This window comes from Python bivittatus, unplaced genomic scaffold (assembly GCF_059951505.1).
Source record: "Python bivittatus isolate LINGU-HERP-01145 unplaced genomic scaffold, Pbiv_v1 ctg000020_np1212, whole genome shotgun sequence".
NCBI classification, from domain to species: domain Eukaryota; kingdom Metazoa; phylum Chordata; class Lepidosauria; order Squamata; family Pythonidae; genus Python; species Python bivittatus.
In genome coordinates this window covers 84927248-84999336 of record NW_028277030.1, presented here as the reverse complement: position 1 = coordinate 84999336, position 72089 = coordinate 84927248, and the positions used below count along the sequence as shown (strand labels likewise).

General features: G+C 38.3%; 3 protein-coding genes across 4 annotated transcripts in view; 1 reads left to right on the top strand and 2 right to left on the bottom strand.

Annotated features, from left to right (window-relative positions):
- Positions 1-591: 591 nt before the first annotated feature.
- Positions 592-12667, bottom strand: LOC112541713 (uncharacterized). The gene is made up of 8 exons (XM_025172401.2): positions 12421-12667; positions 11968-12183; positions 9878-10087; positions 7913-8067; positions 7024-7186; positions 6301-6504; positions 5454-5656; positions 592-1815 (listed from the first exon to the last, which is right to left on the bottom strand). The coding sequence occupies exons 1-8, from the start codon at positions 12665-12667 to the stop codon at positions 592-594; spliced, it is 2622 nt and encodes an 873-aa protein (XP_025028169.2).
- Positions 12668-26637: 13970 nt separating this feature from the next.
- CEP43 (centrosomal protein 43) lies at positions 26638-64082 on the bottom strand. Of its 2 annotated transcripts, XM_007443042.4 has the most exons (13): positions 63812-64082; positions 57258-57311; positions 56575-56629; positions 54530-54618; positions 52611-52748; positions 52093-52176; positions 44103-44159; positions 39255-39469; positions 38078-38187; positions 36720-36782; positions 36201-36234; positions 33725-33818; positions 26638-27431 (listed from the first exon to the last, which is right to left on the bottom strand). In XM_007443042.4, exons 1-13 carry the CDS (start codon positions 63896-63898, stop codon positions 27357-27359), a joined length of 1155 nt encoding a protein of 384 aa, XP_007443104.1. In that variant the 5' UTR covers positions 63899-64082; the 3' UTR covers positions 26638-27356. The 2 variants fall into 2 exon arrangements, with proteins under 2 accessions (XP_007443104.1, XP_007443105.1); XM_007443043.4 differs by lacking the exon at positions 44103-44159.
- A 5884-nt stretch (positions 64083-69966) lies between these two features.
- The window catches only part of RNASET2 (ribonuclease T2), a 22940-nt gene continuing 20817 nt past the window's right edge, over positions 69967-72089 (top strand). The window contains exon 1 of the mRNA XM_007441805.4: positions 69967-70129. The gene's annotated coding sequence lies outside the window, so the exon portion shown is untranslated. The remainder of the gene's footprint in view (positions 70130-72089) is intronic.

Genomic DNA, 72089 nt, shown 5'->3' with positions numbered 1-72089 from the left:
GTATACATTACTGTTCGGTCTCTTTACATTGCTTTGTCACTATATTGATCATGAAACCAGCAAAATATTGTATCATCTAATCTCTCAGCATTAAGAACAAGTAGCTGGATATGTGGACAATATGATGAACAAAATTTTTCACTTAGAATATACAGTCCTATTTTGCAGCAGCAGAAAATCTTGGAGAGCTACATATTTTATCTTCTTGCATAGGTTGTTAGTCTCAGCCTAACTATGAAGTATAAACAACTTAAGGGCTCATTTAATTTTCAAAAGCAGCAAAATGACAAAAAGGTTTTAATATCTGCCGGGAATCCAGTTCTTTTCGAATTGATTGTATACCTAAGTTATAAAATAATGAAAAATTAAGAAACAATTATTTTCTTAATTATTTTAGAAACAATTATTTGTAAAAGGTATGTAATCAGCCATCAAAAAAGTATACAATATAACACAAGGAAGTTGCTACCAGTAAGTCATACAGATGTAGATCAAATTTTATTAATATTACTAATGAATTCTTATTATTTCTTCTCTTGTGATGGTAAATTGCTAACTTCATCCTCAGCAAATATCACATCATTGCTTTTTCTATGGGGAAGGGTGTTCAGAGTCTTTCAATGATGTTTTATTTTCTTTGGATGTCATTTCTGATTTGGTTACATCTTCCATTGGCCTCAATGTAGCTGTGCTTTGAAGCTGGTTTTGACAACTGTTAGGGTCATCAATATCTTCTAAGGATGCCGTCCTGTCTTCTTTTCTGTGAGAAGTAGAGGGCATGCATCTCAAATGCTCTTCCTCATCACTAATAAAGTCATCTAAAAAAGCAACTCCATCTTCTTTTCTGTGAAGAATGTGCTCCATCTGCTTAGAGTCTGACCTTTCCCGTTTCACGAATGTTGTTTCTGGCACTGTTAGCTCTCGCACAGGTCTTACCCCAGTTGTAATCTCATCTTGTTCTTCCTCATCTCCCTCGTATTCATCCAAGAAGGCCACTCCATCTTCTTTTCTGTGGGGAATGCGCTCCATCTGTTTAGAGTCTGACCTTTCCTGTTTTATGAATGTTGTTTCTGGCATTGTTAGCTCTCGCACAGGCCTTACCCCAGTTGTAATCTCATCTTGTTCTTCCTCATCTCCCTCGTATTCATCCAAGAAGGCCACTCCATCTTCTTTTCTGTGGGGAATGCGGTCCATCTGTTTAGAGTCTGACCTTTCTCTTTTTACAAATGTTGTTTCTGGCACTGTTAGCTCTTGCACAGGCCTTACTTCACTTATAATTTCAGCTTGTTCTTCTTCATCTCCCTCGTATTCATCCAAGAAAGCTACTCCATCTTCTTTTCTGTGGGGAATGCGCTCCATCTGTTTAGAGTCTGACCTTTCCCTTTTCACAAATATTGCATCTGGCACTGTTAGCTCTTGCACAGGCCTCACCTCTGTTGTAATCTCAGCTTGCTCTTCTTCATCTCCCTCATATTCATCCAAGGACACACCATCTTCTTTTCTGTGTGGAATGGGTTCTGCCTGGATCAAGGAGTCTGAAGTTAGACTTTGAAGAGATGTTAATTCTGATTTGCCTAGGTCTTGCTGCCACTCAGCTGTACTCTCACCGTGTTCCTGGAGATCACTTGAATATTCCACAGTACTCACAGAACCCCTTTTGTCTGAGGTAATTTGCGGACTCAGTGTCCCACTTTTAAATGACGTTGCATCTGACTTTAGTATGCTTTTAAAGGACTTTATGCTGAATCCTTTAGAATGGCCTGATGTACTTTGTTCAGGAGATAGCATAGATTTTGTGTATGAGGAAGAAATACTCTATAAGAAAACAAATGAAATTATGAAGGATAATATTAACAATGAGAGTCCAACAGCATACTTCCATTCTGTGGACAAAGGGAGTAATCACTTGCTTTTCCCCACCAAAAAAACACTGAGGCAGATTTTGAGTGACAATGAAGGAGGAAGTTCATACTGAACACATTTCCTCTTGCATAAACTGAATTCACATTAAGTTTCTGAGGTAAAGACAATTACATTTATATATGTCTAATTTTAAAAGTCTGTTGTATCTATTATCATGATCATTGTTCAAATTCTGTTTTTCACCTCCTTCCTCTGGGGCCAATTCCAATCGGTGGTGGTTGGGGAGGAGAGATCCTGCCCTCAGCCCGTTATGTGGGGTGCTGCAAGGTTCGGTACTCTCTCCCCTCCTATTTAATATCTACATGAGGCCGCTGGTGAACTCATCCATCGCCACAAGGTGAGGTATCATCAGTATGCTGATGATACCCAACTATACATCTCTGCCCCTGGCAAAATAAGTGATGCTGTGGATGCCTTATTCTGTTGTATGGAGGCTGTGAGAGACTGGATGGGGAACAACAGGCTTCAACTGAACCCTGGCAAGATTGAGTGGCTGTGGGTTCAGGGTCCTGCCAATTCTGGAACTATACCATCTTTGGTGTTGGATGGGGTGGCGCTGCCCCAGACAGACCCAGTGTGCAATATGGGGGTCCTCCTAGACTTGCAACTCCTGCTGGAAGAGCAGGTGGCAGTTGTGGCTAGGAGGGCCTTTGCACAGCTTTGTTTTGCATCAGTTGTGCCTGTTCCTGGATTGGGAGGCTCTACTCACAGTCACTCATGCCCTAGTCACCTCCAGATTGGACTACGGTAATGCGCTCTACATGGGTCTGCCCTTGAAGAGTATCTGGAAGCTTCAACTGGTGCAGAATGCAGCAGTGCAGACAGTTATGTGTGCTCCTAGAAGAGCACACATTACACCTCTGCTTCGTGAGTTGTATTGGCTGCCGGTTTGTTTCTGGGTCCAATTCAAGGTGCTGGTTTTGACCTTTAAAGCCCTTCATGGCATGGGGCCAGGTTATCTGAGAGACCGCCTCTCCCCAATCACCTCAGCCCATCCCATTGGATCTGGCAGGGAAGGTATGCTATGCATTCCATCAGCCAGGGACTTGCATTTGGTGGGTCCCAGGAGGCAGGCCTTCTCTGCCATGGCTCCCTCCTTGTGGAACATTCTCCCCCCTGAAGTTAGGCTCACCCCTTCCCGGCTGTCATTTAGGAAGTCCCTCAAGACCTGGTTGTGTCATCAGGCCTGGAGGTCCTTGGGAACTGGAGACATTCTTAAATGGCTCCACTGTAATTGATATTCTGCTTTCTCTGTAGGGTTTGTATATTTTAAAATCTATTTTTTTTAAATGTGTGATGTTTTTATTCTAATACTAACTTTTATCTTTTTATAATGCCTGTTTTTATTCACTTGTTATTTTAATTGTTGTACACAGCCCAGAGTTGCTTTGTGTGAGATGGGCAGTTATATAAATGTGATGTATAAATAAATAAAATTAAATAAATAAATAAATAAGATGGACACGGAGTTGTCCTTGAAGACCATCAGGAAGCTACAAGTGGTTCAGAATGCTGTGACATGGGTAGTTATGAGCACACCTTGATATGACCAAATAGCACCACTACTTTGTGAGCTACACTGGCTTCCTATTGACTCCCAAGTGCAATTCAAAGCCCTGGGTCTATTCTATAAAGTCTTACATTGCACAGGGCTGGGCAATTTGTTGGACTATCTTTCCCCAATAATTATTTGCTCATCCCACACTTTTTAATAGGGTGGGCACACTTTAGGTGACTTCCTTGAAACAATGCCATCTGATGGGTCCCAGGAGGTGTGCCTTTTCCACTATGGCATCTGTTCTCTGGAATAAACTCCTCCCCCTCCCCCCCAGTGTACAATTAGACCAACGCTATTGGTCTTCAGAAAGGCATGAAAAACCTAGCTTTCTTCTCAGGTGTTGGGTCTGGAATGATTGGCGTTCCCACCCAGAGCAGGGTAGGAAGGTGTGTCCCTGGCTGCCAGAACTACGTTCTGTTCCATGGAAATGTCAAGACTGGGGAAACCACTCAAGCTCATAAATAATCTTGAATAGATGCTGTTGCCAGGTATCTGGTCCAGATAGATTATATACAGATAGTCCTTGTTTAGTGACTGCCTTGGACAGTAACTGTTAGCAGTTGGGATGTTGATAAAAAAATAATTTTTGACCAATGACCTCATTTACAACCTCCCCCCCCCCCACTTTCTTGCAGAGCAGAGAGATTGCCTAAATAAGCGATCTCTTCCTGAGCTGCTTTTCTCCACAGCCCAAGATAACAAGCTCAGTTCTATGACCTTAATTAGCTGGCTCACAGCTGCTGCCTGAAACTGACAAGACCTTAATCAGTTTCACACCTTCAGCTTTTGTTTGCCTCCTTAGCAGCAGGCAACCCCCAGCACCCTAAGCAAACAGCCAGGGCTAGCACATTCCTTTCTATATGTATTTCCATTGTGTGCCTGCTTACTCTCTTGTAATTCCTTCCTCTCCAATGATTGTAAATACAAACATTAATTTCCTTCTTGCTAATTATCCCAACATGAGGGTGAGCATTCCAAAGGGCAGGGAAGTGGGGGAAAAGGGGCTATAAGATTTGCCCTTTTACCCAGCTTCCTCATGAGTTGAGTTCTGGAAACCTTCCCCGCTGTGTGGGCTCACCCAGCCAAATGGAGTCCTATCCTTCTGACACTGTAAGACAAAGGACAGCTGAAGTAAAATTGCAAGTGCAATCATGGTCGTGTGATTCTTCACTTAGCAACTGCTTCACTTAATGACCAAGTTGCTGGTCCCAACTGTGGACACTAAACAAGGACTACCTGTACAGTATTTGAGGCAGACAAGACAGGCACTGAGGCCTCAATCTGGACATTCAGATGCTATGGATTCAACAGCTTTTAAGTACTGTTTCCAATGAGTTGCTGACAGGAAAAGTAATTATATCAGGCCTCCTTTATGGATATCTGATATTGTTGGTGAGAGTGTATATCATACATTTTTCCCACACAAAAGGGGCATAAGCTATGTTCAGGGTGGGTTACCCCTCCACTACTGGCATTTACCAAAAGGGCTTTCAAGGACCTTAAAGGCAAACCCTAAGGAAATCATATTTATTTTTTGCATTTGTCTAGGAACAAACAAACAAAAATGAATAAAATGACCCCCCAAAAAAGAAAATAACACAATTGGGAAACAAATCTCTGGAGAAATTGGCTAAACATGTTGCAACTGAGGCAGTTTTAAAACATTAGTTGGAACCACACAAAGGGCAGGGATTCATGCCTAAATCTCTAAAGTCTGAGATGTTTAAATGAGTCTTTGTGTAGCTGGCACATCATGTTCATGCAAATCACAAAGACCATGATGAACATTTAATATTAATTTTTCTACCATCTTTCAACAGAAATAGTAATAATGTGAAAGGGACATTGTGATAAAATGCCTACTCAAGACCAGACTGGCACAGAATTCACACTACCAAACAAACACACACACACACACACAAAGGCTGAATCTCATTGTTTAGAGAAAGAAATATCAACAAATACTCCTTACCCCTAATGAAGGAGTTGGTGATTGCCAAGGGACTATGGTATTGGTTATGATACATACAGAAGCATTAATGTAGTTTTTCGTTGACTGAACTGCTTCTCTTTGCAACCAAGGTATTAAAGCAAGTATGCTAGCTGCTGCAATATAGCAAATCCCGGTTACTACAAAGCCAATGGTGTAACTGCCATACATGTCATACACTATACCTGAAACACAAATATGTTGTTTACTTTCTGTGTTCCTTTCCCAAAACAGAATTTTCTTTCAAATGATACCACACACGTCAGTATGAAATAGATTTAAGTAATCACAGCACATACCTTCCTGATCCTAAAAGTTATACAGGTAGTCCCTGTTTAACTATGTTAATTGGGACTGGAAACTCCATCATTAAGCAAAGCAGTCGTAAGTCAAAAAAAACCATGACCACACTGCTTAGCGATGGCGGTTCTGGTAGTCCCCAGTTTCCATTGTTAAGCAAGGACTGTGCAGGTCATTAAGCAAGGTCCTTACAGGACGGCAACTTGCCAGCTTCCCCATTGACTTTGCTTGTAGGAAGCCAGCAGGGAAGGCTGCAAATCGTGATCACATGACTGTGGGATGCTGCAGCGGCTGTAAATATGAGGCCTGGTCATAACTACCACTTGTTCAGTGTCATCATAAGTTTGAATGGTTGCTGAATGAGTGGTCATTAAACAAGGACCACCTGTACAGGCATACACAGAAAAGAAATAGGAAAGCCATAGGAAGAGTCAGTTCTTGGACAGATTAACAGTAAAGTTTTATCTAGGCTAACAATGTTCAGTTGTATCTGTACAGAAAAATCACACAATCACACTAACTGGTTTACCTGCAAAGGGTGGACCAAAACAGCTAATTGCATTGACAGCCATCATAAATCCCCATGCAACAGGCATTCTCTCTGCTCCCACCAAATCAAATGTAAGGACAGGTAGGAGAACATAGTTTCCTGCATCAAAAAATCCCAAAAGGGAGCAGATGGCTACAAGAGAGGCAAAAGATGTGCAGTGAGGAATAATAAAGTAGACCACACCTGAAAAACAAAACAAAACATGAAGGAAGTATGCTTCAGTATGAACAAAACATGTTTATTAACCCTGTAATGGAAACTGAGATAGAACAATGATCATCAGGCTTTGCCACTGCTAATTTCCAATAATTTAGTTCTGCCTACTAAGAATTTTCTGTTTCTCAAGCAGCAGAGTTGTCTTCCATGCACCATACTGAGGAATCTATGCATTGGTTCCACACACCTAGTACCCTCTGCTGGAGTAGCATAAGGAAGTCAGGTTCTCCCAACTTAGTATCCACCTCAGGTCTATGATTCCATTTCCCCAATTCCCAATCATCATGCTGACCAGCGACTGTGGGATATTGTCTCAAGAAAACTAGGCAACAATTAACTTAAGGCACAGCTTTAACTTGCAGTTGTGCTGACATAATTGACATCTGCAAGAAGTGATACTATAGGTGCTTCTAGAACCATAATGCTATATTAAAACGTTTTGATTTCTCAGACAAAACACATCCAGAAGCTTATTCTGAAACTTACCAACAGATAATATGGATGCCTGATTAAGATAAAGTCGGTCAATATTTTCAATATCACAAATTTTTCCAAACAGAAGACAACTAATCATGCTGCTTACTCCAAGTCCTACCATAATGTAGGATGCTTTTTCCAATGGAATACCCAAATCATCTGCATGTTTCATCTGTAAGAAAAGCAACAGCTATTTTTAACATGTTAGATTTCATTTTTCAAAAGTACTCTGTGTTTGGTGGACACTAGTTATAACTAAGCTAACAGTAATTAAGTATAAGCTTAAGTGACACTTGTTTAAAGGTTTATGCAAACAGTCAGCAAAAGGAAATAGATGTGATTAACTGACAATCCAAACATTTCATACTCCTTCTACCTTCATTGCCTACATCAGCATTCTCCAATCTGCTGCCTCCATAATTCATAGCCAAAGATCATACTGAGAGGGGGCTATGGGATTTGATCCAATACATGAAGAGGACATCAAATTTAGATCCTGAGGCAATGACACCATGTTTTCTTACAAAAACATTCCTCAAAGGTAATCCAGAAAGTATTATTCAAGTCTTGAAAGTTACTGCAGACTAGACTGCAGTTGGTATATCTGACACTATTGAAATAAAGTTACCCTTGTTAGCAATGACCACCTACCTATTATGCACAAGTTGCAGCCTTACTCCTACTAAAAATAAATCAATTTGACCCAGGTTGATGTAGCCCACTCCTGCCCCTCAATTTCTTCTCCAAATTTTAGTAAGGATTAAAACATTGGAAAAGATTGAATGCTAGCCACATGTCTTAATGTATTTAGAATATACATGCTTTACATATGCTATAAAAATATGGAGCATTCTAAGCTATAGCAGAAAAGTAAAAAAAAAAAGTAACTACAACTTACCATATGCACAAAAGGTATGTAGAATCCAAATTTTGCTAATCCAAGAGAACTGACCCATACCTCAAAAATACGATCTTTCCACAAACCTAAATCAACTATAAAACCTCTTAGTGGTGATGTCTTAAATTTTTCAACTACACTTGGATGAGTTCTATCTTTAAAATAAAAAGTAAAAACAAAACAAATCATTGCTACTATTTTCACAATGCCATTGAATTATACTGATGAAGTTCATCATTAGAAAGCAATAAATAAAACAATTACTTGTAACCTGAATCACATAAAGAACATATGACAAATGTGCACAGAACAGATTTGTGTGATGTTTAACCAATTATTTTGAGGCTGATGATTGCAAAGAATGATTTTGTGTACCATAAGAACCTATGCAAACATTTCTCGCTGGACATGCTGGAGCAGGTAGGGCCGTTAGGGAGAATCAGTTCCTTGTGGCAGGAACAATTTTCCTTTATCATGCATAGGCACCACACTAGCCTTCTCCTATCCTAGTGCCTACAATTCCCATAATCCAGTCAACATGCTCGGTGGGGATGTGTAAAGGGCATAAGGAATGGCCTTGAAAAACATGAGGAAGAGCCACTACCAAGGCAACAATCAGACAAGCGTGGCTTAAATCCATTCCAAGAAACTAATCTGAGTAAACATCTCAGACAGCACATTCAGACTTGCAAGATTCTATTACTATAGCTGTTCCAATTAAAGTAGTTTTAGACCTATATGGCACTGGTTTCTTAGTCTGGTCTACTTTATAGGGCTGACGGGATAATGGGAGTTACAATTCAACTCAGTTTTCCCTAGGTTGAGGAAGTTTGTTCTAGATACTTGAAGCAACTACTTAAATTAGTAATCTGCATTCCTAGAAGCAAACAGCGTGGATGATTTAAGAAATGGGTTGGGTTGCTTAGGTGCAGTCACGGGGTATAAACTCTGGGATATTAACTCAAAAAGTTTGTTTTCAGTTTTCCAGGCACATGTCACCCATAATCTTCTTAACAAGATTTACTGAAATGAAAGGGATAGGGAGCATAAATTTCAGGAACTAGACTATTTCCAGTGGAATGGCTTTATCTTCTAAAGCATTATGGCAGGTCTTTCCTAATTAATTTGTGACAGCTTTTCTGTGAACAGAAAAGCTACCATATAAATTTATTAAATAAATAAAATAAACAGTCAAGAGGCAGATCTCTTTATTGATAACGGTCTTTATTGATAATGGTTGAGCTTGCAGGTATCTATTTACATAATCCTCTCCTGAATTCTTATCAGCTGAGAACCCAACTTACATTGGAGACAGAATCATAAATGAGAGCAGGTGATAGGAAATAGGTCATTTAGGAAGAGTAGAAGTGTGTTTGTAACATATAATTCTGTCTGTAGTCAATAGTTACATATTATCTTATTAAAAATTTGTCCCAGTATTACCAACACATTATTTAAATGAAATGAGAAAGGGACTTTGGAAAGCTGTCTATGAAAAGGTGAGGAGATAAAGCAGGGTCACCTTTTAGTTTAAGCAAGTGCAAGTTTTCTTATTCTTGAGGGATAAATGACATCCACCAAATTTTTCCCTTCTATTAAAAGGAACAAAAGCCAACAAGTGGCCCTATTGAGAAGAATCATGTACCTCTTACATAATTTGTATTTGCTGTATGACACGGTCCATTGGTGCCTTCAGTCTAAAAACTGCATCCCAGATTGGGATCAAATTGCAAACCTCATGGTTGTAATATTTGTCCCAAATGTTGGATTTTCTTATTTCTTTTTATTCCCATTTTGTTATTTATTTATTACTGAGAGTGCTATTTTGTCTACTGTTTGGGGGAATTCAAAAGCCGGCAGGGAATTATTTTTTGTGTTATTTTGTATTATTGTTTTACCAAATATGGATCCCCCCACCATGGAAAAGGAGATATTTAATTAAAAATGCCCAAAGCAGTTACATACGTTTTTGAAGAGGCTTGTATGCAAATCCAGCAAAAATACATATGGATAGAATTCCACTATATACACGTAAACTTTCTCTCCATCCAAGTTTCTCAATTAGATAATTATGAAGTTTATTCTGTACGAAAGTTCCTGCAGCCCCTCCAGCCATCACTAATCCAGTGGCAAATGAGCGCTTTGTAGTAAAATAAAGGCTAACCATTATCAGGCCTATAAAGAAATACAATAATTAAAAACAGTTGTTTTATACTGAAGTCCAGTCACTTCTCACTGTGTTAAGTCTTATTAATCATGAGAAACAGAACTGTGAAAGGAGAGAGTTTACATGTACAGCTACTTCTTTGCATTGGCCCTGGCAAAAAATGATGGTACTATTTGTAGTCAATGAGGCTTGCTCTCCGTTGCATTGTATTAAAAACACATATGCTGGGGTCATTTGCAAGCCAGACTTATTTTAAACCTGATGAATGAAATAACTGGAATTTACTTCCTCTGTAATGGGCAGGATGAAATTTTATAAGTATGCAAGTTTTGGTGGGGGGCATTTCCTAGCCCTTCAAGTCCCTTTAGAAATCATTCCAGAAGTCTGGAGACTTTCTTGATCAGCTCTCAATGCATCTTAGGCAGCTATAGCAAGAAGACAAATACAGGTAAACTGAAAAGGGCTAAAATAGGCATATTAAACTTATCACAGACTTAACAGACCTACTACATTTGTTTCAACTCAAAAAATCAACATATTACTCAGCATTATGTCTTAAATTCTGGCATTTTGCCCCCTTTTCTAACAGTATGATGGGGAGGGCATTCTGGAGTTGTAGAAAAGAAGCCAGGAGTAGAATTTCCCAAAGCCTAGTGTAAGTTACGGTTGCACAGCATTTCTTGGACTGAGAGCCAGTTTAGCCTTGAGCCACATGCTAGATGGTAGATGAGACACTCCAAAAAAATAATAGTTTAGGTTAGGACAAACTAAACTTGACTTCATTTACATTTAATTAAAAACTAATACAGTGTATTAAACTTATTACATTTCAGTCATTTATTTAATTCCTTCACTCTCATTAAAAATGACATGGTAACAACTTTTTGTAAATCTCTTGAGAGACCCGTCAACAGAGGCTATGTACTTCTGGTGTAGATCACAATGGAACAACAGTGGCCAGTATGAGTTAGGATAATAGTTGTCTTATGTATTTTCTTTACTGAATTATATATTTGCTAAAATGTACATCCTATAGGATGACTTTGATTTGCATCAATCTGAATCCATACATCTAATGATTAAAAAAAAGATATAATCAATTCTTAGTGGAATATAAAGGGCAGGGAAAAATTACTTTCTAGCCCTATCAAATTAAGTGTTCTTCCCCTGTAAACTACAAATGCAACTTTCATTAACTTTCCATAATATTTAGGATATATTTTTAAAAATGTATATATCCTTTATTTTCCGTTCCCTCCTAATGGATATGATAAGCTCTGAGAAAGAAAATATCACAGTTTAACAAAGAATCCATTTATAAAACTGTTTTTAGAATCAGGTATTCTATGTGTACTGTTGTGTTCACATATAAAAGTAAAACAATTTATGTAATGATTTGCAAAAATGTGAAGGCGTATTCAAAATGTGTTTTAGACTATGGAGTCCTTGGGGTTCTCTGAGCTTGGCTGTTTTCTTGCAAACATTTCATCACCTCACTAAGTAACATCTTCAGTGCGTTTTAGACTGCAAGTTTTTAATTGAACAAACCCAATAAACTGTACAAAAACAGTATCAGAGACAGTGAGATTGAATAAGATAAAAGATCATATTCTCTTCTGTTGTTTAGTGTTTTTTAAACAGTACATTTTTCAGTTTTTTGCAACTTCCAACACATTTTGGGAAACTAAAATGTATAAATGATACCTTGTTCTAAATATGTACTTTTGTGAATTATACATCTTATCATAACAAAAAATGTTATTATTTTCTCATGAAAAAGTACTGCCTACATTATGACATTTTTTCTTTCACAAAAGAAAAGCAAAACAAAAATATGTTTTCGAAAACAGAACATGTGACTAAATTTGACTTTAGTGTAAAGTGTTACCTGGAGTGTAAGCCAGACTTGATCCCACACCAACAATGATTCCATGTGTAAAAAACAGCAAACGTAAATCATGAGTATAGGATGAACACACTAGACCACATATGACCACTAGATCTCCAATTATCGCCACTTTTATAGCTCCATACTTCACCAGAAGTTTTCCAGAAACAGGACCAAAAATCATAATGGAAGCATAGCTGACAGATCCAATCCAGGCTTAGAAAGACAAATACATTTAATTAAACATATAAAAAATAAGAACAAATTAATTATTGCATGTTTCACCGATGTAAATTATTCTAATTCTTGTGGTCTTCAAGAGCACTGGTATACAAGTTAAACTGCTTGCTTACAGACTGTTAAGCAAGATATAATTGAAAAATAAAACTGTGGTACAAATATATCAAAGCTATGCTGGAAATTATCTTAATATATCATGTGACAATGACTTACCTATCCGTGAGTTACTGGATTTAAATGTGTCAAGAAGTGGCAGCATGTAAACACCAAAGGCGCTATGAAATCCACTGACAAGCAAGCAATGAGTAGCAGCAGCTACAACTACAACCCAACCCCAACCCCCATTTGGAGGGGGATGTAAAAAAGAGATATCTTTCTTGATCTCATCCAGAGTACATGTTCTTCTTAATCTGTGTTTAGTCATACGTATCACAGAACGAATGTTTTCTAATGTAGGCATGACTGGGAAAAGAGAACTGCAGAGAAAAAAGGAGTATTAGTCTCTCATGTAGAAAAGGCTCAGCACACCTGTTCAATAAACAGAATTTTCTTACTAAGGCAGCATGCACATACAGGTGGTCCTCAGGTTATGACCACTCATTCAGCGACCATTCAAACTTGCAATGGTGCTGTATGAGGGTGACTTACACAACCGGTCCTCAGAGTTCTGGCAATCACAGTGTCCCTGCGGTCACATGATTGAGATCTGGGCGCTTGGCACCTGGATTGCAATTACAACATTGCAGCAAGCTGCTATCATGTGACTGTGATTTCTGACTTTCCCTGCTGGCTTCCCACAAGCAAAGTCAATGGGGAAGCCAGCAGGAAGTCACGGTCATGTAAGGTCCTCGCTTAATGACAGCAACCGGGACTGCTGGAACTGCTGTTGCTAAGCAGTGTGGTCACATGATGTTGCACTTTACCACTGCATCGCTTAGCCATGGCAATTCCAGTCCCAACTGCCATCATAACCCAAGACCTACCTATACTGCTCCCTGCCAAAGCTGACTTGACTATTTACAACTTTTCAGAAGTTGTCTAAAATATGTTACACATGGACAATTCCTAGAAGCATAATATCACAAGTAATTTTATAAGCCTATAAAGGTAATTGTACTGATCTGCAAATATTTGACTGTTAGAGAAATGCTTGATATAAGAGGATTTTTTCCTTGTTTCCGCTAACATTTTTAATACCAGACACATGCTGTTGGGAAGCATAAACAGGATCTAGTTAAAATATCTTCTACTTCAATTTGCTAACTTCAAACTCAAACACCTTGAAACTATAAATTAGTTTTTGATAAAAGCAGAGAATATAATTCTGATAGAAAGCTATCCCTTAAAAACACTTTTCATTCTGGTACTGTTTTTCCTAAAATCTATGGATCAATATATTTCTAAATGGAAGGTTTTGTACACACATACTCAAGATACAAAATAGGGTTACTGTGTTAGTATATCAAGTCACTTACCTGACACAATTTATCTACAGAAAAATCATTTAACTTGATTATATAGAGAACAGCTATACAAACTGGAAAAATACAGAGATTGTGAAATCATTCTAGTTTCGGTTCCTTGTTTTTCTTAAAGTTTGTTCTTTTTGCCTAAAAGTAGAAATAAAAAGAAATTATTCAGGGAATAGATTTTATTAAAAACACACACATATTTCATTATCTTATTGTCCTATTATCTAGAAAGTTGCAATAAGTAATTTTATGCTTATTTAGAGTGGAAATAGTATGGCTATGCAGGCTTCTGAAGATAAAGAAATGCTCTAGAAGATGCCAAGGGGCAAAGGGGCACTAATGCAGCATTGGTCTGCAACTCCTTAAAACAGCTGCACCTTATCCTGGAATCACACAGCTGCTGCACAAAGATACATTTAATTTGAGGAGGTGCACAGAGTTGCTGCAGTCACACCTTGCAGGTTCTGAAGCACATTTTTGTCTTTAAATGAAAAACCTACACAATCTTATAGTATTTCTTTTTTAAAAAGAAATATGATAACAGCTTATTATTTATTTAAAACTAAGATGGGCAACCATCTGAACATAAACTACATTTAATCCATGGTCTAACTTTATGCAACCCCCAGCAACTGTTATTTTCCATTCCCTCCTGTTCCAAGTGACACATGGAAGACAAAGAGTACTGGCAGGCTGAAACCTAGGATGCCTGATCACAGATTGAAATGAAATGCTTATACAGTCCACTGTTTCATGTCATGCATAGCTTAGTCCTTCCAAAGTGGTATACACATTCTTTTATCTACCCATATTCCTCACCTCCAAATGAAATATTCATCATTCGAGATAGGTTCCCATACAAGGGCTACAAGTAACTATTACTACTGGAAAGTCATATCGATAGTCCTATGACTATCACATCAAAAATTAGCAATTGTAGAACAAACATTTTGAATTAATACTCCAACTTCAGTCCCACAACAATAAAATCATAATCACATTCTCTGGTTTGCCTAATGAAGTATTTTGTAACCATGTTGAGCTCAAAAGTATCTTGTTTAAAGTTTTCTAAATAATCTGCCACCAATTTAAAAGGATATGGCCTTCTAACAGTATTTCAGAAGACATGTAAATAATTAATTTCACTTACTTCTTTCCATTTCTCATAAAGGTACTGGTTTAGGAATATTCAATAATTATTTTTTTAAGGAATCTTTAACAAGCATTAACAACAGGACTTCTTAAATAACACATGTTTAAATAAGTGCCAAAGCCCAGAGGTGAATCACTTAGACATTGAATTCTTCAATAAATGTGCTTCAGCAGAAGTAAATTAATCCAGCGAGACAATATCATGTAAAGTCCAATTAACCTCACATCCAGTTCCTCCTCCCATATTATATGCATAACTTAATACCTCTTTCTTTTCATTGTACCCTATGACAATGCCATTGTTAGGTGCCCTCCATGTTTGGCTGTCAACCTTTTCCCTCTCTTTTCCTTCCCCCATAGAGGAGTCGAGATGCCTCCTTCTTTTGAGCCATTCCGTATTTTCCTCCTTTTCCCAACAGTGAGCCTATGGCAAGGGTACGACGCCCTGTTGCTGTGGGACGCAGCCCCCCAGCGCCTTCCCTGCGAAACCCAGGTCATCCACCGCCCACACTTACACCCCTTTTCCCCAGCCCAGCCTCCAAACCCCCCAGCGGAGGACGCTGACCACAGAGAAGGCCACGCTTCAGTTCTTTAAAGGGAAGGAAAAGAATGGTTTGTGACGCATCAGGTCGAATCCTCCGTTAGAACGCCCAACGTGGGGGGAGGGGGTCGAACTTAAGCCGCGCCGCTGTTCCAAAGCGGGGTAGCAGGAAAAGAGCGGGAAACTATGAAGGACGGACCTCGGCTTCTCCCTGTCTTGCGGCTGGAGGAAGACCCCAGAGCAGCAATTTTCGTTTTGCGCCAAATGAGGGCGGGAAGCTCCAAGCGCTGGTGTGGAAGCGAAAACCGGCAACGGGCCCTTAGTTGAGGCTGGTTTTGTGGAGGCAGCTTATAACTAGCGTCACCTCATTGGCATTCAGGTGTAAAGGCTGTTGGATCGGCGGAACAGCCGCAATAGGAAATAACGGGCGGCTTGAAGGCTCCATTTCGATCGAAAGCATGTTTTTCAGCTGGAGCCCTCTGAGGCTCGCGGGAACGGCAGCGGCGACCTTTTCTTTTCAAGGAAATGCAGGCTTAGGGTGAACTCAGTTATAAAATCCCTCTTCCCACGCGGTGCTGCTACCGCATCGAGCCTGAGGGAGACCGGCGGTGAAGACAGCCGGCCGGATGGTAATACGAGCCTCACGGTTGGTCAAAGTGGGGGATAAGATAAAGATCTTAACTGGCAACGCTATACTGCAAGAGCAATTTTGAGCTCCAGTCTGGAGGACCGCCAAGATATTAACTGTCATCAGCTATTATTTCTCAGTTCCCCATCTCTGAATTACATTGCAGAGTTGTGGTAAATTGTTTACTTTTAGTTGTAGCTTCTTGGGATAATAGAAATAGACAGTGACAGGCCAATTTCTTAAATGCATGCACTGTCTAAAAAGCACAAACAAAATTTGTTTCTTTCGAGATGCTGTTGCTACCCAGTCACAGCTATGCTGAATGCCTCCACCTCCTTTTCCTTTTCACCAAAATGCCATGTGGGCAGCATAAATGCTACAGGTGCACATGTGTACCCAAGAAGCCTCCTCTGCAGATAATCAGCTTGTCAGCTGAGAAATATGTCCTTATTTATATGTAAGTACTTGATAGTACTATTGGCAGATTGGCCCAAATGTGCCTAAACTGGTTCGACTTTTACCATTTGCAGGAAATGCTGCATGTGGCATGGATGGGACTCAATTTGGTAACCATTCTACATCTTCTCTATATTACTGAAAAGTGTGATGTGAAAGTCTTGGTTCATCAAAACCATGATGGGCAACTGAGGTCAATATTTGTGGGCCCAACTGTGATATATAGAAGACCACAACATAGAATGTAGGATGAGTATATGATAAAAGCATGGATTAACAAATAGAATGAAAAGAAAAGATGGGAAGTATTACATCTGACTGAAAGTGGTCTGATCTTGTGGAGTGGAGTTGATATTTGTTTGCTTCTTTATTTATTATTAAACTGGTACTCCGATTCAGCAGCTTACAGGATATACAATTTAAGAACAATTAAAGCATCTACAGTAACCTCTAATCTAGTGTTTCTCAACCTTGACAACTTTGAGATGTGTGGACTTCAACCTCCAGAATTCCCCAGCCAGCATAGCTGGGAGTTGAAGTTTAACATCTTAAAGTTGTCAAGGTTGAGAAACACTGCTCTAATCCATACAATTTAAAGCCCTAATGAAAACTGAAATGACAATAAATATACATAGAGAGAGGTAGATATGGCACAATGCACTATATGCTGGGAAATGAAGATGTAGTTTTAATATAAATAAAGCCAACATTCACCAGGGCAGGAACGCAAAGGATGTGGGAAGCATGAAATGGGGTTTCCATTAAGCTGTGGAAAAAGCAAGAGGAAATGATGCCAAAATTAAACCAAAAAGGTTATAAGATAGAACAATAGCCTTAGCAGTCAGAGGCAATGATCTTCAGTTCTGGTGTTATGCTAAAGATTATTCATTCCTGTGTTGAGTTTCTGAGAAGCTTCGGTTGAGTTGGCGCCTGCCAAGGGTAATCTGACATCAGAATTTGAAGCTAGCTGGAAATTGATGGCCATCCTAAATGGAGATTAGGGAAGTTGTTTCCAGCAATTGGAGGACATCAGGTTGGAGAAGGAGATACTGTAATATAATATATATTTCCCCACTTCTATGAAACTCTTCTATTTTTCATGGGTTGCAGTTACTTGCCTAACTTACTGCCCTTCCCTTACAACAAACTGATTGTTATGTAAAGCACAGCAAGATTTAGAAGAAGAGTGAAACATAAATCAGTGCCTTTATTTATAAAATACGTTATAACAGTGAGTCTGTGTTTCTTTTAATAATTGTTTAACCCAGAAAATAAGAAAAACAAAAGAAAATAGATTTACAAACATTATAAGATTAAATAAAATCACATTAGACTAGTGCTGATATTAAAGTATGTTGTATCAATTTAGAACTTCAAGACATTATTCAAATTAAGTTGATACACAATGACTAGCAACAAAAGTTAGTATAATATGAATTAGAAATCAAAATACGTAATTACAAAAATTTCTGTCTAATCTAAAATTTCTGTGGCTATGTTAAAAGAAACCCAAACTTCATATGTAGTACAAGCTAATATGTAGAACTGTAATCAAGGAATGGTTCTCAATTTAGTTGAATTCAGTATCAGATTTGTTTTTCAAACATGAAGTTATTTTTGACATTGATTTACATTCCCACAATTTTATTCGCCAGTATTCTATGGAGGGAATTATATGTGACTTCCAATAAAAAGCATGAAGTGCCCTGACAGCTAACTAATTCAGTATACTTTGTGGGAATATAAGGTTTGTTCATGTTTAACAGATTACGTAAACAGAAGAATTACATTTGATCACAAGAGGTATCAGTGCCTAGCTGACCTTGGCTAATCTTAAAAAACCTAAGTAGAGTCAGCCCTGATTAATAACTGGATTGGAGACCACCAGGAAATTATATGGCTGTAGATCAGATTACAAAATTGAAAACACACCTGAAAAGAGGCAGTGCCAAAACACTTCTGTACTGTTGCCAAGAAAACTACATGGATATATCCATGAAGTCATCTGGAGAGCTCAATTTGAGGAACCATGCTTTGTACATGATTAATGTTATGTAGCTACATTATCCCCTTAATGTGGTCTGAACATGCTAGGATGTATGTACAGAAAGCTGTAAAGCAGCCAAAGTGTAGAAGGTCACTTGCACTTTTGCATATAGCTAATAGTTAAAGAGTAGTAATTGGGTATAGTAATAAAGCAAACTAATATATATTTTAATTACATAGCAAAAGGGAACCCTGTTCTTGCTGACCATTAGGTGTTACTAAAGACACATCTGTAGCCGTTTAAATACCCTTTTGTGGATCAAATGTTGATTTTTAGTCAGATACAAAAGAGTATGTTTCTCCCGCAAAGTACTAATCCTATCATTTCAGTGCTGATCTGTCCGATTCATAGGAAGTGGTTCACAGACATGATCTGCCTTCAAATCAGTTCTTACAGATTTTTATATTTGTCTCATAACATTAAACACCACTTTGGCACCTTGGCACTGTAGGCTTGTTAACAAAGCACTAAACCAATTTAAGAAATTGTGATGATCTGTAGTGCTGCGTTTTTGCCAATCTTGTATTTTTATAAAATGCTCCAAAGGCTTGGGGACCAGATCCTGGTCTGAAAATAAAATTGGTTTAGTTTAGCTTCTGTAGATAAGAGAAGGTCAAAAGTGATATATCTATGAGTGATATGAATACAAGTACTAAGTGATGGAGATGGATTGTATGCACATATAGTAACTGCACCATATTGTTCATAGGTTTTGCTTCTCTTCCTAGAAACTGGCAGTCTCAGAGCTTCCCCTTTAATTTTTACATATTCTGTGTCTCTATCACACCCAGCACAGACTTCTTATTTTCACAAAGTTATTTTCTAAATTTCACTCCATAAAAGCATAGAGAACAGGGTTCGAGCAACAATGTAGGAAGGGCAGAGCTTCTGTTATAGAGTTGGCATAGGCCACGTGCTTTTCATTTTGGCATGTTTTAACTGGTTCTCTAGTCAGCATCATTGATTACAACTGCATTGGAAGGCCTTTGACAAATCACAATGAAAACAATGACATAACTGTTTTATTCTGAGCCTGCCATAAGGTTTTCACTATGAAGATGTCACCCAAAAAAAAAAAAAAAAAACCCTCAACGTGAATACCCAATAAACAAAAAAATCCAAATACAAGCTGGAGACTAGCAATAATGTGCTAGACTAAAAACCAGAAGAGCACAAGTTTTAGTCCTGACTTTAGGTCATCAAGTTCCCTCAGCCCAACCTGCCTGATGGGGTTGTGGGAACATAGGAGGAGGGGCCATTTTGAATGCTTCCTTGAGTTGTACAGAATCAATGGTGGGATATCAAATAAATAAATTTCATTGATACATTGAAGATGCGTGCTTAACACACATTCTTTGTTCCACTGGCTAAATATGTGTAGCTTTAATTGAACAGAAAAGCAGAACTTGAGGTTACAACTGACAATATCACACAGCCAAACACATCACTTTATTGTAATCCAGAATCTTTGTCGTAGCACTAGATCCCTTCTATTTAAGGGTCTTAATCCTAAATCGACTTCATCCTCCAGATGTTGCTGAATTACAACCCAGCAGATCAAGCCAGTGTGGTCAACAATAAAGAATGCTGAGGGTTCAACATCTGGAGGGCCACATGTTCTTTACTCTTATTCCAACTACATATGCCTAATCTTCTTCTGCAGCTGCAATCTTCAAAGAGGCACTTTACTTCCACGCAAGTTCGAACGAAGCACCAAGTCACCAACTCAAGTTGTTGTTGTTTAGTCGTTAAGTCGTGTCCGACTCTTCGTGACCCCATGAACCATATTGCGCCAGGCCTTCCTGTCCTTCACTGCCTCCCTGAGTTTGCTCAGTTTCATGCTCATTGCTTCAGTGATGCTATCTAACCATCTCATCCTCTGCCGTCCTCTTCTCCTTTTGCCTTCAATCTTTCCCAGCATCAGGGTCTTCTCCAAAGAGATCTCTCTTCGCATTAGGTGACCAAAATATCTGAGCTTGAGCTTCATTATCGATCCTTCCAATGAGCAATCAGGGTTGATTTCCTTTAAGATTGACTGGTTTGACCTCCTAGCAGTCCAGGGGACTCTCAAGAGTCTTCTCCAGCACCACAGTTCAAAGGCATCAATTCTTCGGCGCTCGGCCTTTTTATGGTCCAGCTCTCACAGCCATACATTACTACTGGAAAAACCATAGCTTTGACTATGCGGATCTTTGTCGGCAAGGTGACGTCTCTGCTTTTTAATATGCTATCTAGGCTTGCCATAGCTTTCCTCCCAAGGAGCAAGCGTCTTTTAATTTCATGGCTGCTGTCTCCGTCTGCGGTGATCTTGGAGCCCAAATAAATGAAGTCTGTTACTGCTTCCATTTCTACCCCTTCTATTTGCCAGGAATTGATGGGTCCAGATGCCATGATCTTAGTTTTTTTAATGTTGAGTTTCAAGCCAGCTTTTGCACTCTCCTCTTTCACCCTCATCAAGAGGCTCTTTAGTTCTTCTTCACTTTCTGCCATTAGGGTGGTATCGTCCGCATATCTGAGGTTGTTGATGATTCTCCCTGCAATCTTAATTCCGGCTTGTGATTCTTCCAGCCTGGCATTTCTCATGATGTACTCTGCATATAGGTTAAATAAGCAGGGTGACAGTATACAGCCTTGTCGTACACCTTTCCCTATTTTGAACCAATCGGTTGTTCCATGACCGGTTCTAACTGTTGCTTCTTGGCCCGCATACAGATTTCTCAGGAGACAGGTAAGGTGGTCTGGTATTCCCATCTCTTTAAGAATTTGCCACAGTTTGTTGTGATCCACACAATCAAAGGCTTTTGCATAGTCAATGAAGCAGAAGTAGATATTTTTCTGGAACTCTCGTGCTTTCTCCATGATCCAGCGAATGTTGGCGATTTGATCTCTAGTTCCTCTGCCTCTTCGAAACCCAGCTTGTACATCCGGTAGTTCTCGGTTCATGTATTGCTGAAGCCTAGCTTGTAGGATTTTGAGCATAACCTTGCTAGCATGTGAAATGAGTGCAATTGTGCGATAGTTTGAGCATTCTTTGGCGTTGCCCTTCTTTGGAATTGGAACGTAAACTGACCTTTTCCAATCCCGTGGCCACTGTTGCGTTTTCCAAACTTGCTGGCATATTGAGTGCAGCACTTTAACACCATCATCTTTTAGTATTTTAAATAACTCAGCTGGAATACTGTCATCTCTACTAGCTTTGTTGTTAGCAATGCTTCCTAAGGCCCACTTGACTTCACTCTCTAGGATGTCTGGCTCAAGGTCAGTGATCACACCAGCGTGGACATCAGGGACATTAAGATCTTTCTTGTATAGTTCTTCTGTGTATTCTTGCCACCTCTTCTTAATCTCTTCTGCTTCTGTTAGGTCCCTGCCTTTTTTGTCCTTTATCATGCCCATCTTTGCACTAAACGTTCCTTTCATATCTCCAATTTTCTTGTAGAGATCTCTAGTCTTCCCCATTCTATTGTTTTCCTCAATTTCTTTGCATTGTTCATTTAAGAAGGCCTTCTTATCTCTCCTGGCTATTCTCTGGAAATCTGCATTCAGTTGCTTATATCTTTCCCTTTCATCCTTGCTTTTCGCATTCCTTCTTTCCACAGCTATTTGTAAAGCCTCATCAGACAGCCATTTTGCTTTCTTGCATTTCTTTTTCTTTGGGATGGTTTTAGTTGCTGCCTCCTGTACAATGTTACGGACCTCCGTCCATAGTTCTTCAGGCACTCTGTCTACCAAATCTAATCCTCTAAATCTATTCATCACCTTCACTGTGTACTCACAAGGAATATGATCTAAGTCATACCTGAGTGGTCTAGTGGTTTTCCCTACATTCTTCAATTTAAGCCTAAATTTTGCAGTAAGAAGCTCATGATCTGAGCCACAGTCAGCTCCTGGTCTTGTTTTTGCTGTCTGTATAGAGCTTCTCCATCTTTGGCTGCAAAGTATATAATCAATCTGGTTTCGGTATTGACCATCTGGTGATGTCCATGTGTAGAGTCGTCTCTTGTGTTGTTGGAAAAGAGTGTTTGCTATGACTAGCTTGTTCTCTTGACAGAACTCTATTAGCCTTTGCCCTGCTTCATTTTGTACTCCAAGGCCAAATTTGCCTGTTATTCCGATTACTCCTTGACTTCCTACTTTAGCATTCCAATCCCCTATGATGAAAAGGACATCTTTTTTTGGTGCTAGTTCTAGAAGGTGTTGTAGGTCTTCATAGAAGTGGTCAACTTCAGCTTCTTCAGCATCAGTGGTTGGGGCATAGACTTGGATGACTGTGATATTGAATGGTTTGCCTTGGATACGCACTGAGATCATTCTGTCGTTTTTGAGGTTGTACCCCATTACTGCCTTTCCCACTCTCTTATTGACTATGAGTGCAACTCCATTTCTTCTAAGGGTTTCTTGCCCACAGTAGTAGATATAATGGTCACCCGAATTAAATTCACCCATTCCCGTCCATTTCAGTTCGCTGATTCCCAAGATGTCGACGTTCAATCTTGTCATCTCATGTTTGACCACATCCAGCTTGCCTTGGTTCATAGATCTTACATTCCAGGTACCTATACAATATTGTTCTTTACAGCATCGGACCTTCTTTTCGCTTCCAGATACATCCACAGCTGAACGTCCTTTTGGCTTTGGCCCAGCCGCTTCACTCTTTCTGGAGCTACTTAGAAATGCCCTCCGCTCTTCCCCAGTAGCATATTGGACACCTTCCGACCTGAGGGGCTCATCTTCCGGCATCATATCTTTTAGCCTTTTAACATTGTCCATGGGGTTTTCTTGGCAAGGATACTGGAGTGGGTTGCCATTTCCTTCTCCAGTGGACCACATTTTGTCAGAACTCTCTGTCATGACCTGTCCGTCTTGGGTGGCCCTGCACGGTATAGCTCATGGCTTCACTGAGTTACGCAAGCCCCTTCGCCACGACAAGGCAGTGATCCATGAAGGGGCACCAACTCAAGGTTGCTTCACAAAGCAACCCCCACGCTTAAACTTTTTAAAGCAAGAAGTGGCCATGATGCTTCACTTCGTCCTTTTCCTGTGCCTCCTCCAGCACTTGCAACTGAACGAAGGAAAACGCTCAGTGATGTAAACCATAGCAGAGGCAGGGGAGGTGGTCCGCAAATCCAGAGGGCTGAGATGGAGCAGCAAGTGGAAGCCCCACAGATGTTTCTAAATTGTGCAGCTCCAGCCAGCCCGAGAGCCTTGTGCTCACCATGACCCACCGCTGCACATTCCTTCTCAGGCCTCTGAGCAAACTCTCACCACTAGAAGCGGCAGAAGTGGGGTGAGCCGAATCATGTACTGGAGCAGAGCCTGCGGCGGCCTTGGCTGTTTCTTCTTTGTCCCGAGCTCCTTCGGTCCCGCTATTGCAGCATTGGTGGGGAAAGAAGCACCTGGGCGATCCTCCTTTCTCCTCTAAACACAGTAGTTCAGATAAATACTGTGCTTATCTGAAAAGGCCAGATTTTCCCCCAATGCTATTTTTTTAAATTGAGAGAATTGTCTGAGATTCGCTGAGAATACAATAACCAAGGTAGATGAGTTTTTTGTGTATCTAATCTTTCCTCAGGTACATAAAGTATTAATCTTGGTTTATTTACAATTCTAGCATTGGCAGACATCTTTGTAGATGCTTCTGCTAAATAAAAGAACTGCAAAAAGATAGCTTGGAATTGTTGAAATGGTGTCATGAAGGTTACAAGCTTAAAAAGAGCTGAGATTAGCAAAGAATCTCAAAAACAAGAAACTTGTCCTGCTAGTGCAGAAAAAGATTTTAACATGCAATTATTTTCCCATAGTCTTAGCCAATATTGTCTAACTAACAGCCAGCGATACTTACATTCATCCACTCTGTGCATAGTAAGACACAGTTCAGTTTCATATCTGTAGTCATTACCTTTTTTAAGGTAGTACTTATCTTAGCTCCAAAAGCTGGGTGCCTTTAGCACGAATAAGGTGGCAATTGGTATGGAAACATGTCTACTACATGTCATCAATTGTTGGCTATTTTTCTAAGAATGAGAAATAACTGTTAGAAAATGAGTAGTCATAAAGATTGCTTGGTTTCCTGCTTCCCCCTGTAAGGAGTGGGCTTTCAGGTACATACAATACTGACCTTTCATATGTTCTGAGTGAATCTTCACATGTGGTTTATATGGTTGTAAAATCCCATTAAATCCCATCTTCTCTTGCACAATCTTGTTATCTTGTCGATCCGGTAAGACAGTGGAGATAAGAATACCAGTTTCCAAGGGAGTTCATTCAAGCCCCAAATGAACCGTCACATTTCTGAATAAAGCTGCAGTTTTATGCTGCAGATATTTTAAATAACTATTCAACTTACACTTAACAGGAAACAGAAATAAGGAATTTACTCTTTTTTATTTGAAAAAATTGTATCTGTTTATACATACATGTAGCTGCACTGCAAATCACATTGCCTCACACACTTGAGATGCAATCCTGTGTGTGTACTCAGAAATAAGTCCCACTGAACTCAATAGGACATATCATCAGATGAATTAATATGGTACAGCTTAGTGCCCTCTAGAAAGCTTTGACTACAACCTCAGTGACACTTCATCCCCATCATGTTGCCTGGAGCATATGGGAAGTATGGTGCAAACACCAGAAATAATTAAAATCAGTGAGTTAATTTATTTGATGGGCTCATACAACATGCTATGCTAAACCAAACAAACTTATTATGACTTGGAATAGTAGTAGGCTAGTGGCCTCCCAAGATTGGACTGTCGAAATCTGGGGGCAAAATTTGTATAGCACATTTTTTTTTCTTAAGAGAGTGGTTTACTTTCTGGAGGCCTTTTTCTTTCCTACCCTTTAAACCCTCCCAAAAACAAACAAACAAAAAACCATCTATCCCTTTCAATGATGTAATTATATCGCTAGATGTAATTGTTGGGCTAGATTAGGGCCCTCTCAAATATTGCCCATCACTCACTTAGTATTTTGTATTAACTGAGCCATTACAGCTTATGACTTGATAGGACAAGTGAACTTTGTCACACTGTCTGCAATGGAAACTTCTGATTTCATACTGAACCTCAGTAGATCCATCTTTTCTTAATATCTAATAAAAAGCATACTATTGTTCAGTGACAGCAATAATAAAACTCTGGATTTTTTATTTTATTTTATTTTTGTGAATCCCTTGCAGAGTTATTCTCCTCACTCTTTTTCCCATCTACCTACAATAAAACAGCACTCCAGGTAGAAATAAGCTTTTGCAACTATTGTATCTATGAAAGGAGAAAACAGAAGGAAAAAAAAGATGTTTGCACATCCCAACACTTTCTTTGCTCTAAGTTGAGTAGGGACCTCTTGTTAAACACTATTCTATTCCACTCCATCCCACCAAAGCCCAACACAAAACTAGTAACAGTTGCATGGACTTTAGCAACCATAGTTTTATTGATCCATGAAAAACTTCAAAAATCCATGGCTGGATTAATAGGGCCAACTAAAGTGGGATAAAAATATATTCAAGTTTTTCAGTTGTCTTCTCCAGAACTCTTTATAGGCCAGATGTTTCCACCACAATGGCTTGTACTGAAAGGAATTACTTCAGTACTAAACATACTCAACAAGTAGAATATAGACTGAAACTAAAGAAGCCTTTCCCACTTCCTCAACAGCTGGGCTACAATTCATATGAACCACAGATGTTATGGCCTAACAAGCACCAGATTGGTGGAATGCCACCTTAAAAATATACTGCAAATCACAGCCAATTTCAGTTTACTGATACTATCTGGGATAACTCATTTTTTTATTAAGATACACTGAGATGTTCAAGAAAATGGTCAAGGTTCAATGTAACCATATCATAGATAATGCACTGCTGAGTATCAATTAAAACCCTTAACAAAGCTTACATGTAAATGTTCTATTTCCATATGCATTTAAACATAAGCATATCTGTATATATGAGATAAAACTAACTTAAGTGATGTGAACTACAATATAAATTAAAGTGCCTAGAAGCAGACTAAACACCGTTCATATCCTCCATTAAAAACAAAGGATTCTCATCACAGAACTTTAAAGTGTTTTTTGGAAGTATTTTTATTTTGCATTCAGTTGTGTTTCCAAGAAAAAAAACATGCTAATAATCATTTATAACTTTAATTAAATTAAACAAAATGGTAACAATGTTTTAATATATATATAAAAATAGGTTTGAAGTTAAGGCTCATATTCCAGCGGCAATATTCAGAAGTACTTAGCAATCTTGGCCACACAGAACTAAACACTTAAATTGCAAAAAAGGTCAACTTGCTAGAAATCCTGAGGGATTCATAACTCAGAACTATTATTGTAATATGCCTCAATTTGGGCATTCTATTGCCATTTTGAGAATCTTGTCACGTATGCCCTGTCAACTAAAATAACTTCAGTAGCTAAAAGATAAATTATACTGACAACTGATTATAACTGAGTCAACAAAATAGCAACTTCGCTGAATTTTCTTACTTTCTTCAGCTAAAATAGATAGTTGCCGTAACATTAAACCATGTCTGCCATTCTTCATTTGCTTTATGAATTTATTCCCTTATGAATGTTTATAAATGATATGGTGGCGTGTCTGTCGCCTGCAACAGACATCTTTCTGGGACTTAACTACTACCTTAGTTGAACTAGACAGCAGTATTATACTCCATTCTTTGTGAGCTTAAAATCTTTCCCCTCTCCAACTTTATTGGGTTGTTTTCATTTTTTCTCTTGAAATACAAGGCACAATTTGGGAGGGGATATTTCAGTAGATTGATTGTCTTAAAATACAGCCTACAAAGGTCATCAGTCCCACCATTTAAGATTTCTGCTTTCTATTCATGCAACATCCTCTAGGTAATCTGCTTCAGCGCTTAACTGAGAAACAGTGAAGTCTTGTGTGAGGTCTTCAAGCTAGGAAGGAAAAAACAGGGAAAAATTAGCTGAATCTTAAATTCAGGCTATATTATAACTGTTAAATATATTACTTTTCTTTAAAAAGGCTCTATCAGCATAACTGCATTCAGAGACTTTAAGACAGCATACAGCACAAAACATATGCCTGTTATTGAAGAGGTGCTCCTATTCACAAGTGTGACATGACCCACCCCTTGATTCAAAGTTTTCCAGCTTCCCCAATGGACATTATTTGCCAGAATTCACTTTACGACTATGTGATTCACTTAATGACCATGTGATTCGCTTAACGACCATCACAAAAGAAAGGTTGCAAATCATGATCATGTGACCACAGGAAGTGGTGTGATGGTTTGCAACTGTTGTAAGAGTGAGTACAGGTCATAAAGCACTTTTTCCGAGGCTGTCATAACTTTGAACCATAGTTAAACGAATGGTCGTTAAGCAAGGACTATCTGTAGCACCCTGCATATCTTGACTACCTGGCCACCAACCACTTCAAATAAATTATTCCAGGATCTAGGGCAGAGATAATCAAATTATGAAATATTGTCGCTTATGGTCATATTATCTAAAAGCTTGTAGCGGAGTCACAGGAGTAATGTTAATCACTCTCTTTTGCTTATAATCTCTTGCCCTTCAGGCATCAAATGACTCAACCCTTCTGTTCAACAGTAAAGGCACACTTACTATACTCTTTTATCTCAAACCCAAATACAGCTAGTGTTTTGGAATTTGTGTTCAGTAAAATGTAACTATCCTTGCTTTGGTTATTATTTTTTAAAATTTTATTCCACTCTTCAGAACCAGCTTTTCCCAGAGCTGCTTAGAATGGACTAAATCACACTACAGCATTCTAAAATAATTACAATATACAATATAATATAGTATTTAAAATACAAAAAAGTAATAAAAACAAACAAAAACAGATTTTAATCAAGGATTAAATGGATTTGGGGCTTGCTTGATAAACATTATTATCGCTAACAGTGGTCTTTCTTCCTTCAAAACCCCAGATTACCCACTGTTCTCCAGAATGAAGAAGGTATCTTTCTAAAGCTGTCCAATTTTCTGGTCTTTTCCCTACAAATTGTGGCCTCCACCACTTCAATATCTACTGAACTTCTACTATTGAAGTTTTCTTTTTCATGCAATATATTAGAGTATCCAGATGAGACAGAGATTAAACATGGTCATTCTTCTCAACAACCTTCCCCCACCCCTCATTTTGTTACTGAAATCCTGTTGTAAGTTTCTTCCACTTTACTGATTTTTTCCTCAATTCCTTTTTTCTTCAAAAATCTTAACTCCGCATCCTGCAAATATCTTAGAAACCACTGCCAGACTAACTATACTCAGAGTTCGTAAACTCTTATTTTGATTTTTAAGCATTTCCTTTTGCCAGAAGACCTACTTCCAAGTGAATATTCACAGGATTGCAATCACAGAAGCTTAAATTTTACAGTAAATAATAAAGGACAAATACACAGGCATTTACAAAATACTCCTTAACAATCTTAGGAGCCTTTGTCATTGCTTACTGGTATTAAATATTTTATTATATCTTCTAGATCTCTGGACAGTTTTATTACATACATTGTGAGCAGTTTGAAAAAGATGTATTTCTCTAAGGCTATTTTACTTGACAAATGCAAGCTATATTGCTCAACATTTTAAAATAATTAGCTAGAAGGAGACAGAACTCCCATATAATTTATTAATTTTAAGTGAAGGTTAAAAATAGAATATTTAAAATAAATAACGTTTACTTCTATAAAAGGCTGAATTAAATTGCATTGTTACATGTATAGCCAAGGCACTGAGCTACAGACGATTCCATTATCTGGATTATAGGCATGAAAAATCATTGATGTTTAGTAATTATGTGTATTGGATTTAGATGAACTCCAAATTCAGAATCAAAGCAAAGTATTTGCCAACCTAGAGCTAAGCAGACGTAATGTCCTTTGTTTTACTTTGGATGTGTATCTTCATTGTAGGCTCAATTGAGGAAGGGGAATGTCCCTCCTCTGTACAGTCCCACTTTAGTTGCTGGCATCTGGTGATATTATTGAATTTTATTTGGTTTAACAACAATGATTTTGGTGTCCATATGCACATTTTTCTTCCATTTGCCAATTTTTGCCTCTCCTACCCCCTCAGTTTCCTTAACTACTAATCTAGGTATCAGAGCTCCATCTAGAGCAGGTTGGATGAGAATGTGAAAGGAACAACCGATGTGTCCACATGAGATAATAACAAAAGATTAGCTGTAGTGTGGTTTGAAGATTTCTACATCACTTCTCATGGGCTTATCACAGTGGTTTAATGTTTTACTTTTCTTGCTCCAAACACATAATACTGGGTTAGCTTATGATTTCTATGATTATTATCCCAAAAGGTCCATTCAGGTACAGAATTGGGCTGGAGAAGTAACCACCAAACAATGCTACTCTTCAAATTATGGCTCTTACCCTTCCTATTCTGTTTAATCCTCTGCAATTCAAAACAAAATGGATGGGGAAAAGGATGAAGTATCTCCTCATCCAATGTGCAATAGTCACAACCTACAGTAGATCAGATCACCTTGTATTTGCTATTAACTGCAAAAATAAAACAGTAAATAACTGTAATTTCATATAGCCAACACAAACGTGGGCGGGATAACTTTTAGTGGGTAAAAGGATCAGAAACCATTACTGGAGACAGCATGGTTTGTGTGATTGCCAGCAGGGCATCCCATGCTAAACATATATGGTGAGGAGAAGTGACAAAATGTGCATCATGATACAAACTCTACTCCTTCTGTACTTGCTTGTTGTGATATAAATATGAAAGAGGAGAGGCTGCATAATGACATCACAACATTCATTTTATCAGTTTGCCATCTTGGTAGTTAGGAATGGACATTAGGAATGGACACTATGCTAGGCACCACTTTTTCAATTTAATTCAAGCTACATGTCCCATAATGTTTAGACTTTCTATGTAATAGCTTTTCTTTGCACAAAATTCTATCATCTGTTTAAAATTTGACATGATTACACAAGGGATTATGATTTCCGTAGTATTAAATAGCAAATTACATCCTTAATTAGAACATTAAAATGAAATATAAAATGAAACTAACATATGTTATAATATTGGAAAAATAAAATTTATTTTAAAGCAGTAATTCACAAATCCCTACAACAGAATTTAGAATATGGTAGGACTGATCATACTTATAGTCTACTGTTTCTACTAATTTCATCCAATTCTGCTAAAGAATTATCTGGAATATCTGTGGTTCATCAGAAATACTTAGGCTATGGAACTTCCAGTGGGCAGTGGCGGACTGAGCTGCTCCCTTGTGAATGGGAGTGGTCGACATGGTGGATTTGAGGCTCGGGCAGGAACCCTTGAGCCTGAAGAATTCTCTGGAGTTGAGGAGAAACCAAGAGATCATCCCACAGGTCCTCCTGACAACTGTTCCCTGGCAAGAAGACTGTGAAACGAAGCCTTCCCAGGGGTTTCATCAAGTTCAAAGACGCGCCAAAGCCAGAAGGGAAAAAACAGACACTAAAACCAAGCTGCCCATTTTTTTGGTAGTTTTTAACCAGTATTTTTTTATTACTTTCTTTGGTTACAGAGGATTGTTTCCTTTTGGTGATTAGAGGTATTTCCTGGGACTTAATTTAATTTGATTTGGATATCAAGATTTGCTTATCTCACAAAAAAGACAAAGGCTTGGATTATTGGTGACTTTTAAAGAAACAAGGAAATTTTTCTAAGAGATTTCTTTTTGGACAAATCTGTATTTGTGGTTTTGGACTCTGGATTATTGACTTTCATGGAAAAGTTGCTTCTCTCTTATCTGTTCTGTGGTAATTGGTATGGATTTATAAACAAGGAGAATCCTCCTGTTTTCATTACAGAGTTTCCCTCTATCTTCCCATTGAGAAAAACATTAACTTGCAATTTATGTTTTTGGCCACTAGAGTGTGCAACTGTTTAACTAACTGACTTATTGACTTAAGGATTTTTTTTTTGATTGATTGATTAATAATGGCAACAAAATGGTTATATAGAAGGAGATCTGGAGAATATGAAACATTGAAATTAATGTTTGACGACTTTTCTGGCAAGGTCACGCAAGCTATAGAATTTGAAACGTTAGAACAAAAACTGGACAAAAAATTGGATAAGATTGTTGCTGAAGTAAAACAAGTAAATGACAGCGTGGATGTATTGGAAAATAGAATGAACACTAAAGATGCAGAAATGGGAAAGAGGGTTGGACAATTTCTGCTTAAGACTAAGAGCTATTTCAGAAAATCCTGAGGAGAATATTAAGCAAGTTGTGGTTACTGTTGTCGTCTAATTTATTAAGTTGGGAAGAAGACAGGATGGAGCAGGAAGTAGACAAGGTGTATCGTATAAATTCATGTTTTGCAACTGTTAGAAAAATTCCTAGAGATGTTATGGTTTATTTCCTGAGGAGAAGAACAAGAGAACAGGTTTTGCAATGTCATTTTGATTCAAGGTTAAAAATTGGCAATGCAGATATAACTGTATTGAAAGAAATTTCTACCAGGATTCTAAGAAAGAGAAAGGAATATACTTTTTATTTTTATATGATAACAGCAGTGACACTCTTATATGTGCAGAAATGGACGGATTCACAAATACCTACAGCTGAAGAATGGAGAGTGAAATTAATGGAATTGGCGGAGATGCCAAAACTGACAACTTTGATTACAGAAAAGACTTTGATTGGCTTTGTTTCTGTTTGGAAACTGCTTTTGGACTTTTTGCTGGAGAATGAAACTGTAATTTTGGAATTTGATGACTGATGTTCTTTTTTAATTACAGAAATACTTTGTACTAATTCTACTTACATTTTTACCCTTTTAGATATATTCTGTATCACTTTAAACATTAGAGCAAAAGGTGAATGTATTATATACAGTATTTGTGCCCGTACCAAAGAAAGTTGGAAGTTATTTATTTTTTTTCCTTTTCACCTCCCTTTTTTTCCTTGAACAGTGGTACCTCGGGATACGAACGCCTCTACTAACGAACTTTTCGGGTTACGACCAGCTTAGGCCGCAAAAATTTACCTCAATGTGCGAACTCCGCCTCAGGGTATGGTCATTTTTCCGCCCTGACACGTGGTCCGCGGCCATTTTTCCGCCCCGACACATGGTCCGCGGCCATTTTCCCGCCGCACGGCGCCCGGCCATTTTCCCGCCCCTGACGCGTGGTCCGCGGATGCCAGAACGGATTAACGGTAATTACATTGAACCCTATGGGAAATTTGCGTCGGGTTATGACCAACTCGGGATACGCCCAGAGTCACGGAACAGATTAAGTTCGTATCCCGAGGTACCACTGTATTTCTTCTCTGATTCTTTTCTTTTTTCTATCTTCTCTTTCTCTTCTCTTTACTTTTCTATATTTTACTTTTTGTTGGAATTTAATAAAGTTCTTTTAAAAAAAGAAATATTTAGGCTATGAAAACCTAAAGTACTTCTGAATTGGAATTTAATTTTGTGGTTGATGCACACCCATAGTATTCAGCTTTATTAAAAGTTGCAATTATACAGATCACTGTGAAAAACAGTACATGCATTCTGTTCCCTTTTTCTTGGCTCCTCCCATTCATGCAAAGAGTTATACTAATCGAAGATGGAAAACTTACAGTGGTGTTCACACCTAAGTTATTACTTTCAAGATCATAAATGAGGATTTAATTTTTGCTTATAAATCTTCAACTGAAAGAAGTGCAACCAGCTACGATCCTAGACCTGTGCTTCATATTAATCTTTGAATTTCTGATTATTTAGTGCAGCTTGCACTAGTGGGAAGAGCCAAACAGAAACAAACAGTCTCTATGCAGACTTTGTAACAAGTTGGTATTTGTGCAATTCCAACTTTATTCTGTACAAACTGGGGACTTGCTTGTACAGGTGTGGGACTTGTTCACTTATCTTGAGGTAATAGTCTCACCTCAACTACAAAAATCTCATCTTCCTTCTCTTTTCTTTACCACATGATTGTCTGGGCTTATTAAAACATTTTTTAACATTATTTTAAAATCTGATCTCATATTCAGATCTGCTGATATTCTATAGCCAGTTCAATTACAGTATACTTTATTGAGAACAGTTTTGGATCAAAAGCAGTATATAGAATAATATAAACATTTCAATTTGTGACTTTAAGTTCTTTCCCTGCAGTGGTTTATACTGCTATATACTACATATGTACATCCCCAACTACAGTGAGAGTGTTAAAGTAAATCATACTTTTTCGCCAGTAATGAAGTCTTCTAACTCCATAGAAATATCATCTATTTCTTCACCAATGCTGACTTCACTTTTCTCTGACCGATGACTGGTGCTAACAAAAGGAAAAGTTAAAATATGAAGATAAATTGTTCATAATCTTTAATCATATTACATAAAAAGTACTGAACTGAAATTTGCATTGAAATAATATATTGTAGCAAGATTTATAACATTACAGTAAAAGTGGGGAAAAAAGAAAATAACTTTTGGTTCCATCTGTTGTCTATCTTGAAAACTCTACAAGAAAAATTTGTAATATTGGATCCTTAGAAATAAAACACCAGATGCATTTTTTTACACAATAACATATAGCTTGATTTCCTTTTGAAATGATTCTTTAGCACATTTACAATGAAATAAGCATCATAAAGGATTTATTCCTACGTAGAATAATGTGGATATAAAATGATACATGGACTAGTTTAAACCAAGTTCATAACTTGGCATCTCAAATCCAGTTTGATATTGATTTATGAGGGGACGTGGTGGCGCAGCGGCTTAATGACGCTGAAAGTTGCTGGCCAGAAATGGTTGACGCTCCAGCGGTTCGAGTCCAGCCTTCGTGTTAGCAGGGTGAGCTCCTGTTTCCTCCCCAGTTCCTGTAAACCCAACAGTTCGAAAACTCATGTGAGCAGATAAATGGGGACTCTCACTCCAGTGGGAGGAAAAATGCTGGTGGCACCGTGCAAAAAGGAGTGGGGAGCAGTTGCCGGTAAGCGTGAAAAACCACGCGCACCCGAAAAGGGCGCGAAGCAACGGAAACCCCGCCTCCTGCGCTCGCCAGCTGGGCTCTCCTCTAGAAAGGAGGCACTGGCAAACCACTTCCGAAACACCTTGCCTTGAAAACTGCAAGGACTCATCCAAGCAGTCACTGCAGAGTCAGTAATGACTGAGCGCAAATTAAAAAAAAATAAATTTTGATTTACAAATAGTTTGCTCCTAAAAACTCATCTAAGCATTTAAGCAGGTACAATTTTAATTGACTTCACAGTTAATCACAAGTGAACTGCCAGATATCAAGGAACTGGTAAAAGCAGCTAAACTTGAAATTTTATTAAAAATTTTAACATATTAGGTATACATAAAACATCCAGAGTATACAAAGAAGGGATGTAATAAGTGCAGGTTGGAGGCCATATATGATCTGCCAGCACCACTTTTTTTAAGTGCAAAGCCCTCTTAGAGTGGATTAAGTAGTGCTACCATGGAAGACAATTATAACAATGAATAGGTTTAAGTGAGTACTGTGCTTTCCCTGGGGGGGGCGGGGGGAGGCTTCTCTTTTCTATTCCTGTGCATAGCATAGCCAAGTAAGAGCTTAGATTTCTAAAAGCAAGCCTCTGTACTTTCCACCCAGCCGCTTCTCTTAATTAGCTGTTTCCCCATTCAGCATAGCTGAAGAGGGTTATCTCTCTCCTTTAGAAAGTCAAGGCAGCCACCTGAGGGGGCCAGATAGGTAAGTTGGTTCTGTCTCACATAAAACTTTTGATAATTACTAGGCAAGAAAATATAAACAATGTAAGCTTAATCAGAAGTATGCGAAATTACAACAGAATACCTGTACTATACAGTATAAGCTGGGAAAGTCCTCCTAGGGAGCAACTTCCTGGAATGATAGGCCTATCCTGGAATGATGCTATGCATTAGCTGAAATGCTCCGGGAATTGTTTCTGTTGCCTTTGAAAAGGAAGGAGTTTACAACAGCTGAGGAATGTGAGATTCTGCCCTAAATGTACACTCCTCTATTGAATGTACCACATTTTATTCTAATGCCTTGCCTGACTAAAGTTACGCTTTTGCTTTACTTTGCTCAATACACTATCTCTGTTTCTACCTCATGTGTGTATTTATTTTCCTTTGACGCCATGGAAGTCCCACTTTTTACTGTGGCAAAATAACATTTATAAAAATGATTATCAAATTTGCATATGACACAAGGATGGGAGAAAAGCAGTCACCTTACAGGACTGCTCTAAGATCGAGATTCAGGAGGACTTTGACAAGATGGAACAATGGGCAAAATCCAGAAAGTTGAAATTCAAGAGACAAATACAAAGTTTTACATAAGCCCAGACAATCATGTGGTAGAAAACTTCAGAGAATTAGCATAGGATTAGGGGCGGGAGATGGGGTGGGAGGAGACCATGCAAGTGTCTGGTGGATCACAAGCTAAACCTGAGCCAAGGGTGCCTCAGGAAGTGAGGATAATCCTTCACTGGAGTTGTTTAAATAAAGGCTGGGTGTGAATATGGCAGCAGTGATTTCTGTACTAGGCAGGAAATTGGGTTAGATGATCTCCAAGGACACTTCCAGCTCTTACATTCTATGGTTCTATGAAACTGTTTGATACTTCTACCTTTTATCATACTTAGATGAATGAATGCCTATCTTCCTCAAAAATAATAGCTTAAGAATTTTAATATTTTTCTCTTACCTGTTGAAATCATCAACATATTCATCTTCATCTCCTGTTTGTAAACAATTAAATGAAGAATTAGAAGATTTTAAACTGTACCTTTTAACATATAGGTATTTTTGACATCAACTGCTAATGGGCCCTGAAGACATGGCTCTTCATCCAGGTCTTCGGCAAGGACAACTGACGCCCCTTTCTTCCTTTTCCTTGTTCCCCACTGGGTTTGTTTTCTCTACCATCTTTGTTCTTTTGTTTTGTGCTGCTTTCGTTTGTATTGTTCTTTGTTTTTAAATATTTTTAACAACTGTAAAATGCCCAGAGTCACTGGGAGTCAGGCAGCATATACATTTAATATATTATTGTTATTCTATAATGAAATTTAGGGTTTTTTTGAGAAATAAGTCAAGTTTGAGAATAACACAGCTTTAAATGTGTGCATAAATAAATATCCACCCGATGGCAAAACGTTAATAGAAAAGCCATACTACAACTACATACAAAAATTTGTAATAGTCCTTCTGCAGATAAGCTACTTGCCCAGTTCAAGTGATCCAAGTTTAGAATTCACCATCTTTACATCTTTCAAAACCGAGTTTACATCTGTAAAACAGAAATTATTCAGATCAAAATGGTGCATGCACTTTATATAAAGCCTATTAATCAAAATAATAGTATTAAAATATTATTAATATTAAATCTTAACTTTAGGTTGCTATATTGTTATTATGAGTAGTAATGCGTACAGCAATCTACCTTTCTCTTTCCTTTTCTCTGTATTTGTGAAAAATCTATTCCACGGGTTTGGGAATCTTCCTAAACAGTGGGAATTGTCCAAATTGGACACAGTGACCTTTGCTTGTTCTTCACCCCCTGAGTTTTTTGAGTGCAGAGAGCTATATGTGGTAGGAAAGGAAGGGAAAGACTAGCCACACAAGCAGCTTTTCACTTCCCCAATCTCTTCGGTATATTAAAGGCAGGGGAATCTCTCCTCATGGGCCTAATCCTGCCCATAAATTTAAACCATCAGCCTACAACAGGGGTTTTCAAACTTTTTCAGGCTGCAGAACCTGTTAAGTCAAAAGAAAAAAAAAATCCTGGAACCTTTAATCAGGGCAAAGCTCTAATGACAGAGTGGCATTTGAGTGAACCTTTCCCCCCTTAAGTCTCTCATGGAACCCTAGGGTTCTGCAGAACTCAGTTTGAAAAACCTAGCCTAGAAACGGAACATTTTATGTGTACAAAGACATATGAAAAAAGAGTTTATATCTAAATGGAAAGAACACATGCCTGTGTGAATGGAGAGTACATGTACAGAAACTGGGGAATCAGCACTGGGGAAACAGAAGGGAAATTGTGATCACCATTCACCCAGTGGGATGTCTCTTCCCACTGGTGCTATGCAGACTCAAACTTGCTTGCTTAGAACTGATTTGGCAATTGAGTCAAAATTATCCATCCCTGCTCTACTGATGGAACAGTCATACCAAGATACTTATATTGTAAATTTAGCACTTTCTGAAATTGGTTTTGGAGGGAAAGTATGCAGTGGGAATGGAAGGGAAGGTGAAGCCCTACTGTGCAAGTGAAAATCCACTCACATATCTTCGGGGACATCTAAAAGACAAATGGTACATTTTTGCTTTCCCACTGTAACACTTAACCTGGTTTTTGGAGGAATACTACTTCAGTTCAGCAGTGAGACAGTACATCTTGCTGCCCGCTATCAGTTCTGTATATATGCAATGCATTCTCTCACTTTTCTTATACAATGGGAATGACAAATGGATTAGATCTCTGATCATGTAACACAAGCTAACCATGAAATTTAGGACATGGGAGCACCAATTTTCATTACATTATTTTCATACAGCAAAGATATCTACATAAATACTTACTGTCAGATTCCTTTAATGGAGGTACTCCACTCAAAGAATTCAGACCACTCTTTATGGGTAATGAATCAGAAAGAGATGCAACATTTGTGGCTTTGTTGTAATCATTTTTCCTTTAATAAAAAGGGGTGGGAAAAACAGTCATCTTCTAACTACTTTACCATATATTTATTAATAAAATATTGCATCTAGCAAGATGAATAGTGACTCCTGCTGCAAGGTATGGAAAGTAAGGTTCTGTATTGGTTTCTTACTGAATCTAAGACTTCTGCCTGCTTTCACTTATAGGATGATTTTTTGGAATATTTATGTCACAGAACTATTGATCACCAACATCAATACTTCTGTAAAAAAAGAGATTTGATTGTAATATAATCTGTATACAACTAAGTCACAATTCTGGATTTAATTAAATTTTTTCTTCAGCATAAAAGGCAATGCTGAGGGTACATGGTTTATAGAGAAATTCTTTGAACCTGTAAAAAATAGTTTTCACTAACAGCTTTTTGACTTTCAATTCTTAGCCGAAATAAAAAACTGCATACATAAAATGGAATTACCACAGTAAGACTACACAATGAAAGGACATTTTAGTGTATGAAAAGGCTTAAGTATATTTCATGACTTAAAATTCTGAATACATTTTTACACCATGTAGACAAAACTGCAAAACTGAATTTCTAGAAGAGCTTAAAAAGTCAGTTTTATATATAACATATTCTGAAGATGCCTTGCATGCACAGAGCTTACTACAGGATCCTCCGAGCTGGAACACTAATGTCCTGTCATCAAAAGTTGTCATCTTTTGCAGACATATGAAGAAATCATGGCTTCATTATGGTCAAATGTATTTCCATATATAATGTAAATATTTTCAAGTCAAAAGGTTCTACTGAAAATTAGAAATATATTTTCTAATTTTTTTTAAAATACTTGTCTTCAGTGGTTTATTCAGGCAGGAAAACACTAAAAAAGTTTTAACAGTACAACCTACAGGTTGGGGAATTCAAAAAAAGATTTTGTAGTGCAAAATAGGCAGTAGAACAAACTATTCATCAATTCTTTTGTGCAAAAGAAAAGCTTCTAAAGCCTATCCTTTATTTACTGTAAAATTAAATACAGCATCTTTCAAATTAAAAAAAAATCTAATAAATACATTAGATCAATATATTTAACTTACCAGCCATACGATCGTTCTGATTTTGGTAATGGATCATCAAAGAAAGAATCTCCCTCTGCATCTTCTTCTGTTGCTAAATTATTTTTTTCTTTGGTATCTATTTCTCTGTTTGGTTCAGAAGTTAATTTTATTTCATTTGGTAAGAAGTGAATGCTGCCTTTGCTCTTTGCTTCTCCAGACAAGATGCTTGTATCACTATGACTGGTTTCAATAACCTTAAAGAAATTACACATTCTTTTAAATAATGCCACAGAATCAGTTTCCTTTGAGCTGTGATCTATTTTTAATAATAGGAGAACAGAAAACCAACAATAGATCAATAATTTATATGATTATTGTGACTATGGTGTCACATTAATAGCCTCTTCAGATATATGGTACAATATACTGCAGGTGTAAGCAGAGACCCCAATTCCAGAGCCTTGGAAAGTTAAAAATAGTTTTCTACTTACTGTTATTAATTAAAGTACCAAATACTCCCACAATGAATTTAAATAGCAATATGTAATGCTAAATAAATTGACATGTAAAATAAAAAATAAAAAAACAAATTAGTAATGAAAGAATAAAAAGTGGAAGAGATTAAGTACTCTTTCCCATTCCCTTGTTAAAATTTTTCCGCTGAGACACTCAAATGGTAAACATGATGTTGTAAAACATGTAATTCCACTTTGAATACTGCAGAGTCTGCATACAATGAATAGAAAAAGCTATTTCTAACTTTTAAGGCAAAAAACCAACCACTAAGCATCTGTCTTCATGCAAGACCAGTAAATAACTAAAAATACCTAAAGTTCAAAAATAATCACCTTTTTTACTTTTTCTTTGCAAAGGGTATTAGAAACTAGAGAGAATTACTTCAATGCATTCACTATCTTTTGCTCAAGAATATCAAAGATGTAAAATTATTATTTGACTATAGTCAGGCTAGCAGCACTAGACACCACATTCAATTATTTCTACAAGTTGTCATGTCTCCATGGTTAAACTGCTATCTTCAACATCTGAAATATGTAATTTACAGCAAGGAAAAGAGGAGGGAAACATTAGCTTATAAACCACCCAGAATTGTGAGAGTGAGGTGATTATAGATATGGAAAGTATAAATAAATAAGTTAAAAAATAAGATCCATAATCATATACCTGCTAAATATATCAATTTTTCCAACTTAGAGAGGCAGGAATAGGAATATTTTTATTATATTAAAAAAAATCACAATAGAAAAAGATCAAGAAATCTCTCCTTCAAATTACAAGTTCAATGCTGAATTGTATTTTTTCTATACAATTTAAATGGAATATATATATAAAAAAAGGAATTATATATAACATGTAGTTCCACCCTATCACTAGCCCATGAAGAATTATTTTTCATCCCAAAATGGGTTCAACTTTGAATAACACACTCGCCAACACTTCTATATCAGTAACTAATATGGATCAAAATCTCTGTTTAATATAGATTATATATTTTATATTTAAAAAATTATTCAAAACCATCTACTAAAAAGATAGTCAGTTGTCAGTTCAAACATAAATGATTTTCACCATTTAAAAAGTAGCAAACAAATGACAGGACACTGAAATTTCAACTAACTAAATGGCATTACAAACATTTTTGAAGAAATGTCTTTTGGGTAGAAGCAAGGATTAGGACAGGTTAATCACCAATATTCTCTTCCTGAGCTTCAGTGAGTAGTTCCTGACCAACTCCACTCACTGTATTGCAAGTTGGTATTACAGGTTCATTCCTTCAAGAGTTAAATCTGGTTTGATACTGCCTTTCAGCTTTATTATTGGGTGGGATCAAGCCACACTCAACTCTAGTTACCAAGTAACAATCCTGATATGCAATCCCTGACAGCTACTACCTGCAAAAATGTCTGCAGACTAAATATTGCAAGCTGGGCATTTGAGCATTTTTTATATCATTAACCATGACAGCACTTTATAGAGGGTGTCTGAGACATCAGAGCAGGGTACAGTAAAAACAATCATGCCATGCAATTAAAGAAACACCCAAACAACAGAAGAAAAACAATCATTAAAAGACAAATGCACAGGACCCACCGTTCACTCTAACCCAAAGACTGGAGAAAGAGCCAGGTCCTCAGAGCTATTTTTAACATAACCAGGATGTGGGCCAGATGTACTGTATCTTGAGAGGGACAGTGTTGCAACGGAGAAAACATGCTACCCAGATTTCATCAGGTGACACTGCTTAATGGGTGGTACTTATAGCAATAGGACTGTTTTTGAAAAAGGTTCTGGAAATTTCAGCTGTTGCTTAAAATGGCAATTAAAATAATAACTAAGCATTACAAACATACAACTAATAATTTTACTCCTGTTACTTTTTCCAGTCAGTTTCCCAACAATTTAAAGTGTTGGATTTGATCTTTAAAGTCACCATGATCTAGAACTTTGGTCACTGGGGGATTCCAGCCATCCAAATCTTGAAATAGTCTCTCAAGCACTGACTAATCCTGATTTGTGAGATATGGTAAGGGGCTACGAATAACAATCCTTTTCAGGAATAATCCCGTTTGTACAATATTCTCTCATCAAAGCTTTGTTTGGCATTTACATTTTATTTTCCCAGGCGTTTAATCAGTTGGCAATTCATACTCTTCAGAATTATCCCTCTAACGTTCAGTCTTTATTGATTCAAATTAATTGAGCTCTTCTTTTCTTCTTTGTACTCTGATACAACTAATACCCAATCTTAACAGGTGTGTTATTATTTGTTGCTTTTTATTCTATTTTTTTACTATGTGCTTTTTTAAAAAATTGGAATCTATTATAAATTATCAATTTGTGAGCAAAGACATTAATAAATAAAGCACTGCTGAATGCTTCAGTTTCTTACTTTTCTATCCTACTAGCCAAAGGATAAGCCTGAAGATGTTAATTATCCTGTCACAAAGAGAAACGGTAAGACTGCTACTTGGTTGTTATATCACAGAAAAACAATACCACACTAAGGAACTAATTAATTAATTAACTAACTAACTAACTATGTCCACCCATCTGATAGAATGATTCTAGGCAGTGTACAAGAAGTACAGTAATAAAAACAGGATAAAAACAAAACCACCCTTCCCCCCAGGCACCAGACCAACAACCTGCCAGCTCAACTCCCATCCTAGCCCAACGCTTGGGGGTAGAGCCAGACACTGCTAAAAGGATTGGGATCCCTCAGATCTCAGGTGGGAGGCTATCCCAAAGGGCTGGGGCAGCCTCCAAGAAGGCACACCTTCAAGGTCCCATCAGGTGACAACATTTAAGAGAGGGGACCTGGAGCATGCCCACCCTATCTAACCTAGCAGTACCAGCAGATACCCTCAGGGAGAGGTGGTCCTGCAAATAACCTGGACCTATGTCATAACCATCACCTTGAATTGTACCCAGAAAGCAACTGAGCCCCAATGCAGCTCATGCAGCGGTGCTGTAACTTGGGTGAACCACTGAGCACCCAAAACTGTGTGTGCCACTGCATTTTGCAGTTGCAGCTTTCAGATGGTCTTCTAGGGCAACCCCATGTAGAGCACACTGCAGTAATCCAAACAGAAGGTAACTAAGGCATGAGTGACTGTGAGCAAGGCCTCCCAGTCCAGGAATGGGCACAATTGGTTCACAAGACGAATTTGTGCAAAGCCCCCCCCCCCCCGGCTACAGCGGCCACTTCTGTTTCAGTAGGAGCAGCAAGTCCAGAAGGGTCCCCAAATTGCACACCAGATCTGTCTGGATGAGTGTTATCCTATCCAGAGTCAGAGATGTCAACTCTCCTAACCCTGGGGAGCCAAAAACCCACAACCGCTCCATCTTGCTAGGGTTGAGATACAGCCAATTTCTCCCCATCCAGGCCCCTACAGCCTCTAGGCACTGAGCCAGCACCTGAATAGCATCACTTGTCCAGCATGGGTTAGAGATGTGTAACCGGGTATCATCAGCTATCTAACCTAGCACCTGATGATCTCTCGCAGCAGCTTCAATGTTAAATAGGAAGGGAGAGAGACCTGAGCCCTGAGGCACCCCACGTAACATGGGCCTAGGGCTGGACCTCTCCTATACCACAACTGACTAGTACTGGCCACAGAGAAAGGAGGAGAACCACCACAAGACAATACCTCCCAAACCCCAGAGCCTGTCCAGCAAGATACTATGGTCAATGGTATCAAAAGCTGCCAAAAGACCCAGGAGGGCCAGGATGGACACACCACTCCCATCCCTAGCCCTCCAATGGTCATCCACAAGCGCATCCAATGATGTCTCAGTACTACAGCCCAGCTTGAATCCTGACTGAAAAGGGTCTACATAATCCACTACATCCAGGGCCCTCCACAGCTTGGAGCTTTCCTATTTCATTTCTAGACCAACCTGCAGACTGGGGAAGTGCTTCAAGGTCTTCCAGGTTTCTCTGCACTTATTCATAGGAAATGTCACATATGAATTAGTCTACAAAAATCAAGAACTGATAGTATTCATAAACATTACCTATTAAATTACGTAAGTATATGTATATATATTAAATTTAGAGGATTCAAATGTAAAACTTTTTGACACAAAGCATCAGCATGTAGAAACACTTATTAAGTTATTAGGGAGCCAGACAAATGGACATTTTGTAAGTATTTATAAACCTAATTTAATGAAATACATTTCATTAAATGTACATAAAATTGTGAATATTGTGTGTCTCAAAGTCCATGTTACTCCTGTACATTTGTGAAGTTAGTTTACCAAAATGCAATTGAGCCAGTTGCATTTACTTTTTAGTGCAAGCTGCTCCTTTACTGAAGTTAGAAACAGAAGCACCTGCCAGGTTCTTCTGCTCATGCATTTTACCTGCTCAGCTGTGTTCAAGCACCTTTTCTGTTTACGATGTCCTTTATACCTTGGTATCTGAACATAAGAATAAAATAATGGCATAAAAATGAAAATAAATTGAATGTGGGTTATGTCATGTAAAACTAAATACTACCGTAACAATATTATGCTGTGTTTACTTAAAAAAAAATCCTGTTATTAAAAATACAAAATGTTGATTTGGTTTGTGGAGTAACACACAAACTGTAAATGAACACTGCCATGTAAATTCCCTGCCACTTGAAAAAAATAATCGACTTCTTCAGATGAAAATATATTAGGCATGGAATGAATCATGCAATCTAATTGGGCTGGTGATAGTATCTTATCTAGTCAACATTCTATGATTTTATTGTCCAGAGTACTTCAGCATTTATATTAGACCATGGCATTCCTATCTAGGGTGTCCTTCTCTGAGCAAAAATAGAATTAAATCCAGTATTACTAAGAGTAATTGACCATTCTCCATTTAAAGGACACATATTTTTGCATTTCATTATTTAGGCTTCAAGAATCCTTTGGACATTTACCAGGAAATAAATCCATTATGCAAACTGGATCTTACTTCCAATTAAACATTCATAAGATGATACTGATTATTTATCTTTTAAATAAAATAGAAGTGTTAATCTGTGATCTCTGTACTCTTTTATAATCCCAAACCTTTATAATATTGCTGACATTTCTGATAAAACACTGTTTTAAGAAGTGTACTGCTGGTTTGAGAGGGTCTGTTTAAGTATGATTTTTGTTTTGTTTTGTTAGGGTTTTTTTTAAACATTTTGTTTAAAATGTTGTCCTGGGTCCACCTAATTTTCTTGTCTGAATTTACTTTTCTACCCTGACCTCACCCACTTTTTGAGTAAAGTGTGCAACTCTACAGTAAACTGCAGCCTTGAGGAGGAAAAAGGTTTCAACCTCTGAAATACGTTTATTTTTCTACCACAGAAAACATACCACATCTTGTTGCAGTATTTTAAATGTCTTTGGTTATGTTGCTTCCATTACTATTTACAAAATTATGCTTAAAATTAACATAATGATATGCATCTTGAAAATTCAGACAGAACATCCAAGCTAATCAACATGATTTGAATAAAGCATGTTCATAATTAATTATGAAATGTTATATACATTAAAAGCACAATTTATCTACTTTAGATAGTATATATAGCTTTAGCTTAAATACACAATGTATCATGGTTATGTTTTTAAAATATAAATACCCTTTTTCATCACTGATTATTTAGAGCAGCTCAAGTAGACTTCATTTTTAAAGCATTCAATATCTTCCAATAATTTATCAACCAAAGAAAGTGTGAAAAACTATGAGTCATATAACCTGAAATCCAAAGGGTCTTCAGTCAACCATCATTGGCAGTGTTGCCGTCAAATAACGCCACACCATTTTATATGTGGAAAAACACTGCAACCATGCTGGGCAATACAACAGTTGCTACCTAACTCTCCAAGCAATGGAAGAGACTTTTGGATTATTAAAATATTTTGTACTAAAATTTAGAGGTTTTCCGAAAAACTGAAACAAGCAGTTGGTGAAAAACAATCGGGCTGTATTTCAGAGTATTTTTGTAGCATATAGTGCCAACTTGCTTTCAATATCTTCTCTGCAACATCTGATTTACTTACTAGAAAATGGACACAGATACTATCATTTTAACCTATTCTGATTACTCAAGACTTCTTTGCAGAAAATATATTCTCCATATAGACTGAAGGAAGAAAAAAAAACACCTCCCATGAATTTCCCTTCCCTTTCCATAATACAAAAACCTGCTTTATGTCTGGGAACTGAGGAAAGTACAAAAAAGAAACTCAAATTGGCTCCACCCTAACTACCTGGAGTATAAATTGGAGGGAAGGGAATACATAGTCAGGCTATTATGGGGTATTAAAAAAAAAAATTACAAGAAATCAAGTTTGGCTGTTCCATGCTGCAGAGTATTGCTGAATCTGCAGTTACACAGCTCAGTCTTACTCAAAAGACTAGTGGCAAATTCTGAACTACAATACTGATTTTACATACAGTCATTGGAATCTTATGTTCCCCATTCCCAAAACACCATATTCAGGCTAAAACAAGATATTATTTGTTATCTTAAGCAGAGATGTTAGCTACACTGAACAGATTCTCTCTGTTTTAGCCACAGCTGCAAGTATTTCATCCAGTACAGATACTTCTCCACTCCACAATGGAGTATTATTCTTTCAACAAAATATTTAATATCTAGACTTCATAGCCAATGTGATAACCTATTCTCACACAGACTCAAAACTGCCATGGTTCCTGAAATAAATGTAAAATATCACAGATTTGCACTCCTATCTGGATTAGATTGTTCATTGATCTGATTCTGTAAATTCTTCTTTCATTGTCTTTGTTTTTTTATATTCTGCCTCACATGTTGCAAAATTAACAGGTCCCCTCCAATCTCATTTAGTCAAACAGAATCTTCCAGAAAATATTTATGGTTTACTCAGAGCGTCCGTAATCTCATAACTAGTTTACTAAAAATGAATACAACAGCACCATAGATCCAATTATATTAAAAAAAAAAAAAAAGTTAAGAAACATGATGCAATCTCCAGGGCACGGAGTAATACTGCAAATACATTAGAACAACAAATAATTTTTTTCACTTTGTCTTAAAATTTGTCACAATCAAGATTAAAAAGGATGGACTATTTTCTTTTCTTTAATAGTAATTTTATTAAAAATTACAATTACAAAGATAAAAACTAATACAAACTAAAAATAATAAAAGAAAAAATAGAAAGTGCAGAAAAGTAAAAAATAGGAAGAAAAATAGAAAAGAAAGAAAAAATAATATAGTAAAGAAAAAGAAAGGAATTATATAAAAAATTACTTCCCCCTTCATCACAAGCATAAACAATTTTAGTAACTTATCACCTTCTCTTAAAATACAACAAATAATCTCTTCTTCCCATATCCCAAAAGAATGGACTATTTTCAATATTCTTTTGAATATGTAACTATAATGGGGTATAACTCATTTTTATTATAATATTATATACATTTTATTATATCAATTAAATGCTTTTTTCTATTACAGGTCATTCTAGATGGCTAGGAGTTTAAAATAAAAGGGAATAAAGCTATTAGTAGTCAAACTTAAAAGACCTTACTGAAGAAGAAGATTTTTCCTGAAGCAGTTACGAGTAAGAACTAACCAACTGCCAAGAGAGTACATTCTGTAGCTTGAGAGAATTATGTACAAAAACACACTTCTATGTATCCACCAAACAATGAAAGTTCAGTATCTTCAAGAAGATCTCTCTTGCCAAACTTCATTTCTATAAAAATTCATATTAAATCCCTCAGATAGGTAGGTCCCAAACAAGTTAGAACTGTAAAATCAACAGCTTGAACAGCAACTAAAGCTGGTCTTTCAACACAAGCATGATTCCTGTTATTATGCACTAGTGAGGAGCTCAGCTATCATATTCTGCACCAACTGAAGCTTCTAGACACTCTTCAGGGTACTCCCAGATATAGCATATTGGATTAGTCTGATATAACCAAGGTTTATATAACCGTCGACAGCTGGAAATTGAGAAGCATTCCTGATCTGCTTTTTCAGGAGGAATGCAACCCCATGTATGACAATTTGTGACCATTTATCTCTTGTCTGGATTTCATTTGAGCTTGTTTTCCTTTATCCATATCATCCCTGAACCCCTGCAATAATATTGATTACATCCTTGGAGTCAGATAGTAAACATTAGTAAAACTGATTGCTAGTTATCCACCTGTATTTTATTGCTTATATCGATTTTTCTTTTTTTATATTACATTTTCTATATTCTTTTAAACCTGTATTTGAATCAACATTATTTATTTTCCTTTTTTCTTCAAAATAAATAGGGAATGGATTGTTGTCAAGATCTTTCATTCTAGATGATCTCCGCAATTTCATGTAGATATAATATGAGGACAAGATGAAATATTGTAAGATACTACAGGTCAATGGCCTAGGTGTCAAACAGCAGTCTCACAGCACCACCTTATGAATATGGCCTGACATAGAAGACAACATTGCAAAATAATATCCTCAAATTTCAGAAGATAATATCAAAAACCACAATACAGGTAGTCCTGGTTTAGCTACCAGAATTGGGACTGGCAACTCTGTTGCTAAGTAAAGCAATCACTAAGTGGAAAATCATGTGACCATGACTGTGTTTTCCTTTTCCCCACTCCCCCACCCTTTGGAATGCTCACCCCAGCAGCACTGGGATAGCTGGCTCGAAATTGACAAGACTAATCAATTTGACACCTTCCGCTTTTGTTTGCTTCCTAACCACTCCCCTGCCTTTTAGAATGCTCACTCTGGTGCTGTGATAATTAACAAGAAGGGAATTAATGTTTGTATTTACATTCATTAGAGAGGAAAGGATTACAAGAGAGTACAAAGCCACACAACGGAGGATACACATCAAAAACAATGCGCTGGCATCAGCAGCTGTAAGCGCGCTATGCAAACAGCCTGGTGTGTTCCCCATTGTGTGCCTGCTTCCTCTCTTGTGAACCAACTAGTGAACCAACTGCTAGTGAACCAACTAGCAGTCAGAAGACATGATGGAAACTCCTTAATCTCACAACACACGGACAGACTTAACCATAGTTTCAACTGGGAAACTGTCAGCATCTTAGACCAAGCTAAATCCAAAAATGCAAGGGAATTCTTGGAAGCTTGGTATTCAGACAAGGCAGCCATCAACAGGCACATAGAGATTAACAACATCTACACGCTATTCAAAAGGGACAATAGAAAGGAAAACAAAAGACCAGAACATCTCCTCACCAGCAATCTTCACCCAGATAAGCAGAGATTAACACCAAGATTACCACCAGACATACAAGCAGTAAACAATACCTTAATCAAGGAACTACCAGAGGAAAAAATAGAACAAAACAAAGCCCACACCCCCACCAACACTGGCAGGGCATGCCACAATATATAAACAGAGCAAACCCCATTCTATTCTAGCACTGAAAATGTTACCTAGCCAGGTAATGAAACGTTTGCAAGAAAACAATCAAGCTCAGAGAACCCCAAGGACTCCACAGTTCAACCCTGAGCTACACATATTCGCTTCTATTGGTATAGGAGAGATTGCTTACAGAAATCACTTGTTTTTGCCAGTGCATTGCTTTTGATGTGTATTCCCCATTGTATGTCTGCTTACTCTCTTGTAATCCCTTCCTTTCTAATCTCTCTGCTCTGTGAGAGGGGGGAGGGGGAAAATAGCAATTACTATAGGCAATCTGAACTGTGCCTGACCCATTCTCCGTAAAAAGGGTTGGAATTTGATCTACTTATCTGTCTGTTTATCTATCCATTCTCTAACAGCATAAGTCTGAAAACAAAACAGAATGGGACGAAATTTGGTGGGAAAAACTGGCAAAAGAAAGATCTAGTTTAAAAATGGGCTAGATTCAGTGGGGTCTGTGGAGAAAACATTCCAGAAAAAACTCCCCAAAGCATCCCTATGGAATGGGCAGTTAGGCAATGTCTTTGAATGCTGCTGATTACTCCTATTCATGCTCTCTCCTGATCACATGACCCAGAGTGCATTGCTATTAAGTAAGCCACATCTGCATACTTTCCCTATCTTCTTTTAATAATATCAATGCTTTTTATTTAAATACAGTGGTACCTCGGGTCACGAACGCTTCTGTTCACGACTAATTCGGGTCACGAACAGCACCGTTCACAAAATTTTGCTTCCGTTTGCGAACGCTGGATCGGGTGACGAACAGGATCCATGGCCATTTTCCCTCCCATGACACGTGGTCATGGCTTCCTGTAGGGAGGAGGACTCTCCCTCCAAGCAATAACCGCCTCCCCACCCGCCTTCCTGTCCTCCATGCCAGAAGTTGCGTCAAGCAAGGTTAGCGTTCTCTCTCTTCGTACTGTACTTTGTGTCATATTTTTGTGGTTTAAAAAATATATATATATATGGTTCAGAATGGATTAACCGTAATTACATTGAACCTTATGGGAAAATTTGATTCGGGTCGCAACCAAAATCGGTTGGCGACCAAATTCGGAGGGGTCAGAACGGATTAACCGTATTTACATTGAACCTTATGGGAAAATTTGATTCGGGTCACGACCAGAGTCGCGGAACGAATTAAGTTTGTGAACCGAGGTACCACTGTATATGGGCATCACTCCCTCCCAGAAGGAAGCATTAATTATCTCTCTTAATCATATAATCAATCATCCCTAGTCATTTTAATATTTATATTTATATATTCATTATTGGCATATTGTCCCTTTGAGGACCCTGTACTCTTGTTCTTTTGCTAAACCTACTAGTCTTATAACTAGCATCAAAACTATTAACTTACTACTTGCTCAGACATCACTATCAAAATCTGCCCCATTAAGTTTCTATGTGTACTGCAAAACAGTATGCATAAAGAGAACGTCTGCTGTATAATTAAACAGTTTTCAAACAGGAGCACTTAGAATAAAAAAAGGTCAAGAATAGATTAACAAAATAAAAATTAAATAGGAAGGAGATATGAAATAGAGTGAAGTTGGATTGTTAGATAATAAAATTACTGAATAATTGTCCCCCAGACCAGTGAAATGGAACTTCACTTGAGAATCAGAGATAATGCTAAGTTAAGGTACAGTGGTACCTCTACTTACGAACGCCCCTACTTACGAAATTTTCAAGATACGATCAGCTCCGGCCCCCAAAATTTACCTCTACTTACAAACTCACCTTGACTTACAAGCCATTTTCCGCCCGTGCCACGTGGTCCGCGGCCATTTTTCCACCCGTGCCATGTGGTCTGCGGCCATTTTCTACCCGTTCCACGTGGTCTGCGGCCATTTTTCCACCCATTCCACGTGGTCCGCTGCCATTTTTCCGCCCATTCCACATGGTCCGTGGCCATTTTTCCGCCCGTTCCACGTGGTCCGTGGCCATTTTTCTGCCCTGCCGCGTGGTCAGCGGCCATTTTTCCGCCCCTGCCGCGTGGTCCGCGGACGCCGGAACGGATTAACGGTAATTACATTGAACCTTATGGGAAAATTTACTTCGACTTGCGACCAACTCAACTTGCGATCAGAGTCACGGAACGGATTAAGTTCGTAAGTAGAGGTACCACTGTACTTTTATTCATGGTTTATTGAACAAGGCATACTGGCTTGGTTCACATTTAATACTAAGCTATAATAGATACTTCTCTACCAGCAATTCTGTTATTTGGTTATATAAAAATATTCTATCAGCATAATTTTTTTGCAACCTATATATTAGTTGGTTTTGCTTTAAAAGAATAAGTTGAACTAGAGATATTCTCCAAATTCAAACCAACTAAGTAGTTTCTGTCAAATCTGTTTTAGAACTTCATGCCTAAAAGAAATATATGGAACTCCAGAGGCTTTAGGCAGAATAATTTTAACTTCTTAGAAGGGTTATCCAGGATGGTTTAGAATTAAACATGGGGGAGGGGAGTATTCAGGTGAAGGTGGAACCCTTTTTACAACTATGAAAATCTCCATAAGTTGCCAGTGATTAGGCTTTAAAATAGCTTTCAGCAATAGCGTAGTTCAAATAATTTAAAAACAAAGATTTGCTAGACTGAAAAGCCTGGCAAAGCGACCCTCACCTCCAGTCTTCTCAACTACAAGTCAGCAGGTCTTTGAAACCAGTGAAGGACCCACTGTGCTCATCCCGCTTACAATTGCTCAGTATGCTGCATTTAAAAACAATGTGTACATAAAGTTCCATAATAATTTATATAATAGCACATTTCTAGTTCTAATATATACATATATTTGTGGTATTGCTGCTATGGTAATATATATTTTCCCCTGTTACTATTTGTAGACTAGGTGATGAAGACTAAGTCATGAAGATTCTAGAAATATCACTCTTAAAGATATGCTTTATTATTCCAACTTACCTTACTTGGCGCTGAGAGTATGTTAGACCTTTCATCTGATGATTTTGGAGGTGAATGTACATTTTCAGATATTACTGGAGCTACCTAAATAGAAATGTAGAAAAACAGTAAATATAAAGTATGATTATATTAGAATACCATTAAGCAGTATGGCTATAAAGACCAGTATAGTCTAGTGGTTAAGACTGGAAATCTAGGAATAGAGAAATCTAGTCCTGCCTTAAACCAGATGGGCAATTTTGGGCCAGTCATTCTCTCTCAGCCCTTGGAAGAAGCAATGGCAAACCACTTCTGAAAAAGTTGCCAAGAAAACCTAATGGGGTTGTTCACTTAGTCACTAGGAATCAAGACTGACTTGGTCACGTACACAAAAAAAGTATGGACATACTCTCGCCAAAGGAAACAATACAAAGCATTATTTTAAATAAATACCACTATTTCAACAGTAATTTGCTCTTCAAAGTACCTACATCAAAATGAAGAATTCATTAGCATGGTTAGGATCTTAACAGTCTTACATTTCCACTGTTAGAAATGCCTTTTTTCTGCTGATATCTTCTGACCACTTCCAGTAGCAAGGGCCCATCTACTGGGGCTTTAGGTTCTAAAATACCCAAGTCTTGAGCTAGACTTTCTCGAGGTTCAAGTCCATTTAACTGCCAAAACACAAACACACACATATATACATATATGCAACACTAAGCCATAGGATAATTCAGTAGTTCTTTATTTTTGTCCGTTTGACAGCAAATTGAATACAAAGCATTTTCATGTCAAAATTAATTGACATTTTTACATATATTCCCTTTTACAATATACAGATATACATGCCACATAAGTCTTCTTCTAGGTTGCATTTAGTTTAACCTCCCAATTTTTAATTAGTCCTACAGAACTGTTTTTTAATTCTATAGCTTGGTATACAAATCTAAGAACCTAATGTGAGACAGGCATGTTTTCTCACCTCCCAAGTTCTTACCCAGCTAAGTGAATGAGCTCTTTACTTGATACCCCAAACCCATTATATGTACTAAAATAAAAAATATATACAATACTGTGCAAAAGTTTTAGGCAGGTGTGAAAAAATGCTGTAAAGTATGAATGCTTTCAAAAATATATATTGTAATTGATTATTTTTATCAATTTACAAAATGCAAAGTGAGCAAACAGAAGAAAAACCCAAATCAAATCAATATTCCCCAAATGTGAAATTCTGTCATGCAAGTTAAATAACTATTTTAGCAAGTAATCCAAATGACAAAAAATAAGTATCTATAGTGAATATGATGCTCTGCTATTCATCAAATGAGCCATCTTTTTTTCAGGTTTCTGAGCAACCCTGAGAAAAATTTGTTTAAGAGTTGCTGAGGGGACGACCTGCCTGTCCCCATATTATATTGTTGCTGACACTCCCAATTTGCTATTAAGCCAGGTTCAAAGGTTTTATGATGTATATGTCCCTAAACAACTTGGGACAAGGATATCTGACAGATTATGTTTGCTGTTAGAGATCTGAGCCTTATCCAATACCATCAAGGAAATTCTGCTGTGTGTGCCAAGCCTCACAGAGTGCCATCTTTTGCTTACTCATAGGATGGCTTTCTGTAATGATAGCACCACCTGCAATTAGGACTATTTTCCTCAATGAAATTGATGAGATGCATATTATTAAATATTTTAGGCACCTGCTGAAAACCTGTTTTCATCTAGGCCTTCCCTGTAGGAATACTGGATGAATACTTCTGTTTTGAGTTTAATTTCTCACCCATGCAATTTATGTAATGATGTTAAAAATACATAAATATTGCTTATGTTTTTACTATTTTAATACTTTAATTGTAAATTACTTCATTTTGTGGGAAGTGGCATCTATGTATATCAAGTAAATGCATTCTCAAAATGGAATCAGTAGTAACAACATTTTTGATTACTTAAAGAATATCATTGGCAATTTTTATACATTTTCAAGAAACAAAATGTGGCTTTTTTGCCCCAATGTATTTCAAGCTGTCGTAACTGAATACTCTCTAGCTGTTAGCTTGGTCTAAGTGGAATAAGCCAAAACTCAGAAACTTGTAATTTAATTATGGCGTCCTGGCATAAATAAGACACTGAAACATTAGACCCAATTTCTCTTGCATTTAATCCAGCATTTCTCAAGCTTGGCCATTTTAATATGTGTGCACTTCAACTCCCAGAATTCCCCAGCCAGAATGCTGGCTAGGGAATTCTGGGAGCTGAAGTCCACATATCTTAAAATAGCTAAGGCTGAGAAACACTGATTTAATTTATTGTGAGCATGTCTACATTCCCTTTCAGGGATACTCCAAAACAGCATTATAAATTGTATAAATTAAGCATACAAATGAATTCAGGTTCCACTCAACCAGCACAACATCAAGTATAATGATGAAATTAAAATGTTAAAAATGCTTACTGTGCTTGATTCAGGTTGAAATACAGCTAAAGTAAAATCAAGATTGAAGAACTGAAGAAATTCAGCAACAAGACTAGCCACCAATCGGCCTTTTAAAAAAAGCATATTACATGTTCTTTAATTACAATCACTAATCATTAAGAAACATTATTTAACCTAACAAATGCATTTTGGATTTAAAAATGAGAGATTTTAACATTCAAAAGTTACTTTGGATTTTTAATATAAAAGAAAATCATTTCCAAGTTCAATAACTCTCTACAGTATGGACAGAAGTGCATTTGGAATTTTGAGAATACATTGTGGGCGTGTTCATCCAATTACTGCCATGGGACACTTGCCTATTTGCAAAATACTTGTCATGATGGACATGGACATTCACAAAGTATCCATTTACCAGAAGTTAAACTCCATGATATCATTCCAGTAGAAATTTGGGGGGGGGGGCAGTTTCTAGACATTCCTAAAAATAAATATGATGCAAGAGCGTGGAGTTTTGCTTTATAACATGGTATCTTCCTAATAAATTTTTAATTAAAATAATATTTTAAAAAGTCAGGATGGGATGTATGATAAGCACTAATAGTGGATCCCTTGGGCACCATGTTGCCTAGTCTGACCTAGATCTAAGTACCTCCAAGATGCATTAAGTAACATAAATTTAATTCCAAGTTATTATCTATAAAGCCCTGCATGGCACACAACCAGGTTTTTTGCAGGACTGCCTTTTCCCAATGTTATCTGCCCATCTTATATGCTCCAATAGGGAGGGCATGCTCCAGGTCCCAGCTTTGAAATGTTATCTTGTGAGACCCAGGAGATGGGCCTTCTCAGTGATGACTTCTGCCCTTTAAAACAACCTCCTGCCCAATATATGGTTGGCCCTGACCTTGCAGGCTGCCTTTAGAAAAGCAGTTAAGACCTGGCTCTTTCCCCAGGGCACCTGGGCCAAGATGACCAGAGTGCCCATTTGATGGAATACATCAAAACTTACTTTCTAATCACAATTTAACTGTTTTGTTTTAGAGTCATGTTCTGCTTTTCTTTCATATTTTGGTCAGAAATTTTTGTATACTACACAGAGTCGTATTGCTTGAGCTGAGCAGCTATATAAATGAATCTGCAAGTTTACATTTTCTTATTGGCCTGTACATTCTTAAACTGATGTATCATCCAAGAAAAAATGAAGTGATTCTGTTAGTTTAAGTACAACAGTAGTTCACTCATAAGCTCTCATTCAGTCTGTGTCATCCCCATTAGTTAGACCACACCAGAAAATCAACTCTGCAGGAAGATTAAAACTTCTTTTATTGAGATTGACCTTAATAACAGAATCTTGCAAGTCTAATTGTGCTGTAAGGGGACGCGGTGGCGCAGCGGCTTAATGACGCTGAAAGTTGCTGGCCAGAAATGGTCGACGCTTCAGCGGTTCGAGTCCAGCCTTCGCATTAACAGGGTGAGCTCCTGTTTCCTCCCCAGTTCCTGTCAACCCAACAGTTTGAAAACTCACGTGAGTAGATAAATGGGTACTCTCACTCTGGTGGGAGGAAAAATGCTGGCAGCGCCTTGCAAAAAGGAGTTGGGAGTAGTTGCCGGTAAGCGTGAAACCGCGCTCACCCGAAAAGGGCGCGAAGCAACGGAAACCCCACCTCCTGCGCTCGCCAGCTGGGCTCTGCTCTAGGAAGGAGGCTCTGGCAAACCACTTCCGAAAAAAACCTTGCCTTGAAAACTGCAAGGACTCATCCAAGCAGTCACTGCAGAGTCGGTAACGACTGAGCGCAGATTAAAAAAAAAAAATTGTGCTGTACCTCCTCCCCCTTCTTATATTCCACTGAATTAGGGAGGAGTCTGCCTAAGCAGTTTCCAAATGTTATCTCATTTCTCTGGACTTAAAAAAAAAGTTTCAGCTCCTTTTGCCTAGAAACTGGTTGTTGCAATATTTCTCTACAGTCTCTGTAGACTCTCTCTCTACACTCTCTACTATCACATTATCATTATTTGTAAAATACAAATTGTAGCTTTAATAAACAAAAGAAAGGGCTTACCATCTTTTGTGCTTAAAAACGTTTTCAAACTTTCATTTACCAGAGGAGTTTTATTCTGCTCAAAAAGAGGGGGGGGGGAAGCAGTTAAAGATTTTCCTACACTGCAAAATAATACAGTACTGCAAAGCAATATAATGATGGGATTTAGACTGAAGAGGCACGTAACAGTTATTGATATTTCTGTTAACTTAAATGAACAACTTTATGGTCCATCATCAGAATCAGAGGGCAGTCAATGGTTAGTAGAAATACCAAGCTGATCTGAATGCTCAACAAGTATCAGAATTAGATAAATATTAAATAATAATCAATAGTATACTTGTTTTTACTGCTACAGAAAGGCACTATAACAGCCTGAAAACAAGATTGCCCTCCTTAAAGATAAAAGCAGCAGCACTTTTATTTGTGTAGTGATGGTCCCACAGCAAGTGCAGGGTGGGCTGATATTGCTGACATTTTGGGAAACAATACTATGTTCACCTGGAGCATTTAGCTTTTTCAGACAAAGAGAAAACCCACTGTCTTCCCCCTCCCTTTAAGAGTTAGCACTAACATTACCGGGGGACCAGAAATGGCCAGATTTAAGCATATTCAAATAGCTAAAGTTCCTTTACTCAAGAACATCAAGAGAGATAACATACTGTACTATAACAACTAAATTAAACAGTACTTTGGTTCCTCACCTCTACTTTTTCTTGCTCTTCAAGTGCTAAAAATACAGCTGCCCGCAATTCTGCCTGTAATAAAAGGTTTGTGTAAGTTTATATATTTGTAAACTATGTTAAAAAAATTAGATAACAAGCAAGCCACATGCAGAAGTGAGAGGAAGACATACAGGATTTCTACCTGCTCTTCTACAGCTCATTGCCTGTGAGCTATGCTCAACTGTTACCCATTAGCTACTCCATTGCAGTCCTGACCTGTTATCATCTCAACTATTTGAGTTATAAAGTGTAATTTTAAGAACTGATGCCTTTCCTCTACCTTTTAAACCCCTTTTGTATATTATGTCTTTTATGAGATTGTAAGCCTGTGGGCAGGAACTAATCTTATTTGTAAAGTACTCTGGGAACCTTTTAGCTAAAGAATAAGATTAAAATGTTTTAAATACATACAGGTCTCACCTGAACCAAATGATCATACTTCAGACATATTATGCAAAGACCTAGCTCTCTGGAAAAAGCTCTAATTCTGGAAAAAGTGGAAGGAAGGAGAAGAGGATGATCAGCAGCAAGTGGCTATGGATACATCATTGGAAGACCTGATGGCCCAGGTTAGGGACAGATCATCATGGAGAAAATCTATGTTGTCACTAAGAGTTGACACCAACTTGATGGTACACAAACAATCAGCTTTGAGCAAGAAATAAAATAATTATAATTTTATTATTACAAAACAATTTAATTAAATTTTAATCTATACAACAAATAAAACAATCATAGAACCCTATAACTTTATAAAAGTTTTCACTGGAAATTACCACTAAAACAATCACATTTAAAACCAAATTTTCTGCTGGGAGACATAACCTTGCTTAGTTTTGCATGAAAACTGAAATCTGGCTTTTATTTTGAGACAGCTACACTCATTTCTTGTTCCACATATATTTTGGATTTATATTCGCTCTTTATAGCAGCAACTAATATTGCTTGTGCTCTGTCTCAACAAATTTTTGAGTTGTTGAGACAGAGCACAAGCAAGTTCTGACAGATCCAGGTTTCAACATGCAAAGCCCAAATCCTGTCAGAACATTCTCTGGTCTCTGGTCTCCCCTTTCTTGGGACGAGTCAAGAGCCTGCTTGGCCAGATGAAACAAGTTCTGGCAGCAATCATACTTTTTGTGTGTATGTAAGCCCCCCCCCCCCAATTTGCTACCCCCTTTAAATTTGATTGCTATCCTCCTTTGGTGGAGGATCATGGCCCAGTTTGAGAACTGCTACTTTATGGTTCATAGAACAAAAAGGTAAATATCTGCTAAAATGCATGTGTATCCAATGAATTGTTTCATGCTTGCTTTCACTGCAAGAAATGCAAGACACTAAGCTGTGATAATTTTGTTTTTTAATAAAAGAGACCTGCAGAGTTGCTTTTTTTTAGAAGGAAAAGCTACAAATAAACTATCAGGAAATAAGGCTTCAGAGGTACTGTTTTGCAGATAACTGGTTCAAATGGGATTGCCACTACTATACCAGCCTGTTACATACTGGCGTCATTACTCAAGCTGCTTGAGGTTGTGGCTGAGTTAGTGTTGGAGTTAATTGTGTGTAGGGACTTTAATCTGCCCCCTCTGGGCACAGATTCAAAGATGACTCAGGAGTTCATGGCTACTATGGTATCCATATACTTGACGGAGGTTGCTATGGGCCTGATTCACAGAAGTGGTCAGAACTGGTTTTTGCCTTGGAGCAGCAGCAATGTGATCTGGATTTGGGGGATGTCACCATCAGTCCTTGTCATGGTCAGATCACTCTCTGATAACCTTGGAGTTCTCTGCAGTCACTCCTCACCACATGGAGGAAGGACCTATTTGATCAGTCCATCTCAGGTGCCTGATGGACCTGGCTGGGTTTCAGGGGTAACTTGGGGATGTTCCTGAGGCTCTGATGCATGGTTCAACCAAGGTCCTGGTCACCATCTGGAATGAGGGGCAGTGATAGTTTTGGATTGGATCATGTCTGGACAGACTCTTTCAGTGGAACCTGGTAAGCTCTCTTTTAGAGGAATTTTGAGAGATGAAGTGGTAGAAAAGATGCTTAGAGTACTTCTGGAGGAAGACAAAGAGTGAATCTGAACAAGCACGGGTAAGAGCCTTTCTTTAGGATTATCTTGTGATAAAATGAAAGTATTTTCTTGCTCTTATTGTACCCACAGGTAGTACCTTAGACTTTAAGTGACTCAGTCCTTCCTGGGGAAGGAGAGCTGGAGAAATATCTGCAGGACCACTGTGAAGATTATTGTATGTAGACATTTATCAGATAAAGTCATTCAGATTCGCTCTGAGTTAACTCTGGCTATGCAAATCCTTTGGAGCTGACTGAGGCATAGTCTAAAATGGTTACCAGGGAAGAGGTTGAAATCTGTTGGTACTGAGGAAATGACAAGGTCCTTGGGGCTGTGGATCAGCCTCATGATTTAGATCCATATCCCTCTTTGTTGATTAATGCCTCCCAGGAGAGATGTTGTTGGATCCTGTTGGTGGTAAATCATCCTTGAGGGATGGGATGGTTTTGCCAGTTCTTAAAGAGGCAGTGGTTCATCCCTCCTCAAGAAGCTATCCCAGGATCCAACAATACTGGACAATTTTTATCTGATCTAAAAATCTCCCATTTTTAGGGAAGGCATTGAGGTGGTGGTCAGTTTGCAGCTCCAGAGTGCCCTGGAGGAAATGGATTATCTGGACCGCTCAGCATTGATTGCACTTGTAGATAACCTTTGGCAGGGCTGGGATGGGGGGTGGAGCATCATGCATAACCTTTGGCAGGGCTGGGATGGGGGGTGGTACATCTAGCCTTCCTTGATCTCTCAGCAGTTGTCAATACCATCAATCATGATATCCTTCTGGATTGGCTTTGAAGATTAGGAGTGGAAGGCACGGTGTTGAATAGGTTCCCCTCTTTTCTCTGGGGCCAGTTCCAGTCAATACTGGTGGGGGGAAAGAGATTTAGACTGAGACCCTGCTTGTGGGGATCATCAGAGTTCTATTCTTAATCTGCTCCCATTTAATATCTATATGAAACCATTGGGTGAGACCATCCATTACTAAAAAATCAGGTATCATCAATATGCTAATGATGTCCAGTTATAGATTTTCACCCTGGGCTGACCAATTGATGCAGTCAAGATTCTTACCTAGTGTCTGGAGGCTGTGAGGCTCTGGATGGGGAACAACAGCCTTCGGCTTAACCAAGCAAGACCATGTGGTTGTGGGTTTTGAGGTCCCCTGGTTCAGGGTACTCTTCTTCTTTCGTATTGGTTGGGGTTGCATTCTGCCAAACAGAACTGGTGCACAATTTGGGGATCTGCCTGAACTCTCAACTCCTGCTGTAAGAGCAGGGGGCAGCCATGACCAAGAGGACCTTTACACAAATTTATCGTATGCACCAATAGTGCCTATTCCTGACTGGAAGGACCCACTCATGGTCATTCATGTCTTGATCACCTTTCATTTGAACTATTGCAATGTACTCTGCCCCTGAAGACCATCCCGAAACTGTAATTAATCCAAAATGCAGCAGTGCAAATACTTATGGGTGCACCATGGTACATCCATGGAACACCTCTACTTCACAGGCTATACTGACTCCCTATAGGCTTCTGAATGCAATTCAAAGTGCTGGTTATCAGCTATAAAGCCCTTCATGGCACAAGACTGAGTTATTTACAGGGCTGTCTATCATCAATAGTTTCTACTTGTCCCATGAGACCCAGCAAACTGGGCATACTTCAGGTCCCTTCTATGAAGCAATGTTATCTAGCAGGATCCAAAACTGTGCCTTCTTTGTTGCAGTGCCTGCCTTGTAGAATAGCATACTCCTAGAAATTCAGATGGTCCTGGCCTTATTCACCTTCCATAAGACTCTGAAAACATAGTTTTCCCCCAGGCATTGGCCCAAAGCATTGAATGAGCCCATCCAAACACGACTTGAATGGGAATGTTGTGGTTGGCCTTGGTTATTATGTATTGGGTGTTTCTGTGTTTTGTTCTGGGTTCCTTTGTTTCTATACATTTAACTGTATGTAAACTGCCCATGCTTGCTAATGCAAGCTGGGCTACTATATCAATCAACTAAATAAATAAATAGTGGTAACTATATCCAAAGGAGAATGCCAAAGGTCTCAAATGTGAAATTGCTGATCTTTTAATAAGTAATAATTTGTTCCAAGAGTGACCTCTACACCACTGGACTGGAAAGCAAATAGCACAATGTCAAGTTCTACAACAGCAGAGGGATTCAGGAAACTTTGTTCTGGCAAATTTATGGAATATATTTATTAAAACTGTCAAATATAGAAAAGAAAAAAAAACTTGCTGAAAAAGAATACAGCAGAGGAAATTATGTCCTGCTACTTCATTATGTTATGGAATTTATTTTAGAGTAGAAGTGATCTGACATGATATATACTTGGCCTGTCAAAAAGATTTTGTTTTGACAAGCTCTTCAAGACTTTTAAGTAAACTTAGACATGAGAGAACAGATCACCTTAGGACTGGGAAGGAGTTAAAGAACATGAAGTGAGTATAAAACTAAACTGAAAGGCATTATGTTTGAGATATGTAAGAAATGGGATCCCTTACAGGATCCTATACAAACCTTTTTAAAAAAAAATATTGTCTGGCTAATTGGAGAATATAAATGGCTAATTGGAGAAATAACCATATTTGCCAGCATCTCCATTTATTCATATAAATGAAAACAAAAACAGATCACTAAAACCTCTAAGAATCTCTCCCACAGTAAGAGTTATAATATAGCAAATGCAATTCATATTAAACATGAAGTGGTACACAATGAAAAAGAGGACTAATTTCCTATGTAGACTAAGAACAGAGAAAAAAATCCTGCTAGATAAGGTCAAAAGCCTCTATTTCAGTATTCTGTCACACAGCGGTCATCCAGATGCATCTGGGAAGCCTGCAAGAAATTCATGAAGATGATGAATATCTTCTGTGGCTGCTCCTTAGGAACTTTATTCAGCATATTGTCTTCAATTCTGGAGATACTATCTAACTATTAAGACTAGTTACCAATGATAGTCCTGTCCTCCATGAATATATCAGATTCCCCTTAATAATGGGTTGCCCTTAAGTGAACTGAATTCTGTATTTAACTATGTGCATTACTGTATAAAGAAATACTTTTTATCGATCCTGGATCTCCTTGCATCTAGATTTAATGAAACCAATTTCTAACATTATGAAAGAGAAAGACAGTAGGATTTATCTTCTATCTATTTTCCATAGCATATAGGATGTAATATGTTCCCATTCTAATTACCACATCTTTTATAAAGGATATCGCAGAGCTGTCCAAGAGAAAGAAGATACAACATCTGGTCCTTCTTAGTTTAAGAACAACACAAAAAAGGATAATAAAGGTGGCTAGTGTAAAATCTCATAGGAGTCAGGTTATATTCCTGATGGCTTCATATCAGGGTCCCTGTAGCTTTTGTGGCAGCACTGTCACAAAAGCTACGTGTCTTCTCATGGGACATTTTCTTCTTTGAGTTTTTTTTTAAATTACCCTGCAGCTGTGGTATTTCTTGGAATATAAAATTATACGTGCTGTGGAAATAGCGACAGAAAAGAGACACCTGTGTTTTAATCTCCTCTATGATACAAAGTTTAGCAGATGGCTTTGTGGCAGTCACCATTTTTCAGCTTAACCTACATCATAAGATTGTTGTAAGAACAGAGGTAGGTGGGGGAGAAGCATAACCAAGTACACTACCTTGGGTTCCTTAGAAGAATAACTGGATATAAATATGAGGAGTAGGATTAATCTTTCTTTTAATTGTGAATCTTATCCTGATGCCCTCAAAAACATGAGGGCTCCAGCTCCCATAATCCTAACCAGCCTGGTTTCATCCAACGTGTCCAGAGGCCAGGATAGAGAAGACTGACCTTCTATCATGTAATGACGCTGGGCAACAAGAGTGGTGAGACAGACAAAAGGAAGCACTTTCTTGCCTAACACATAGGAATCTGTCGTTCTTCCGGTGTACTGACACCAACTTCACAACTTTAAAAGATATTTTTTAAACGCTGCGGAGGGTAAGACTATTAACAATTACCATTCCCGACCCGACGGCTATAGCCAATTTGCAGGAGCGTTAGTAGCGGCCCGGCGCTAATAGCAAGTCACGCGCGACTACCCCTTGGAAACCATGGAAACAGAATGTTGGACTTCAGAGGCCTTTATCTATTCCAGTCCGGCTTTCTTACGATCATTCACTTTCCAACCCCCACCCCAACCCCCCAGTAAAAGTTCTACGCATGCGCCTTTAGGCGAGGGCGGCGCATAGCGTTCTTGCCCCGCTCGCCTCCCTGAAAGCGGGAATGATTGTGGCAGACGGTTGGTGCGGTTGACATCTCCTTGTTCTCCCGTGCGGGCCGCGCAACCGGCAGCTTCGCTCCAGAGTGCTCCCGTTCTCATATGAGCGTGCAGCACTCGCTTCGCCCGTCCCTTCCCCCGCCTCTTCAAACCTAATACTTAGCCCCGCCCTTCGCACCCTTCACCTTGATTTTATTGAGCACCCCGCTCGTCTCCAACGTCTGCACGAGGAGGTCTCTCAGCTCCGTATCTTCCTCCGTCGCCGCCGCCATCTTGTTTCTCCCTGACAACCGCCTAAACTGAAGTCGCGATCGGCCGAGCCTCGCAGATTCGTTCCTCTAGGACGGGGAGGGGCTTCGCAGGGGAGAGGCGGAGCATGTGACCAACCGGCCGCCCACCCGCCCGAAGGAGCAGGTGAAGCGACGCCCGCGCGAGCTGTCCGAGCAGCCGCGCTTCTAGGCGCCTCGAGTGTGCGAACGTGAACGGGCAACTTGCGATCCAGCTCTGCGATTGGCTGGAGAGGCGCGGAGGCGGGAGGTTTACAAGGCGGCGAATTTCGATCGAGTTTGGTTTGGGTTTGACCGAGTGAATGAAGTTTCAGCCTCCCCCGTAGGAAGTCACGCCAGCTGGAAGAAGTGGAATATTAGTGTATTAATGTTAAGCCTCGCGTGGTTGGCTTTTTTCCCTCAGAAATGGGAGGGTAGGTGGAGATAATGCCTTATTTCACTTGTCCGGGTGGCGTTCTCCAGGCGGAATTGTCGTTCCAATATAGTTCCTCGCTTTCACAGGAACTGAAGTAGCCCTAGTGCTATATATATATATAGCAGGTAGCAGTTCCTGAGTAACCTTGTGATCTCAAAAAAAAGGAAAAAGGAAAGCAGAATGGATCTGATTACCCAGTTCCTGGATAATCTTGGGAGGGAGGGAGGGAAGGAAGGAAGGGGGGGGAGAGAGAGAGAGAGAGAGAAGCAGAGCTGGATCTGGTTAGTAGTTTGGAAGGAGACCAGGAAATTACAGTACAGAGCTATAGGCAAGAGTGGGACTCAAAGGGGAGAAAAAGGATACTAGCAAACTACTTCCACATTATTGCCAAGAAAATTATGCCAATGTGGTCAGTATGTGTAGAGAACATTTACCTTTTCTAAACCTTATATAGAAGTGCGGAAGGCAGATATGCAAGTTAATTGTTTGACCTCCCTGTTTCTTAGCTGTATGAGTCTTCAAAGTTTATATCACAATCCACAGTGCAGCAGGGATTATGGTACCCAATAGATGAAATCAACCACTTTTTCTTGAGTACTTTGACCAGCTGTTACCTGGAACCGCTGTCCATGGTAGATGTCTTAAAGGATACAACGTAAAAGAAACTCTAAATAAATAAATAAATAAATAAATAAGCTGAAGTATTAAATTCAAACCAATGCATATTTGCAGCCCAGTTTTATCAACTGTAGGTACATTTTACTTTGAAGGTATTGAAAATAATTTAATTGGACTTGTTCTCAAGTAAGTAAGTAGCATTCCAGTCTCTAATATCTATTTAATTTTACTATTCAAGATTTCCATTTTTAATAAAGATGAGCAGCTAATCAAACATTTAAAAATATTTACTTACAAGCTAATCCTACAGTAATTTGAATTTTTGAGTAACTATGTTTAGGACCAGAGACTTTCATGTTGAAATGTATATTTCACTTGGGAAATATAATGGAATCAAGTGACTTGATATGTGAGCCATTTTTAAGTATATTTTCAATCATCTCAATAAATATGTATAGGATTGGCTGTGTGTCTAGCTCCTATGGATATTGTGTTAGAATTTTAAAATAGCTGAAGACCCAAGGGAAAAAGGGTGGTATCACAAAATAATAGTGATTAAACTAAAGATGCCATAAATTAAATTGCCAACTGCAAAGAGTAGAATTTTTCTAGTAAGTAATTTAATTTCCCCCTTCATGGATCACTACCTTGTCGTGGCGAAGGGGCTTGCGTAACTCAGTGAAGCCATGAGCTATACCGTGCAGGGCCACCCAAGACAGACAGGTCAAGACAGAGAGTTCTGACAAAATGTGGTCCACTGGAGAAGGAAATGCCAACCCACTCCAGTATCCTTGCCAAGAAAACCCCATGGACAATGTTAAAAGGCTAAAAGATATGACGCCGGAAGATGAGCCCCTCAGGTCGGAAGGTGTCCAGTATGCTACTGGGGAAGAGCGGAGGGCAATTCCAAGTAGCTCCAGAAAGAGTGAAGCAGCTGGGCCAAAGCCGAAAGGACGTTCAGCTGTGGATGTATCTGGAAGCGAAAAGAAGGTCCGATGCTGTAAAGAACAATATTGTATAGGTACCTGGAATGTAAGATCTATGAACCAAGGCAAGCTGGATGTGGTCAAACATGAGATGACAAGATTGAACATCGACATCTTAGGAATCAGCGAACTGAAATGGACGGGAATGGGTGAATTTAATTCGGGTGACCATTATATCTACTACTGTGGGCAAGAAACCCTTAGAAGAAATGGAGTTGCACTCATAGTCAATAAGAGAGTGGGAAAGGCAGTAATGGGGTACAACCTCAAAAACGACAGAATGATCTCAGTGCGTATCCAAGGCAAACCATTCAATATCACAGTCATCCAAGTCTATGCCCCAACCACTGATGCTGAAGAAGCTGAAGTTGACCGCTTCTATGAAGAACTACAACACCTTCTAGAACTAGCACCAAAAAAAGATGTCCTTTTCATCATAGGGGATTGGAATGCTAAAGTAGGAAGTCAAGGAGTAATCGGAATAACAGGCAAATTTGGCCTTGGAGTACAAAATGAAGCAGGGCAAAGGCTAATAGAGTTCTGTCAAGAGAACAAGCTAGTCATAGCAAACACTCTTCCAACAACACAAGAGATGACTCTACACATGGACATCACCAGATGGTCAATACCGAAACCAGATTGATTATATACTTTGCAGCCAAAGATGGAGAAGCTCTATACAGACAGCAAAAACAAGACCAGGAGCTGACTGTGGCTCAGATCATGAGCTTCTTACTGCAAAATTTAGGCTTAAATTGAAGAATGTAGGGAAAACCACTAGACCACTCAGGTATGACTTAGATCATATTCCTTGTGAGTTCACAGTGAAGGTGATGAATAGATTTAGAGGATTAGATTTGGTAGACAGAGTGCCTGAAGAACTATGGACGGAGGTCCGTAACATTGTACAGGAGGCAGCAACTAAAACCATCCCAAAGAAAATGAAATGCAAGAAAGCAAAATGGCTGTCTGATGAGGCTTTACAAATAGCTGTGGAAAGAAGGAATGCGAAAAGCAAGGGTGAAAGGGAAAGATATAAGCAACTGAATGCAGATTTCCAGAGAATAGCAAGGAGAGATAAGAAGGCCTTCTTAAATGAACAATGCAAAGAAATCGAGGAAAACAATAGAATGGGGAAGACTAGAGATCTCTACAAGAAAATTGGAGATATGAAAGGAACGTTTAGTGCAAAGATGGGCATGATAAAGGACAAAAAAGGCAGGGACCTAACAGAAGCAGAAGAGATTAAGAAGAGGTGGCAAGAATACACAGAAGAACTATACAAGAAAGATCTTAATGTCCCTGATGTCCACGCTGGTGTGATCACTGACCTTGAGCCAGACATCCTAGAGAGTGAAGTCAAGTGGGCCTTAGGAAGCATTGCTAACCACAAAGCTAGTGGAGATGACAGTATTCCAGCTGAGTTATTTAAAATACTAAAAGATGATGCTGTTAAAGTGCTGCACTCAAAACGCAACAGACGATACCACCCTAATGGCAGAAAGTGAAGAAGAACTAAAGAGCTTCTTGATGAGGGTGAAAGAGGAGAGTGCAAAAGCTGGCTTGAAATTCAACATTAAAAAAACTAAGATCATGGCATCTGGACCCATCAATTCCTGGCAAATAGAAGGGGTAGAAATGGAAGCAGTAACAGACTTCATTTATTTGGGCTCCAAGATCACCGCAGACGGAGACTGCAGCCATGAAATTAAAAGACGCTTGCTCCTTGGGAGGAAAGCTATGGCAAGCCTAGATAGCATATTAAAAAGAAGAGACGTCACCTTGCCGACAAAGATCCGCATAGTCAAAGCTATGGTTTTTCCAGTAGTAATGTATGGCTGTGAGAGCTGGACCATAAAGAAGGCTGAGCGCCGAAGAATTGATGCCTTTGAACTGTGGTGCTGGAGAAGACTCTTGAGAGTCCCCTGGACTGCTAGGAGGTCAAACCAGTCAATCTTAAAGGAAATCAACCCCGATTGCTCATTGGAAGGATCGATAATGAAGCTCACGCTCAGATACTTTGGTCACCTAATGCGAAGAGAGATCTCTTTGGAGAAGACCCTGATGCTGGGAAAGATTGAAGGCAAAAGGAGAAGAGGACGGCAGAGGATGAGATGGTTAGATAGCATCACTGAAGCAATGAGCATGAAACTGAGCAAACTCAGGGAGGCAGTGAAGGACAGGAAGGCCTGGCGCAATATGGTTCATGGGGTCACGAAGAGTCAGACACGACTTAACGACTAAACAACAACAACAACAATTTAATTTCTAATTAAATGTCTAATTTACTAATTGAATATGAATATTATTTACCAGCTTGATCAACTGCCTTTGTTTCCAAAATGTTTGAGTTCCTTTGGATTTTGCTGCTCCTGTAGTGCACATTCTGAGGATTTTCATCAGTACAAACAGACATGAAGCGACATTTCTAAAAGAGCCACCTTTTTCTAGCACTGTAAACCCCAAGTCAGTTTTTAACAAAGGTGAAATATTTTGTGTTACAGACAGTGACGCTGTCATACAATGTTGAAAATGTCTCCTTAGGCAGATCCCATTAACTCTACACATATGCCTTGGGATATGCCTCAGCTTTTCCTCATGGTATTAGGCAAGGAGGGGCTAAATCTTGTTTTATCTTTCAGATAAAGACTAACATGTAGCATTTATTGCTTCTAGAATCATGCTGCAGATGGCACTAAGAATACATATTCTGATCTTTAAAAGCAACAGTCTTCAAAGTAGTCTACCAAAGAAATTTGACTGCAAAGATTATATACCAGCTGAAACTTTCTGAGACAACAAAACTTTTTTTTGTATTACTTTTTATCTGAGCCCTATATGTAACAAGGTATTACTAGTTTGTTTTTTTTTCTCTTCTGAAGTGTAAATAGATTGTATCTAATGGTCATGATTCTGCAAGTATGTTCCAGTGGCATTTTCTGCCTATTCCATCAGAAATTCCACCAAATTTATCAGGATCTACTATATGCCCAAGCAGCCTTAATATTACACAGTAAAAGAAAATAATAAAACATTGGGGACTGTGAAGACTGTGGCCATGCCTTAGAGGTAATTCATGGGTTCACTAGGTACTTGGCTGTTTCATGTTTGCAACAGTAATCTTGTAAAAGATAAAGGTTGAATACATTTCTCAAAATATTTAAGCATCTGGAAAATCACAATTATTGCTGAACAAATTCAGCATTTCTGTGACAAAAGTATCTCCATTATAAAATATGAATTAACTTTCAGTATGGTTCATTCTTATTTAGGTGAGTTTGCAATTAATCAGATACTCTTTGTATCCCCCAGTATACTTATGGTTAACCTGGGTTTGCTCAGTCCAGTTTTCTGGGTGTGCATAATGCTGAACCCTCAACTAATCATACTGGCTGGGGTTGAATAATACCTTTGGCTACAGTGCATTTGTCTTCCCTTTATTTGGTTATTTAAATATTTAAAGTGTTTATAGAATATTACTTTTCCAATACAGCATTCCATGGATTAAACTTAGAGTCTTTAAATGCTTCACAAATTACCAAAATGCATATTTATGGAATCAGACTCAGCAAAGCCCATTGATTACAGTTAGTGTGTGCTAATTAACTACATATGATCAGTCTGTTTCAGTGTAAGTAGGCTTGCTTGGAAGTTCCACCAATTTTAAGGCAGATATTTTTCTAGCACGGCAGATATACACCCACTTTGGAGTTAAAAATGCCCTTATTCACTAGACTGATTGAATAAACTTCAGTTATCAGTGTTTCAGAAATCACAAACTCTATCAGTGTATAATCACTTATGGTATTATTATTATTATTAATTTCTATAGCAGGAATATAGGGCATCTGAAAAGTTACATGGGCATAGTCTTACATATATATATTTGCAACATTCATCGTACGGAAGGCAAGCGATTAGAATCTACGCAATGGAGTGATGCAATTTATACTATAAACCCCTTTTCTCTGTCTTCCACCCAGCACCTAAAAGAAGTTACATGGGCGGGATTTAATGCCGGAGCGGAAGTGCTAGCCCCTACAGGGAAGCGAAAGTTAGCGCGGATACGAGCTTTCATGATTGATTTCGCAAGCCGAGCAAAACAGTCGCGAGGCGTTTAACTTTTTGATAAAAGCTTTTGCTCTTGAAGTGTGCATATTGGATAGTAACTCTTTCTGTTTTGAACTGGATTTCTAAGTAAGTAGGCATAACTCCAGCTGTTTGGTTAGCGTGCGCTTTTGTTTCAAAGCAAATCGGAGTTGGGATTGGTTAATTATAATGCGTGTAAGACTGTACCTTTGTATTGAAAAAGGTACGCTGCCCTAGGATATGTCTGTCGAGAAATATGTCGGATTATCCGGTAGAGGCTGTAAGAAATGGGTCCTTAAGCATATGTATTTTGTTTTTTCCTTGAAATCATTTCGGACGTAAGAGCTAGTCGATGCTTTACTTATCAGAGATGACTTCTGAATAAGCCTCGATAAAAGGAAACAGGGTTTCTCATGTTTGCTTGTTTAGAATGGGTGAGGTTTAGGGAATTACCCAGTTGCTTCACCATGACTTATTTCTTTCATTTGAAGGCAAAAAATAGTAATATAAACTAAAATCCGAAAGCAGGCCTTTGAATTATATTTGAGAATTTGCTACTTAAATCTGTGCTAATGTTTTAAGGGAAATCAATCTTCATGATGTATTCTTAAAATGTGCAGGATAGTCTTCTGAAGTTTTTGTTGTGTATAATTTGACAGAACTCTTCTTGTTTTGTCTTGCTGAAACCTGGATAAGAATTAGTAGGTAAACTATAGCTTTTGTATACCATAATTATAGATGTACTTCCAGAAAATATATGGTACAATCCATGAGATCTCTGGCTGCCTTCATCGAGACACTGAATAGAGCTAGACCAAGTTAGCTTTGAAAGATTATTGCACCATGTACATACACATGGTGCAATAATCTTTCAAAACTAATTTGGTCTAGCTCTACATTAACCTCAGACTTCGTTTTCTAAGGCAAGTATGTCGGTGGCTGTATCACAGCGCTGGCCCATAACTAAGGGAGCCATGATTTACTCAACCTAATTTTGAGGGTTCATACAATGCACTGAACCATAAACTAACCATACAAAGTGGGTTTGTATCATACACTCAGCTAAAATGTGCTGGCTAGTTTATTGCTCTGTGTGACCTGCAGGTACAGCTAAAGCCATCTAGTGAGAATAAAAGGGGAGGAAACAGGGATTATCTGCACAGATTCATTATGCTTGGGAGGGCTGAGTGCCATAAGAAGGATGATTCCCTTCATCACACTTACTGCAGCAGCTCTAGAAGTGATTGGGGGCTGTCTTGAGTGGCAGAAAACAAAATTTCCTTCTAGAAGGCAGATTAGAGCTGATTGTTGTAACTGTGAGTATCTCATAGAGCCTTGCTGATGCTGACTCACTGCCAAGATCTATAATGTTTCCATATGTAGTATCTTAGCTATTCAGGAGTGGAATAAACCCCAGACTTTTCCTTTGGTTCCGCAAGGGAATGGTGAGACTAGCTTTTCCATTTATCAGAACACTTGGCCAACTAGTAGCAAAACAAATCTAGCCTCCCCTTGATTAGCTCCAAATTGGAGCAGAAAAGTAATGACTTGGTTCAAATGTAACATTGTTATATTTATAGTCTATGAACCAAGCTATTATGCTTTGTGTTATACACAAATCATAGCTTATTTAAAAATCATGATTTTAAAAAGTCATTTGCTTAACACAGCATGTCAATTTTTTAACAAGTCTTTTGTCCTTTCAGCTACACAAGTCAGATCTGCAACAAAATGTTGCACGATACCACTCTATCAGTTGTGTCATTTTCTGGACTACTTCATTCCATTTCCCCATGTTCCTAGTTTTCTGGCCCTCTCCTAGCCTCTTCCAATAGGCAGTCAGATTTCCATACCCACTGAGCTTTTTCAGTTCTTAATTAGTTTGGACTTGTTTTATTCAGCCTGCAGAATTTTGCAAGCAATAATTTATTTATTTTGTTCTGTTTGTATGTCGCTAAATCAAAAGAATTCATAGTGGTTTACAGCAATCCAGTTAAGCATACAATTAAAATGTCAGTGGTAAAATTATTAAAATCAAAATTGTAAACAATAAAGAATGAGAATGTAA

Excerpts from the sequence above, each read along its gene's own strand:
- CEP43 (XM_007443042.4), bottom strand. The coding sequence starts at position 63,898 with ATGGCGGCGGCGACGGAGGAAGATACGGAGCTGAGAGACCTCCTCGTG. Across the intron at positions 56,630-57,257 it reads AAGAGCAAGAAAAAGTAGAG|AATAAAACTCCTCTGGTAAA; the intron begins GTGAGGAACCAA and ends CTTTTTGAGCAG. Across the intron at positions 33,819-36,200 it reads TATGTTGATGATTTCAACAG|CACCAGTCATCGGTCAGAGA; the intron begins GTAAGAGAAAAA and ends TCCTTTTGTTAG.
- LOC112541713 (XM_025172401.2), bottom strand. The coding sequence starts at position 12,667 with ATGCCTACATTAGAAAACATTCGTTCTGTGATACGTATGACTAAACAC. Across the intron at positions 12,184-12,420 it reads ATCCAGTAACTCACGGATAG|CCTGGATTGGATCTGTCAGC; the intron begins GTAAGTCATTGT and ends TGTCTTTCTAAG. Across the intron at positions 6,505-7,023 it reads GGCATCCATATTATCTGTTG|GTGTGGTCTACTTTATTATT; the intron begins GTAAGTTTCAGA and ends TTTGTTTTTCAG.